We start from the raw sequence: 72,089 nt of genomic DNA on the forward strand, positions 1-72,089 counted from the left end.
AATTCATTCTTTCAAAGCAAGCATAACCAGAGTGCAGAAAATGAGCGCTTTCTACCTCATTCACAAAATCTAAGTACAAGCAGCATATAAAGGATATTTTTGGAGCACCCCTCTCCAGAGTATCTGTACAGATACAGATTTGCATAGATACATAGTACAGGTGCACATTTGATAGTAAAAGAAATTGTTTAAAAATTGATGCACATTCTTATACATTTTCAAATTCACTTACCATATAATATTGAGTTGGGCAACATAATTAGGCCTGTGTAACTGATAAGAAAACCAAACATCAGACGCCAAGATTTCTAAGTGGGGAAAATGGGATTTGAACTCATGTTAGCTGCTTTTCATATTATATACAGTATGTTATACTTTCAGGCTAGATGGGGCTCTCTTATTGCTGCCACTTTCTAAGCTCTGAGCAGATCTGGAAGCCCTGGGAAAGAGCCATATGTACTTAGGAGAACTGTGTTTTTGGAGGCATGCCTATTAATGACTGCAGTCACTTATGGGAGGACAGTAGTGATACTTGAATGTAGCTCTGATTCTTATATGCTTTTCTCTAAAACAAAACACTAGAAGAAACTTTAAAAGTTGTAGTACTCCAGTGTCACTTCTGAAATTACCTCTTCCGGAGGCAGTATATATCCACAAAGTACCCAAATATAGTAGTGTTGCCAGTAGGATTTGTTTTAGATTCTTGAAGCTCACAAAAAGATTTGACTTTGTATATCTAACTCACCTTTATATTTGAAATTACCATATCCAAAATTTGGGTTTTAATTAAAAATAAATGAATGTAAGAAATTCAAACTGTATATTAAATATATCCATGTATATATATTTATTAAGTTGAATAAATACATATTTTCCAGGAATTTTATTAGTATTTTAGAGATCAGAAGACATCAACCATATAATCATGATTTTTTTGTTTTCCAATGTATGCTTTCTTAAATTTTATTTTGTATATTCCTGTGTTTCTGGTTGTGTTTCCACAAGGATGGAACTTATGTGCATTTTTCAACAGAAATTAATGTGTTATAATTAGTTGTGGACAGCATCTGTTTGTTTAGAGTTCTTAGATCCCTGGGAGAAGCCAAAGACTCAGGAAATGAACTTGTGGTCATCACATGCTCATAATCCTTAAAGTACACAGTGTTCATCCACTTTGAACTATCGGGCAGAAAAAAGAGAGGGGAAGTTTATATAGCATTTTTTTTCCTTCTTGTTCTCATGGAGTATGAGTTTAGCTCCAGAGAATTTATTGTGTTAGTAGTTTTAAAAGCATCTAAGGTCAAGTTATCTGACTTTGGTATAAATCTTTGCAAGTGCATCCAAGCCACCACATATGTCAGAGATCTGGAATAATTAGCAAAACCTCTGCAGGGAAGCAGGGACTCCAGCAGGAGACATGCTTCTGCCAGCACAGGCTCTTTAGCAAACTGAGTCTGTTGTCATTAGTTTCCAAATGAACTAAAGCACCATAAAGGAGCGCATCATCCTTTATTTGTATTTTTATAGTAGTCAAAGACATCAGTTACCGAAATAACATCCTGGCTACATTACAAATTATCACAAAAATACATGTTCTTTACAAAATTAGAACTTATATAATTAATGTTGTCTCCCAAGAAGAGTCTATAAATTTAGTCAACAATGCTTATTTAAAATTTTTTAAAAATATATTTATATAGTTTTGACAAAAACATGAAAAGAACAACTACATGTTTTGTGTGGTAGAGTTGCTTAAGGACTTTTGGGCAGAAAGATACAGGTTTTATCCATTAGGTTTATCTTGATTGAGGATTGTAAAATCAAAATAATGCCACCTAACCCATTGGCTTCTTAAAGTGCTTTTAATTTCAATTATGCATGAGAACTACATGGAATATTTGTTAAAATGCAGATACCTAGCCTATGAGTCAGTCCCACTGAATCTAATGCTTTATAGATAAAGATATGAAATCTGAATTTTAAAGAACATGCACCATGTGATTCTTATTAACATTAAAGTTTAAGAAACTGGCTCATCCTATAGGGTTGTAATATATTTCATGATATATTGGGAAAGTATTACGTATCTAAATACATTATACCTACATTATATATATGTGAGGTATAGTATAGTTTATATCTATATCTGTATATATAATTTTCATTAATGGGCACAATAAATAATATTAGAATTGATGCCATAAAATTAATCATTATAGATCTACATATACCGATCACAAAAATACTTATGTTTATTATAAAATTAATTCAAGCTAATGAGAAATTATAACTTCTGAGGCAGATAGTTCAAGATTTGAATCATTTGAAAAATTACCTTAGTATCTACTTCAATGACTAGTTTAAGAAATAGTAGGTTTTACTAAAAGTTGAATAAACGGATAGGACAGACTTGGGCATTATACTTTACATTTTACCATGTTAAGCCTAAAATGTTTCCATGCATTTCTAATAAAATTTAATTACAGGTGCTTCATTCTTTTCTATAGTAAATTTATTTGCTGTTCATTGAACTGCTTGAATATCTATCACCGAGTTTTTATTAGGACGATTGCTTAATATGTCATACTGAATTAGTATAGGTTGTGTACTGAGTCTGTGATAGAGAAAATTAAATTTTCTCTCTTCATTGGATTTTTGGATTTAAAGTGCTTCATATTTAACTGGGAAAGTGTCTCAACTTCCAAATAAAGTGTTTTTAGGTAGACCATTAGGATTTGCCAGAAGGACGAGATATTCATCGTTGCTAGTAAGCTTTTACACTAAAGTGATGCCTGTAAACCTCAAAAGCAGAGTGTCCACCGACTGTCAATCAGGTCCATGTGCCTGCTGGCAGGGGACAATATAGAAAATGCAATCAGATTTGAAAAGGGTCAGACTGGAAAAGTTATGGCAGCAGGAGAAAACACTTTGAAGCTTTTCTAAAGCAGTGTGTGTTAAGCAATTATGGGCAGATTGTTTTCTTAGACTAGGATTCTTAGCTGTGATGCAGTTTAAATAGGAAGGGGTAACCGTCTCTGCAGAGTTCTTCGAAAAATATTTAAAAGTTGGTAACCTGTGGCACAAAGATCTGACATCAAAAGACAAAGTGCTTATGAAATTATGTTGCAGTGTTAAATTCAACAGTGAAAACATATTTTGACTTCCCTTTGTACTAGCATCATTATTTTCAAACTATTTTTCTGACACAACCATTTATCTACCTGAGCACCAGATTGCTCAGATAATTATAATTCATAATGTGGCCTCAGGGTCTTTTAATATTTTAATTGACTACCCTAAGAATTATATGTACATCAAAGGGTAACCCTACAGGGAATAATAATGCATCATAACATAGAGATTGCATTTTAAAAGATTGTTTTTTTCCCCCTCAGTGCTTTCTCATTTTGACATCTGAAATTGCTTTTCTCAAATCTGTCAACAAGTTCAGATACAACATAGTTTAGTGAGTTTCCCAACATTTGAGGAAATGATGAAGTTTAGTTTGCAATGAGTTGTAACTTTAAACAAGAAAAACAGAACCAAGAGTCCCACATTCCAAAGCTTTGCTTGAGAAAATTTTAATGATGTTGATTCTCAAAAGGTCCCATTTAAATGGAAATAGAGTAAAAAAGATTTTCTCTTTGCTTTTATTCTCTGAACATGTGAGATCATAAAGAAAATTGGAAGTCTGGAGAGTTATTACCTGGGTGTGGTGACTCTCACTGCTTTCTTTAGCTTCTAATTTTTTTTCCCCAGGAAAGGTATTTGGAACAGTTGAATATCAAGTTTTTCCTCCTTTTCATGACCTGAGGAGTAAAAAATGTCACCCTTCTACAAATGCAAATTCTCTAATGATAAATAATTCTGAAATTAATTTTGTTATCTGAATGAATAACAGAATAACAAGATTTTAAATCTTAGCCTATTGGCACCAATGCTCATAAAATTTTTGAAAGAAATCTAGGTGCCTGAGTTTAATTCAACAACATAAGAGGATCATATGATGGTCATGCTACTTTTTCCTTTGTAATATTGTTACACAAGAAGATAGGTAAAGATATTTTAACTTTAAGAAGTTGCTAGTTTATTTGTATTTGACAGTGATTATTCTTCCTTGGCAGTGGTACTTGAATTTCAGCAAGTATTCTTAACCATTATCATAATATTAAGTTTAATAGAAAAATATTTTACTTAAAATATTTACATGCAATTTAAGATTATAAATATTAAAATGTTTTATGTAAATTTTTATTAATCTTTATGAGTATAGAATATTTTTGACAGACTAAAACCCAAGATTTATGTGACAGAAACTTTCTCACCAAGCATACATACTCAGTCCTTTGAATTTTTTAAACTCAGTATCCTTAGTTATGCTAATTTCACAAGCAGAATCAGAACTTGAGACAGTCACTGATAAAGAATACATACTATTTTATAATCTGAAGTCACTGTTTTTGAATGCAAGTTTAAAATTTTAAATCATTTTACTTTAGTTATTATTTCATAAAATTCTACTTTAATCTATGGTCCCTCATTTTTTTGTGTGTTTATGTCAATACTTAGATTAGAATTTTAAAACTAAAAGAGCAATACCAGAAACAAACATCTACAACATCTACATTTTGGTTTTTGTCTAGGAGTGAAGAATAAAATTGTGTTTATTTATTCTGGCCCTTGGCATCTTGTTACATTAAAATTCAAAATAATCTATATGAAAAAATTTTATGAATTAAAAAAAAAACCATATAACTCCATTTCCAAATCATTGATTCTGATTCTTCACTTCAGGGCATCAGCTTTGAGGTTTATCAAAGGATTGTAGCCTTTGACTCACCTTTGAAGAAACTCTAGGTGAACACACTATAGTAACACTTCATCAGTATCAGTATCAACACTAAAGCTTGAAAGGTGAGAAGTTAGAATGTAAAATACTCTGTAGCCTAAAAATAAACTATTAACTCATAGTTTTAACTATTGACTTTAGGCTATTGAGAATGTAATCTTTCCCACTCACTCCTCTCTCTCCTGGGTTTATCCTTAGATCTGTTACATAGTAGATAGGCAATCAAATGCTTCTTGAATAGGATAGATCAGGTGTTCACTAACAAGCCATTGCCTTGTGAGACTTTCAATGGTACATTATTGGCATGGCATATGAAATCAGGCCAACTTGCCCCAAAACATGATGACATTCTCAGTGTGATAGTGAGCAATGTCACAGATATCATTTTATACCAAACATTCACAGCAGCTATTTTTTTGCTGTTTTTAATCAGGACACAGTTTTGAAAAAGCACTGTCAAAAACATAAAATCACTTTTAGAATATCGAATTTTCTTAAATCCTTTATACCACAGAGAAATCCATGAGAAATTATTTTCAACAAATATGAAAAATGCTACATATTTACTTAATTTTTACAAATTTTTAAGGCATCTCATTCCAGAGATGACAGAATATCCTGAGGCTTGTCAGCCTCCATGATCTCATGAGCCAATTCCCATAACACACCTTTTCTTCTATACTATATATATTCTATTGGTTCTATTCCTCTGGAAAACCATGATGGATACAAACTATATTGTTAGTTGATCCCCTAGACTAGCTGCCCTGTGTATTATGCCCTCACCATTTGTCTCACTTCCTTTTATTCACCTTTGGAAGGAAAATGGGACAGTGTTAGCCCTGCTAGCTGACGAAAAGAAGTGTCATGTTCTTTGAGAAAGAATATAGGCCCTAGGTTCAAGCTCTCTGGGCTACAGCCTCCCATAGAACCTGCCATCTGGGGTTTATGGGAGTATTAAATGTGAAGAGATGTGTTAAATACCTAGGGAATGATAAGTGCTGCTTAGGATAACAAATTGTTCAAGTTTGCTTGTGACTTTCCCAGTGTTAGCACTAAAAGTCCCATGTCTAGGAAACCCCTTATTCATAACTAAACTGAGATGGCTGGTCACCTTAATGACAATATACGTTAGCTATTATTAAATATATACAATTCAGAGCTGTGACTAAAATTTTGTCGCCTATGGCAATTCCCACTAAGGAAGCTTAAAACATATTTTAAAAGTTGATATGATTGTTCACACAAGGATCCCCTTAGTAATTTGAGTCCTCTCACAACTTCTTGTTTTAAATCTTTATCCCTGAACTGGAAGCATAACTTTTAGAATTCCAGTTTTGAAATTACAAATATTTTAAATGTTTATGACTCACGGCAATGCCCTCATCTCCCTACCTTTTGAGGTTTAGTTCAACCACAGTCATGAACCCTTCAGAAAATTTGGTGAATGTAACTTTCTGCCACACTGAGTATATTTCTCCTTCGCAGAAAAACACTGAAGAAATAGGAACTATATTGTGCCAGAGTGTTGAGAAACCCATATCCAGGGAGCTATTCATTTGTGCAGGAAATTTTATGTATTTACAATACTGAATGCAAATGAAAAGCCATTTCCCTCAGAGAAAATAAATCATACTCTTCTTCCTAAAATTTGAGTACTTGATACAGTTTTATTTTACATAAAAATTCATTTTACAATTACTCTTAGGAATTTTTTTCACTTCATAGATATATGCTCTTGGCAAACTCTCCAGCTATACTTCTCTCGTCACCAATGTACTCTGGCTTTCCAGCAGCATTTACAACCATGGTTTCTCTTTCTTTTAAAATTTCAAAGTAATTCTAAAGCATTGTGCTTCCTTGTTGCATTATTTTTTGATTTTTTTTATAAGCTGTAACATAATCTTTGTCTTTATGTGGAGAAGATAAAATTATGTCTTAGATGTTTTGCAAGATCTCCATTCATGATGGGATTTTTAGTTCTCTAAATAATAGCAGGAGGTAGCAAAAGGAGAATGTTCCAGAGCAGGCAGTAGACTTACTTCTCTAGTTTCTATATGACCAATTGTACAGAGTGTAATAACCATATTATTAAATAGTCAGGGTTCTCCAGAGAAACACAACCAATAGCATATAAATATAGATACAGATATATAGAAGGAGATTTATTCTGAGGGATGATCTCATGCCAGTATGGCAGCTGTGAATCCACAATCTCTCCTCTGCAAGCTGGAGGGCCAGGAAAACAAGTGGTTTCTTCCCAGTCCAAAGATGAAGGTCTGAGAACCAGGGATGCTAATAGTGAAGTTACCAGTTTGTGGCTGAAGGCCTGAGAATTAGGAGATCAGATGTCCAGGGCAGACGATGGAGGTCCCAGCTCAACAAAAGAGATACAATTCACCCTTCCTCCATCTCTTTGTTCTATTCAGGCCCTCAGTGGATTGGATGATGCCAGCCCATCTGCTTTACTGTGTCCACCAATGCAAATGTTAATCTGTTCTGGAAATACACTCGCAAACACACCTAGAAATCATGTTTGATCAGCTATCTGGGCATCCCTTAGTTCAGTCAAGTTGACATATAAAATTAACTATCACATAGATAAACTGGGTTTGTCACAGGGTTCCCTGGGAAGCTGAGTCTGGGATAAGCGTTAGCCGGCAGTGAGTTTCCTAGGAATGAACACTCGTGAAGAGGAACCTATTAATAAGAAAACAGGAGAGGGCCCCAAGAGAGGTTGGGCTGCCACACAGTGACAACCAAACCCCAGCGGACCTCACAGGCACCGTGAAGCTGAGATGGCCTTCACGAATGCCGTATGATAGCACTAGGGGTCTAGACACTAGTCATCCACGAAACTAGACTGACACTTCTGTGGGATCGAGATACCTAGCACATGACTACTCACTGTACACAGGCTGACCATGAGGCAGTTATAAGAGGATAATATCCGAGAGTTGTCTGAGTAGGACCAGTGGGGGGAATAGGACCTCATTTCTGAAGGGGTATCTGAGCAGCACATCACAGTGTCCATTACCAGTATGAATAAAGAGAACCAAGCCTTGCTTCAGAGAGTAATTTACCTTATGTTTTGGGAAAATGCCAGGATGGTATAGAAAAATTGCCCCTCAAATTGAGATGGAGTTGAGAGATCAAAGAATGACTCAGAGGAGTCCAGCTTGGCAAGCTGGGTGAGTTTATTAGAGGTTACTTACAAGGGCACTTGCTCCTGGGCAGCACAGAAGTTCTTTTCCACAGGAGCTCGCATGCAAAATCTGCATCTGCCCAGCTGTGGTGTTGCCTCAAATCCCTTCCCAAAGAGTGTGGCAGAGCTTTCACATCGTATCACTGCTCGCCACAGTGAAAGAAATCAAGCATGCTCAATACTATCACATGTGCTCTCATACAACCCACGTTATGTTAATGATATTACAATTCTCCATTAGGCAGGGATTTTACTATTACATTTAGCTAAAGGGCACTGTAGGCAACTAAAGCAGTTGTAAAGCAGTCAGGGCTGGTCTACACCAGTGACTTCAAGGCAAGCAAGTGCTGAAGCATCGAAAAAAAAAAAAAAATGCTGGGCATTTTTCCTGTGCCCAGTAATTATCTTGGTACTTGCTTAATCTGCTTTCTGACAATTTTGTGGAGCACTCCGGGCTAGCACAGTGTTTCTATTATGTGGTGAGGAACTTAGATTTTTCCTCACCTTAGAACAAATGAAATTTCAAAGAGTATTATTAAAAGTAGCCCCATGGCTTAGGAAGTTGCTTGATTTTAAAAATGTCTGTGAATGATGAATTAATACATAATTTAACTTCACATTTACATCTCTAAAATTTTGACTTATATATGAAAATACTGTCTCCAGGAGGGCATGTTCTCAAGCCAGAAATCCCATTAAAACATGAACAAAATTTCCATATACTGAGCACTGCTTTGCCATCACATGCTCTGCAGTCACTTTTCTTGGATCCCTGTGCTTTAATGCTGCATAGGGATCAAAGTTTGCAAATTCTAGACATCTTCAAAGGAGCCATCCTAACTCTGGCTTCACATAGGCTCTCTCCTCTGAGTAGAGTGGTCATCTACATCCAATAACATTGGTTCTCTCCCCAAATCCCAAGCTTTCAGAGCACTGTCTCTGTTAATGCTGCCAAATGCCTGTGAGAGCAATTTCTAGCCAAGACACAAATGAGTGGAAATGTATGCTATGGATTTTGGACACATGCAATTCTCAGCCTAGTTTCATGAAAGCAAAGGTTACTAAAAGCATGCAAAATAGCCAGTGTTGCTAAGGGCTGTTGCATATGACCTCTCTCAATCTACTTTACTATGTATTCACTATTTTGAAATATATTCTTTCATTTTATTTTTTTACCAAAGGTTTTATAATTAACTAGTAATGACATGTGGAACAGAATGGTGGCCTTATATTAATTATGACAAAAATTCAATACTTTACAAGATAGAATGATAGAGACATTTACATGCATATAAGTATTTCCAGTTCTATATATTTTAACATTTTGGGGGTTTACTCTGTATTGATATATCACAATATAATGTTGAATTCTATGAACTATTCCATATTTTTATGGTAGTTTCTAAATGAAAGCATAGACAGGAGCATTTTTTTTTGTATGGGGCCATTGAACAATTTCAATTTCACCTTTATCCATGTCAACATAGTAAGTGCCTATTATGTACTTTTATCTTTATTATTTTTTTTCAAAATCTATTAAATAACTTCTAAGCTCATAATCTATGAGCTTACTCTCTCTCTTTTATGTAGATTCTCTGGAAATATAGCTCCCATTTGTGTTTTTCCTTTAAATATTCAACTTTTAGAAAGTGGTAAAATGCACCTAAAAGCTACACACTTGTTAATGAAAACTGCCACTTTCAATTTTTCTACCTGTCTGGTTTACTTGTTTCAAGCAAATTTATAAGCATGGATTTACAAACCCTTAATGAAACCCTTTAATTGCCATAGAAAGCATAAGATAAAACTAGTGTATGCAGTTGTAAGCAAGCTTTGGAAGAACAATTTATCGGAGGCTCTTAGAACTCTTAATTTATTTATTTCGTGATCATTTCCATGATAATTATTTAAAGCAATCAGGCAAGTTTTTAATCTTAAATTTTTTCTTGATTTGAATGTCCTATATATTTGCATAAATTATAATACAATAAATGCATTTATTTGTACCTGAAAATTATTTTGTAATATTCTTCTTCCTTTCAACTTTAAATTAATCTTTTATGATTTTAAAAACTATGCTTTTTACTAAACTATACTTCACTCCTAGTGGATAAGAAGTAAGTGCTTACAAAATTTTTTCATTCTATATGAAAATTAATGCTAGTTGGACACATGGTATGATTTATAAATAGTATATGTAATCAATATATGAGATACAATATATTATACATTATGGTAATGTATAAATATTATATATATATATAAAATGTGCCAAGTTTATTCCATTTGGTCAGAGTGATAGTAGAGGTTGGAAGATGTTTTCATTTCTCATTTTCATATTATTATAATAGTGATATTTTGTTTTAAGATGGACAGAATAGCAGCAAATGTATAGCCTGGGAACCATAATTAGTAATATTGTATTGTGTACCAAAAATTTGCTGTAAGAGTAGACTTTAGGTGCCCTTACCACACACACACACGTCACTATGAAAGGTGATGGATATGTTAATTTGTTTGACTGTCATAATAATCTCACTACGCATATCAAAACATGTACAACTTAAGCATATATCATAAAAATAAATTTAAATATGTGGAAGCATACTTCACATTCTGACTCTGTGTCACTTTGGCAAATTGATATATTGCATTCTCATTTACTTTACTTCATTTCTACTTAGCAAGAAATCTAAGGTTTATATTGCTAGTAAGCTGGGGAATATTTTAAAATACTTTTTTTGCTTTAGCTGCTTTTGGTAAAATTCATATTTTAATTGTCCAAGTATCATTTGAAAGAAGAACCAATGTCTTTATGTTACCTCGAATCTCTGTGTTGGGTACACACTGTATTTTCTTAAGACCACAGATCATTTTCATATATTTTATTTCATTTGCTGTTGAATTTTCTTAATTGAATCTTTTTGTATTATTTTCCCTATGGACTTCCATTAAAGCTTTCTCTATGCCCCTGTTTTATTGAATGGAAACAAGCATACACTTCTATTAATAATACTATAGAAATTTCTTTTGAAAAGTCCATTTCCCCAAATCAATTATCACACATTTTGCTGGTTTTCTGATATTCCTCATTACAATAGTAGGCATTGAAACCAATTTAATAGAGACAAATTTTTCTCTGATCCTTAAAGAACATTTGGTGGTTATTTGCACTTTGACATAATTTGTTTTATTGACTACCCGTCATCCTAAAACTGATTTTTTTCCAGAATACAAATTTGATGCTCCATCTTTTTTCACATCTTTTCCCCTGATAAAATTCTTTCTGTAATTTATTGACTATTTACATTTAAAAAATATGTATTCTCTTGTTTTTTACCTTTTGTGTTTTAAAGGAAAAATACGGATGTAGTGATTATAGAAAGTTGGTGGGATTATGAACGACAAGGGGAGACTGCCACTCCATGTGTTTGGGGACTTAAGCCACTGCAATTTCCTCAGGCAGGACCAACAGCCTTAGTATATTAATCAAATTAGAAATGTTTTTCCAACAGAATTAATGTTATTTAACCCAGATTCTTTTTTTTTTACCCCCTAAGGGTCTTTCAGAGGGAAAGTAGTTTCATACAAACTACACATAAATTAATACCATGAGTCCTCTTAATTAAGCACCATTATTTTTAGAGTGGCTTTCAGGGCATTAAAGGTCTAATAATTGTGACTCCCAATCATATAATGACATGTTATAAGTGTTTTAGAGAGGGATCATCTAGAATAATAATAAAAAAAGTCTTTCTTCTGCTGGAATCTCATAACTGGGAGATAGATACGTTGAATGATCCTGCTGTACAATTAGAATAATCCTGACTCATAAAAAGAAATCAATATATTGTGTATTTGGAACCAGGTTAAAATTAGTATTCATCTTACACTAAAAATATAGTGCCTCAGCAACAGTAACTATTTACTAGGCACCTGCAAGACACTGAATAAATTGAAGATCATTGTCTATATGAATTTTACATTATAGCCGAAGTCGTTAACTACAAACAATTAGTAGGCTAAACAAGTAAATGATAAAGTGTATCATAAGGCCATAGATGCAATGGAATAAAAAAAATAGGATAACAAGAATCAGGAGTACAGGAATGTGGGAAGGGACAAGATGCAGTAAATAAGTTGGCCAATATCAGTCTCATGAAGGAGATAATATTAGAGCAAAGATTGGAAGGAAGTGGGGAAATCAATACAGCCAATTTCTGGGGAGGAGCAGGCAGAGAAAATAGCCAGAGCCAATGACCCCAGGAACAAGTGAACCTGAAGCCTTAGTGACTAGCAAGGCACCAGCGTGGTTGGAACAGGTGAGCACAGTACAGCAGCGGGAGACAAAGTCTGAGATAGAAATAGAGTAGCCATAGCGATAGAGACAGAATATAGATAGAGAGATAGAGATGGTTAGAGCTAGAAGTAGAGATAGGGAGAGAGAGAGAGAGTCAGAAATACAGACACAGATATAGGTAGAGGCTAGAACATTTAAATTCTGCATAGACCATTGTAAGGACTGGGTTTTATTTTGAGTGAAACTTGAGAAGTCATTTAGCACCAGTGTGAAAGCTATTTAACACCAGTGTGACTTGCCCTGGCTTCCTATTGTGTTGCAAATAGCCTTTAATTGGGCAAGGGGGCCAGGGGTGGGATCCATAGAGAGCAGTGAGACAGCTACAGAGGAAGTGTAGACATGACTGTGGTTCTATCTAGAGGTGATTATTTGTGGCCAGATTTGAATTCTGGATGTAATATGAAGATGGACTCTGCAGAAATTCCTGGAAAATTGGAGGTGAGGTGCAAGAGAAAGAAATAATTCAAGGGCTTAGCCAAAATTTTGCCCTTAATTAACATATTTGAAGAAAAGACTTGTTTTACTAGGCACCTTAGATGATGTTGAGTTTTGTTTTACTGGCTTAGTATTTTTTCCTTCCTTCCTCCTTTCCTTTTTGCCTTCTCTCTTTGCATTACAGACTTATGGGTTTATATTGATTCAATGTGTTTTAGTGTAAAATCATTATTATTATTTTTTAAATAATCAACTTGTCACAACTGTAGCCAGCAGGGAATCTACTCAGACCAGCTCACCTCTGTGCCCTGTTGCCCAACCCATTACATTTTTAAAAATTCAGTGGTTACATTTTGAGTAACAAAAATGTATACTTACTTCTTAACTAGTTCTTGGTTAATTTCTCAGATTCCACTGTTAAGAGTCTAGAACTTCAAACTTTTGGTTTGACTAATGGATGCCAAATTTCTCTGGAAAATAAGGGACATTGAGACTATTATCTTTAGACTCTAATGTGAATCAAACAATGAAAGAGATTTGTCTTAATGTTGAAGAAGAGAAACGAACAGGAAAAAAATTAAAAGACCGTAGGGAGTGGGGCTGGAATCATGCCTGTGGATTAAAATGGGGAAAAAAATTGAATGGGCATCAAGGATGAAGGATCAGGAGCTGAGGTCAAAACACAGATAGCTACTTTACAACTTTGCCTGAAGACTGTCCCTGCAGAAACAAGTTGTGAGCTCTGTTTCTTTAAATTTCTCTTCTGCCTCTGGAGATTTTTCCTCTATATTTTCTTTCAAATGTTTTCACTGTGCTCTTGCTAGAAAGTGCCATTTCCTATACCACCAAAATTTTCTAATTGCATCCGCAGTACTACACTGTTGATTGAATGGAGTCAGGAAATAGGCCCCGAGAGTGATCTTGGGTGACTTTAGACAGTCTCTAATAACCTGCTAACATTTCCAGATGACTTGATGGCCACTCCAGGGGAGGATATTTAGAGAAGCTGGACATTTTATATGGCTCTTGCAATGAAGGGTTTTACTAAAAAGTATGTGATTCTTGAGGTTTAGACTAAAAGTGCCTCGAGTGTAAATATTGTAACTTAAAAAGGCTGGCCATTGGGAATTGTTTGCCCTTCATGTGAATTAGATCTATTACTGATTTTTTTATCTTTAGAAATTACAGAGGTAAACTAAATTCCTCAAACAAAAGTAACACCCCTACCATACAAGGTTTCAAGTTGCCTAAAACAGATTGTGTACATTTCTTGATGTGGCTTGAAAATGCCCTGCACTTTTTAAGAGAATGTTTCTAAACATATACAACAATCAGTCCAAGTTATTTAGAGGTCATCTCTCTTAGGCAAATGTATCACAACTACCCAGCACAATTACTGCCTTGAGAAGACTTTCTGGTGGCTCTGAACTTCCAGCTCTAACTCGGTTATTGATTTGGTAATTGCAAGGAGATGAGGCATCAAAGTTCAAAGGAGGCATAAGTTCAGGAGAGAGAAAAAATGATTCTTGATGAGCCAAAGACAGGAATTGAAGAGTTCTAGACTCAGTCATATCAACTGTCACTAAATTAGTTCATTCATTCATTCTTCATTCATTTTCTAGCAATTATGTGTCCGTGCCTACTACGTGCCTGCCACTGTCTAGGAGCAGAGAGAGAGAGCAATGACCAAAATGGACCAGGTGGGTGAGAAACATGTGACTGGAAGCCAAAGTGCTCTGTTGTTTCCTTTTCTTCAGCTCATTGCAAGCTGAAGAAAAAGTAGGTACAAGGACGTTGAGGTGGAAGGTGACTGACAAATTCAATGAGCAACCGAGATAGAATGAGCAAGAAAGCCAAGTAATGAACTGTTCAAAATATAATTTTACATGAATATGCTAGAAAGTAAAAGGCAGAATTTTCACAAAGATTTAAAATAAAAGTAAGCATTTAAAATACTGGTGACTTTTGGAGGCCCAGAGCTCATTATGCCCTTAGACACTTCAGTGAGTAACTATCCAGTGAATAACTTTGAGAGTTGACAGCAATGCACTGGTGTGTGTGTGTGTGTGTGTGTGTGTGTGTGTGTGTGTGGACTTGATTTTATGTCATTTTTTTTAAAAAGAGCCACAAACAGCAGATTAGCACCTTACCTTTCAAGCCATAGTTAGAAACTTTGCTTACAGTTTTTATTTAAAGCTTCTACCTTTGGTGGATTCTAAACCAGGTCATTGTGCTGGGATAAAATCACCCACTACGCTTATCCCTGGAAATCCAAATATTCAGTCTCACTGCAGATTCTGCATTTATAATATGGATTGGTTTTGCAGCACTGCATAATAATTTATTTCTTTGCTCGGTGGTTTTTGTTTGGATCACTCCTCCCCCACTGAACGTGAATATCAAATGTTTCAGGACAAGGTGTTTCATTTCACTGTTTCAGACAAGTAAGTTTAATATGTATTAAATACAGTTTTACAATATCAATGTAATACTTTGTCAACACAATGAAATTTATTGATAGATTATATAAATTATGTAATAATTAACAAAATTATTAAAGTAAATCATTCAACAAACATTTTGAGCTTCTTCAACCATTACTTTTCTGTAGTCCTTCAAGAGTTCAGATAGCTTCCTCAGTGTCAATTTACTTTTAAATAATAATTCAAAATTGTGATTCTCCATAACTCCTTTCCCTCAATATGCATTAGTCTTTCTTTTTGTAGTAAATAGAGGGTGTTCATGCTTGAAATCTGGAAATATTTATATTTCCATTTCCTCACTCTACCCGAGTTCTTACATTTTACTACTAAGTATTTTCTTCTAAATACAAATTCCTCAGAAACATTTGTAGGCAAGAAAGAGATCACCTCCAACCTCACTCTTGGCTCTTAGTGGGCTCTTCAGGGGGAATCTAGAAAATAAATTGACACCAGGCAGATGAACAAGAGAAAAAGCATACAAATTTTATTAGTTTTAATGTACATGGAGATCTTCAAAAAACATGAAGTCCAAAGAAATGACCAAAGCAAGATACTTGTATACTTTTTAGACAAAGAGAGATAAATTTGAGAAGAAATGACAGGACAAAGAACATCTGGTTGGAGCAGTAAATTTTTGGGGGGAATCACTAGAAGTTATGTAGGGTACAAAACAGGGTGAAGATAAGGGTTACCTTGTTAGGGGTTACTTTGTTAAGTATGTATATTTAGGTCCACTGTAGCCTCTAATTCCAAGTCTCTGGTGGTAAGGGCTATTTTCTCGACCTGTTATGAAGAGGGTACTCCTCCCAGAGGAATCTTTATTACTTGCTGCATTCAGGCATTCAGTCAGCTCACCCTTTCTGAAACTACAATTTCTCTAATGTTTTCAACTCAAAATAATCAGTATACCAATCTGGCATATTTTGAGGTGGCATGTCCTTCACTCCTTCACATTTAGTTCTGTGAACATCATTGAAATGTCACCTGTTGCCTAAACTATTGCAGTAGACCATCAGTGCAGGCTAAATAACTGGAGTATAATTTCTTGACAGGACTCTTGTAATATCCCCCACTCTTCACTCTCATCCATTCATAATTCACTCTGCCCAGGACTCATCATTAACAATATAAATTTTGATAAATTACTTCCCTGATTGAACTATTTTATATATTTTTTGTTGTTGTTGCATTTAGGCTTAAGTTCTAATTTCTTTTAATATTCCACTGGCCTTTCAAGTCCCTCTCTTCTTGTATTCTCCTCTGCAGCCATTTTTCCTCTTCATCTTTAGGGGACAACTCAGGGAAGTATCTTCTCTCCCCACCCCATCCCTCCCAATCCCTTCATCTCAAGTTTTCACTTAAATTCCTCTTCTTCAGGGAAACTTTTCCTACCTCCTTCTTCTTATCCATCAGACCAGATTAATATTCCTTTCTATATTACACTCTGTTTTTTTGTTTTTTGTAGCACATATCTTATTTCTACGTACTTGCCCCCTGTCCTTCTTGACTATTATTAAAGAAAAAAATGATTCATAATACGTATTAAAGAAGGATAAGGCAGACTTTATATGCAGTACCATCATGATAGGTATAGAGACCACTGCAGTGGGGTTTTGCAATGGGGAGAGAGATTGGGCGCAACTCTGAATACACCATGGGCCAGTGGGAATGTATAGCCATGGGGCAGGGTGTGGAGGGTGGAGACAGTGGATGGAAAATCAGAAGAGGAAATATCAGGGCTAAAGAGGTGTTCTGGCTAATCCAATCCAACAGGATTCTTTCGGAAGGCAGGCCAGGTGAGCAGACATCACCTGGGGGGTGGTATAAGACGAGGAACCTGATCAAATATAGAGCCTGATTAGATATTGAAGGTAGCAGATTCTGGTAAAACGGCTTTAGCAGGATCCTTGCTCAAACTGGACAATGCAGAGATAAGCAAAGAAGTCCCAACGCCAGGGTCGACATCAGAAAACTTCAAAAGAACCTGATTGGAGTTTGGCCAAGAGGGGAATCTTTGTCATTGCATTTTAAGCTTTTTAGGAGCAGAATAAATTGTCTTAGCCTGGCTCTTGCTGCATCACAAGAACATGCTAACTGGTGAGCACAAAGAAGTCCTTCAATGAATTTTGTTAATGAATGAGTGAATTGATTGATTCATTAATAATTCAGACTATGGTGGATGTCAATACAAAGCACAAGTATTAAAATATATTTAAACACTTTAATAATGTTAATATTAATTTGTTAAATCAATACAAATATATTAAGTGCCTGGCATGTGCTAGTGGTGCTGGAGATAAGAATATGAGAACAGTATGACGCAGGGTCTGTTTTCTTGAATCTGGTGTCCAAACAAGAACATCAGGTCTGAATATTTCCTTTTCATCCATCTGCTCTTTTCCAAGTTGGCTTCCTTCCCAGGCGGCCCTTCTGCTCCCATCAACCCTCTGGCAGCTCCAGTGTAACTGCCATTGTTCTGAGGCCTAGACACTCTCCTGTATTTTCTGGAAATCATTCCAACTGGACCAACTTGGGTCGCACTCCTGCCCCTGCAACAATCTTCACACAGACTGGAGGGATGTGATTACGATGACTGGTCCATTTGGGGTCACGTGCTCCTTCCCCAGTGTGGGGTGCAGCCCCACTTAAACCACATAGAGTGAGGATAAATAGAAAGCAATTTCTGGCAGAATTCTGGGATAATGTTGCCCAAAGAATTGGAAATGAATAAATGCAAAAACAGCAAATTGTCTGCTAAAATTTAACTAGGCAAACAGGCAGGGGAAGTTTCATGCAAAGGAAACAGCACATGGTGATACTCTTATAACTGGAGCAAACATGCAAAGTACTATGGAATGAGTGAAGACCAGTAAAATTGACCAATTGATACAGATACAGAGCACATAATAGATGCAAGGTAACATGGATAGTTAAGTACGGGTCAAATTGTGGAAAGATTGGTAGTTCATGTGAAGGAGATTGAGGAAGTAATTGAAGGATTTTCAGGAGTTTGTGTGGCATATTCATCATATGTTGGCTAATTTTTTATTCATATACTTTGTAAATCAAATTATGTAACTATATTTAAGAATAATTGTATTAACTCTTGGAAATAAATCAGTTTCATCTTTAGACAACAATTGGCAGACTAAAAAATATTATTTCTATTAACAGGAGTTCTAAATTACTAAGGAATAAATTTTAAATATATTTACCAGTGCAATTTTCTTGCTATGTAATTGGGGATAATAGAATGTGATTACATGTTTATAATGTTGAAAGTATTCATTTTCTTCCAGATTTCTAAGAAAAGTATGTTATAAATGTATTCTTACATTAAGAAAAATATTCTTTGCCAGATTATTTATTCTATAGAAATAATTTACACATATATTGTGCAATTTCTAGAAATTGGTTTTGATGTTGGTGGATCATATTATGCATAAACCATTCAGGAGGAAATGAGCAATAACTTACATGAGAGGAGCTGGAAAAAATGATGAGACTTAAAGGAAAAATTTTTTCATAATATAATGAAAATGCTTGATTTTTCTTTCGTGAGAAAATTCACAATGTAGAGAACAATACAAATACGTCAGCTGGTTTATTTAATGTAGCACAGGTTGAAGGTTGGAACTTTATTTGTTTAATTATTCAACTGGAGGTCCTTCCTATTCAGTAGCTTCAATGTTTGCTTTAATGCAAGTTTTCTTGAGAAGGTTAATTATTTAAGCCTTAATATAGATAATGAATAATGGAATTTCCTATTAACATAATAGTAACTTGTTCAGTTAAATCGTTTATTCTCCTAAATCTTAATAATATAGTTCATAATCTGTGTGAAAATTTACAAGTGACCCAATAGGGAGTTGAAACTTATAATCAACAGATGGGGCACAGGATTCAGCCACCTCATTATCAGAAATTGCATGAATTGAAGAAAAAAATTCCACCTTGATCCTTAAATTTAATTGTGAATGAAGACTTTAATAATTCAAAATTAGAATAATTAGTTACCTTATTAGCTGTATCATCATATCTTACATAAATTATTCAGTAACTATCTCACACAATATATGTGTTTGATGGTGCATAATCAAGTAATTATGCTGATTGTGTATGTCTTGAAATTTACAAATGTCTGTATGAGTTTCATATATAAAAGTCCTTCCTCGTCAGTTGCACAGTCTGTAGGATTTATTTGGCTTACACTCTTCAGTATTCATTAATGCTTTCCATCTAATATTTTTGGTTGCATTCTTTCTGGGCAAATGTTGCATTGTTCTTTCCTGCTGCTTTGGGCTTTGGTGAGGCCATGAGACTAATTTAGGCCAATACATTGTGAACTGATCAGAGAATTTAATCTCTCATCAGTGAGAGCCCTTGCAGAGTCTTCCTGTATCCCTGCCATGGCAACCAGTAATGTGCAAGATGGAGGCTGCCTCTTCAGCTTGAGTGCCTGAGTAACAATGAGCAAAGCCCCCTGCCAATCTGTGATTGAGACATTGGGTGAATAAGGATGAGAAATACCCAAGACTGTCTGTACTAATGCAGAAATTAATATTGGAAGAGGAGTACAGCCACAACCATGCATAAATCCTAAGACATATGCTATTGGCTTAGAGGCCAGATGGCAAGTAGTAAGGGCTCTTCTTACCAAGGTCAAAGGCTGGGGAAAATCCAATTCATGCTAGTTTTTGTAAGCAGGAATAAAATGCAGCAGGGAAGCCCATGCCTTGAGAGATTTTAATGGATTGGAAAGAAAACAGTTTCTCAACTATAACTAGCAAACAGTAAAATTAAAAATGAGTAACAAAGGCCAATTAAAACTCAGTCTTGTAGCAAAGAAAGCATATACTGTATAATCAAGTGTGCTGAAGAGAATAATGAAAAACGAAAAGTCACAGCAGAGAGCTAGGCACCAAAAATAGCAACAGAATTTGGAGAGACTCAAGTACAGAGGCACAACACCAAATAGGACCAGGTTTGTCAAAAAAATCAGAAAATTTCAAATGTTAGAAAAGCAATGGGGTGCATATAAATGACGTTGCAAAAAACCATGAGGAGGAAGACGAGAACATTACTTTACCATCAAACACATGCATAGTTCTGCACTGAGACCTATCAATGTTCTCACTTGGTTATGTTTTACCGCTAAAGATGGTTCATTTACAGACTTTTGGGAGTTTCAGAGTTATAAATAAAAGATGAAGATGCTGAGTTCTCTCGAGCAAAGCGTTGGCTAAGATATGAAAGCAGAAAAAGCTAGTGGTAAAACTGTAAAGCCCCAGACATTTCAGGAATCCCAGGCAGGTGCAAGAACAAACCGAGAACTCTACCTCTTCTGACACAGTACCTGCCTGAGCCCAGGATCAGCAAAAGGGAGCCTGAGCCTGAGGTGAAGATCATAATTCTATGGTTTCCAGAGGGAGCTTGGCTCCCATGTGAGAAAAAAGTACAGCACCTTTTCTTGACCTAAATTATGTGCTTAGGAAGTCCTATTGTGTCTTTTTCGGCTCTTGAAATGCTCTGGGCTGAATTGTTCATAGGTATCTAAGAACCTATGGAGAGAATTTCTTCTGGAGCCCTAAATGAACACTGACACTGGCAAGATGGGAACATCATTGTCCCCAGGAGCAGAACTCCTAACACACAAGGAAATGCTCCTTCTCAACAGAACATCAAAACTTTGAGCTAAACCCCCAAAGTGCTTTGAGCCAAAAGTACGTAAAGTATCAATTTACCTGAAAAAAAAAATCCATTAACCAGGAAAGAAAAACAAAGCACCATGAAGAGACTAGGAAGAGCCTAGTTTAGTGGGAATTCCTGAGCAGACAGATGACAGCTTAGAACAATCTATGAACAAGCTCACTAAATCAAAAGAGCACTGAGAAAAATTCATTTAGAGCATAAATAGATACTCTGCAACTGCAGTCATTTATTTTCTATTTTAAAATAAATGAATAAATATGCTGAGAACATATCACTGAATAAAAATGTTGAAATGCAGTATAGTTAAAACAAATATGTGAAATCATCAAAACTAAAACAAAAAGGATGGAATTAATGAGGGATAAGTTCTACAAAGAGAAAAGGGAACAGATGGTACAGTGGCAATAATCAAATAGAAAAAAGATGGGAAAAATGCCCGACTGCTAAAAGTCTTCATTTTGATAGCCTCACAAACTTCTCTAACTAGTGAAGAGAAACAGATTACTCTTAAACACAACCTGGGGTTTTTTTGTTTTTGTATTATTTTAGGTAAAGATTAGGCCAATAGTTCTCAAGCATTTTGGTTTTGGCAAACTGGTATTTTAGATTTCACTCTTAAATACCATTAAGTACCCAAAAGACCTTTAATTTATGTGATTTTATATCTATTGATATTTACTGTATCAGAAATTAAAGTGGGGAATTTAAATTATATATTTATTAATTTATTTAAAATAGAATATTTGGTATATGTTGGCATAAAAACCATATTTTAATGAAAAATGAAAAAAATCTATATTTCTCCAAATAGGGAGAAAGTTGACGTTATTTTATATTTTTGCAAACCTGTTTAATGTCTGGCTTATCAGAAGACAGCTGGATTTCATGTCTTGTTCTGCATTTATTCTGTTGTGATACGTTGTTTTGGCTGAAACATGAAAAATTTGACTTCACATAGATAAATATTTGGAAAAGAAGGGAGTTTTAAACTTTTGCACATAATTGTTGATATTCTTTTTTTGTCACTACACCAAAATTTGATGAGTGACAGTTTCTTAAATGTTAGTTGCTATGCAGAGTCTAAACTTTGCCAATAAACTTTTTGTACTCTTTTATAGTTAAATCTGTTAGTCTATCTTGTACTTTGAATAGATCATTTATCCATGCATGGCTTTGTAACATTCATTGGTCATTTGGAAAATACTGTCTAACCGTGGACCTCAAATGGCTACGCATTTCATTGCACAATATCAAAAAGCAGGTACATACACACACATGTCCATGCATTTCTGAAAAGTCTTTGTGTATTGGGATACAGTCAGCTTTTACTGGGGGATACAAATTTTCTTAAATTCTGAAAGTTCAGATTTTATCATCAATAAATACTGTCAGTTGTTTTCCTTGTGCAAAATATTCAAGTTTGAGTAGTCATGGTTTGTCTTTTGGTCATTCTTTCAAGTAAAAAGTGTGCTCCATGAAAAGAGCAGTTAGTTAGGCTCACAGCTCCATTGTGCAAGTGTCTTTCCTGGGGACTACAGTTATATCATGCATAGATGGGGTAGATATACCTCATACACACTGCTGATGTCTCCACACAGAATATTAAAAAGGCGTGTGTGTGTGTGTGTTGGTAGAGGAAGGGAATAGACTGGCAGTCTCCCTTGAGTTTTGAATTTCAAGCATTTATTTTTTAATTGGAAGCTTCCAAATAGATGGAAAAATTTACTTATATTTCAAATAAATATATTAAAATTGCTAGTTTCAAAATATCTGTCTAGTACTGGACAAAAGAACCATAGAATCTTATGGGCAGATAAATTATTGTTTACCCATTAGGTTAAAAGAAAAAACTGGGGATGCCTACTTCTAGTTTCCTGATCAAAGGAAAAAACTTCAGAAAATGCTCTAACCAACAATAACAATAAATGACTCATAATGGGCACTTTAAGGGAAGATAAAATGAAAGGAGAATAAAAAGTAGTGACAAATGAAACTTTATATACAGTTAAGGTAATGATAGTGTGCTTGGGATTTTGTACTAGCAGGCTAAGCAAAGAGGAAAAAACAATAAGCTATTATAAATAGTGCAAAATCATTTTAGAAACTAGGTGTAATAGGTAAACTAGAGCAAGGAGAAACGAAAGTTTTCTTTTAAGGTTAAAACTCTTAAATAAGGTAAAAGATTATTTTGTGTAATCATAAAAGACAATTTACTTGAAAGTCACATTCCTCGTAAAAGTGTAAGCACCAAACCACTTAGCATTCCAAACATAAAGCCCAATCTATTAGAAATGCAGGGAGAACGTGATGAAATAGAGTCATACTCAGGGAATGTAATATATCTTTTTCAAAATTAGAAAGGCCTACTAGAAATAAATAAATGAGAACATATAGGAACCAAATACTGTAATAAAGTACACTCTGACATAAATTTCCGATTTTGTATTCTATGAATTTTGAATATACATAATTTATTGATGTCTGAGGAATATTTACAAAATTGATCATATACTTGCCTGTAAGGAAGGCCTTAAAGCTTTTTAAAAAGTACATACTCCAAAGGCTACAGCTATTGCCATAAATTCAATAAATTTAAAAATATAAAAATATGACATAAAAATTTGAACTACTTCAAAACAAGAAACATTCTCATAAGTGATGTTTAAGTCTTGAATCAAAAAGGAAATGATCTTGAAATTACAATCTTTAGGAAAGTCAATGGAAAGGAGTATAGTTAACAAAACAAATAATAGACCACTCCACTCACTCGAAAATGTTCTAAAGCCTTTATATTCAAAATTGACTGAAAATAATTGGGGCAAATCATCATCTTGTATTAGCCAGCTTTGCTGCCCAAACAAAAGAACTTAATGTCATTGTGACTTACAGCGTCAAAGATTTCTTTCTTGTGTATGTCACATGAGAGCTACCGGCTGTGGCTCTTCTCCAGGCTGAGGGGACTGAGGTCTGGGACTCAGGTGATACCCAGAGACTACGTGGAGAGGATGAGTGAGAAGCAACAACCACACAACTACATTTAAAGCCTTTTGTTGCACTTTGCTACTCAAACAAATCAGATGGCTAGGCCAGACATAAGCACATTTAATATAATTATTTATTATTATTATAATTTTTGTAAAACAGAAAATGTCAAAAAGTCTATGGCTTTGCAAAATTAGTTATATCTGATACACATAAATAATGAGACAAGATGTATGAGATGGAAAGATTTTGCTTGTATTGGTTAGTTTGGAGGAGGAGAGAAGAAAGACTTAAGTAAAAGCAAAAACAACTAAGTCCCTAAAGTTTGAAGTAGAAGGCATCATGGCATAACCTCCCTAAACCATTATCTGTAGGAAGGAAGGCAAGCGACAGCTGAGGACGACCCAGAAGGCAGAGAGGAGCATGCACTGAGTGTGGAGGCGTGTGCCTGTGCAGAGGTTAGGTCAAACGGAACTTCTAAGTGAAATCTGGCTCTCATTTCAGCACCCTTATCAAACACACCGAGGCAATAAATACAATTCCTCTACTCAGATTCCCCTTTTCTAAGACTTTCTCTCTGCCCTCTTAGCTGCCACATCAAACAAATTCTGTTCCATTCAAATCAGTTCCATTCATTTTTACAACGTACTCTGAGGCTCACAATACCAGTCATGTACTAGTCATCGAGGACAGAGAATGCTGCACAAACAGTTCCTGTCAGCCCAGCATAATTCCTATTATAGAGTGGCAGCAACCAATTAGGTGCACCATCAGGAAGGTTCCCGCTGTGCAAACACAGCGCTACAGAAACAGGTATTTGGAGCACACAGCTCATTTGAATAGGTCAGGAAGGCTTTTCCAGAAACAGTGGGTCAAATCTGAAATCTGAATGATAAATAGATGTACTTTGTGGTTTTGGCACAAGACTCGACACATATTGTTCATGAACAAGTACCACAGTTGAAATGTTTCCCCTTCATTCTAGAATGAGAAATACAGTGATTTCAGATTATAAAAAAGAATACACTATAACAAAGGAGATTAAAGTGAAGCCAGGACTCTTGCTGCAGAGAAACACCATTTAAAGGATGACAAACAGAACTTTCAAGGCCTTTGCTTTTTTTATATTATCAAAATCAAATAAATGAGTAGTACGAAAACAAGAGAAGTATAAATTCATTTACTGAGATGAATGACATACAAATGGAAAAAAATTCCAATATAAAGTAGAAATGTACTCTTAATAATGAAAATTATAATAGCTAACATTAAAATCTTTCAGATGTATTGATTATTTTACCATCCCCAAATCCTTATGCAGTATAGTATATGTTCTAAATGCCATAGTAGTAGGTACCTGATCGTATATGCTATACTTTTATTTGACTGGCAGTGCAGTAAGTTTGTTTACACCAGTGTCACCACAAATGTGTGAGCAATGCATTGTGCTACAATGTTATGACAGCTATATCACTAGGGGATTTGATTGTCAGCTCAACTATAATCTTATTGGACTACTGCAGTATATGTGGTCCATCCTTGACCAATACATTGTTACACAGCTCATGATTGTAATTGTAAGTGGACTCAGTAGCACACAGAGACCAGGATCAGCCTATCTCATACTGAATTTAATTGTCTGCTCTCAGCATCAGAAACATAGAGCCCTTCATTTTTTCCTCAGTCTATGAGGAGGGTGTGCTGTTCTGTTCCATGTGACGATGGATTCGGAAAGCAATTGTAGCAAAATGGGCTATGCAGGCTTTACCAGCAAGTCTATTCCAGTTGGTCTCATTGAAGAAAGGGTCCATCTATCTGCATGAGAGACCCTGACTACTCAGTCTACAGCCATAGTTCATGAACCCAAAGCGGCTTGTTTTAAATTGCCTGTCTGTTGACCTCCAAATGGCAGACCAGATGACTGCGTCATTGAACACAGCCCATGTGTTAATATTCTAACTTGCCAGGTCCTTAGGAGCATTGCTTAAGGCAAGGACAATGACTTCTAACTCATCCCACCGTGCTGCCTGGCTGTAAGCACAGTCTTCCAGGGTAATTATTGAGGATGCCTGGCTGCTACCACCCAATGGACACCAGCTGCTTTTGTCTTAACCGAGCCATTAGTGGATCAGGCCCAAGAATCTGGAAGAATCTATGTAAATCGAGGGCCCCATAAAGCAAACGGTTTTGCTTCAGAGATTTAAGTAAGGTGTAAAGTTTCCCCAAAGATGTAACTGACACTTTTTCATATAAAACAGGTTGACTGTGCTCTTGAATACAGCACTTCCATTTTATACCAAGGACCATTGGGCCCTTACTTTGTTATTCGTTGAAAATGAGTTGATTCGCCCCTAACTGGGCTGAATGAGTCAGGAGTTCAGTTTTACCAAAGCAAGTCACAGCTGCTCCTTTTTTGGTTTTTAACATGGTGCATTTGTGAGCCTCATCCAGCAGGTGGCGCTATTCTACCGGGAAATGGTTTCTCTGAGTTTCGGCAGCAATTATCTTTCGACTAGAACTGGGATTCCTCTTTCTGTTCCTGGGATTCTACGTTGTTTCTGTGGGACTAGCCTGGATGGGACTGAGATCGCCTCTACATATGGCATTCCCTAAATCGAGAGAATTCCCTCTTACCACTTAAAGGATGGGAAGGGCAAGATGTAAACAGCATAACGATGACAACCTCCAGCAACGAAACACATGAAAGTACTCTCAAGATGCCCCGACGTCCCCACCAAAAAACCCGCTTTGGCTTCTCTTCACGACTGAAAATTCCCATTAATTGCATCTGGTCCTTTCCCCTAGAAGTCGAACACGGACCAAGTCGTTTAACTCACGCATGAGTTGGGGCTACCGTGATGTACCCCGAGGTCAGAACGAATCTCAAAGGCGCGAGGAGACATGATGGGAAAGAAACTTCTTTTACCCTTTGGCCCTTTCTCTCTTGTTCGCACAGACGGCGCCACAGCGTTGCCCTGCAGTCCCCAATGTTTCTGCTACTTCCGTTTCCAACAACCTTCTCTCCTGAGACTCACAGGAAGGTAACTATGGAGCCTGCATTCAACAGTTAGGTAAAAGTTGGAATCCGTGGCTTTTCAGATTTCCCACGCACAGGCGGAGGAGGTATGTGGCTTTCAGTGTCCCTTAGGCACAGGGACATCTTGGCTCCTGCTAAGTCACCTTTGTTTTTAAAGCAGCTGACGTCAATGGGGGAGGGGAAGAGGGAGAGAGAAGCCTCAGAGGGACACAGGGAGACAGTGATCTCATGGTATAGCAAGTGGGTTTGTATTTACTTTCTGTTTAGAATGGCTGCCCACTTGATCTCTACCAAAAGTACTTCTAATGTCGTTTGCTCAGTCAAAGCTCTATATGCGTTTTCCTCACTGTTGAATGGCGTTTTTTTCCACCTTTGGGGACTTCCTAGCTCAGCAATTGCAGCTGTATCGCCTTGTCTTCATAACATCCCTTCCTCCACTCCCCTCTATCTCCGACTATTCAATTTTACTAACAGGAAAGTGCTGTGAAGTGCACTGAAGTGCTATGAAATGCTATGATGAAAAAAACCCCAGAAATTCTTAGGGATGGGTGGATGGAATTACATTTTAAATGAGTGGGTTGAATAAACTTCATGGAGTAGGTGAGACATAAACAAGGACCTGAAAGAGCAGTCCAGGAAGAGGAAACAGCAAATTCAAACTCTCTGAGTCAAGAGCATGCCCAGTGTTTTTGAGAACAGCAAATGGCTCTAGTGGATTAAATTAGTCTGAGGGCAGGATTTGAGATCAGAGTAGTGGTGGTCCAGATTCAGTGAGACCTTGTGGCCCACCATAGGGCTTTGGCTTCATTCTAAGTGAAAAGCGGAGATAATGGAAGTTTCTGTAATGACACAATTTGAATTTTATAGCGAGAGTAGAATATGGAGAAATAGGGAAGAAACAGGGGGCTCTTTTTGAAGAGCACTGCAACAATCCAGTCGATAAATGGCAGCGGCTTGGAATGAAGCAGTGATCAGAGAAGACATGAAAAATCATTTGATTTTGCATGTTTTAAAAATGAGGGCGGCAATATTTGCTGCTCACTTAAATAGGTTGAAATCAAGAATGAATCCAAGATTTATGGCCTTAATAATTAGAAGGATGTGGTTGCCTTAAACTGAAGATGAGGAAGATTGTGGGGTGAGCTGGATTGGAGAGAAAGATCAGGAGTTTGGGGTTGGGCCTGCTAAGATTGAGATGCTTGTCATATATTCCACTAGAGATATCAAGACTTGAGTAAACATACAGTCTGGAGTTCAGAAATGAGAAATGAAGTAATATAGACAATAAATTGCATACTTTTGTCAGTGTATTTCTCTATGTCAATTCTTGCTTACCGAGAAAACTATACTTAGGTTTTATTGGAGTAGTGTGGTAGTTAATATTTTATGTCCACCTGGCTAGGCTGTGGTGCCCAGTCGTTCAGTCAAACACTAGTTTAGATGTTAATGTGAAGATGTTTTATAGATGCTATTAGCATTTACAATCAACTGATTTTAAGTAAAGGAAATTAACTTCTATAATGTTGTTGGGCTTCACCAATCAGTTTGAGACTTTTAAGAACAAAAAATGAATCTTCACAAGCCAAGAAGAAATTCTGCCACAAGACTACAGCATAGAAATCCTGCCTGAGTTTTCAGCCTGCCAGATTTCAGACTCAAGCCTATCTCAAATCCTCTTTGAGATTCCGGCCTGCTGACTTGCCCTATTGATTTAGAACTTGCTATCCCCAGAATCATTTGAGCCATAAATCTCTTTAGACGTTTATTTTAAGTATACACATATCTCATTGGTTCTGTTTCTCTGGTAAACCCTGACTGATACAAGTGGACATATCAGATGTCCGGTTAAAGTAGTTATTAATAGACAAGTAAAACAACAATGAAAATTATTACTCATGGATTGCCTTAATCAGATCTTTCACAAAATGTTTGTACAAGTATTATGAATAATATTACTGACATAATTTATAAAATAAAAATTATTAAATTACTAAAGTAAAATATGTTATTCCTTTATATTAAACCAATTATTTACTATTAAATATCATAGCGTGTAACTGTTGTGTTAATTTTCCATCTAAATGGTACATAAATTTGTTACAATTATAGATTGGTATTGCTTTTCCCATTTAGAATATAATTTTGGAGTAAGAATAGCAAATTTTAAGAGTCATTTAAACAATAAAGAAATTTTAAATAAATTTTTTGTAGAGATGAGGTCTTGCTGTGTTGCACAGGCTCGTCTCAAACTCCTGGGCTCAAGCGACCCTCCTGTCTCAGCCTCCCAAAGTACTGGGATTACAGGCGAGAGTCACTGCACCTGGCCTAAATCACTTTTTTTAAACATATTTGTTCACATTATAGCAACATATTTTGCTATATTGTTTAAGAGTAATATGGTCTAGTAACAACATCATACCTCTTTCAATGTTCTTTTATTCTTTTTTCTGCTAGCCTTTTTATTTTTCCTTTTAATCCAAACAATTGTTTTCTAATTTATACACCTTTATTGCTCCATCAAAATCAATTCTGAGTAACTTATCTCACCAAACATATTTTCAATATTTGACAATTGAACCAGCCATTATTAATGTACAGTAAAATTTCCAAATAATAACCTGGTTCAGCATTGAGTTAATTTGACTCAATGACTTGTTAACATAGTCATTCTCAATCCTTTCTTTTCTGACTGATGACAACAAATACCATATGAAATCAATTGTAATATTTAACAGCCTATTTTCTTTACCTTCTAATTAAAATATATATACAGATTTTTGGTTTTATTTGTTAATATATTGAAAATATAGAGAGAAATAAACAACTTTTCTTTTAGTTAATCCCAAACTTTATATAAGTGAATACCAGAAATTTTTACCTAAAATTTCTGAGATAGTAATTTCTTGGTGGGTGGTGAACTCACAGTCAGTTAGTTTTGTTGACATATTTTCATTTTCTCCCAATGAATTCTACCATTAACAACAACAAAGAACTCTGGCAAGAGCTTCTCAAAGTATGTTTCTTTTCATTTAAAATATTTTTGTGCTATAAAGATATTTTATTCTAAATTTTATAAAATTAGATCAACTGAGATTTCATATTCAAAGCCAGTAACTTAAAATGGCAAATATTTCTTTGCGAACATATGACAAGTTTTCTTGTGATAAGAAAATATAAATAACTATGAATTTTTTTTCTGTTTTGAAATTTTAGCCTCGATTGTATTTGCATAACGTGGAATACTTGATTAAGCTATACCCTTGTTGAAATTTACACCTGATGTAGCTGCTCTATTTTGAAAGGAAACAGCTGTTTTTCTAATGTTCCTGTGGTTTTATGAACACAATGTTTCCTTTATGAGACAAAGTGGATTCAAATGAGCTCTCTGAGCTCCCTCCAGGAACAAGTTTCTCAAATGTTTTGTAACTTACTATTGCTTGATAAATGTTAGGTAGCAGATTATCCTAGGTGTAGTGCCTAGGGCTCCTTAACTGCTGTCATTTGCTTGTTTATTTTCTTCTCGGGCTGGGGAATTGCTTTATGAACTCTGAGTCATAAAGGAGAGCAACGAAGTGGGAAAAAAGACATTTGGTAGAATACTTCGTTGACTGAAAAGGAAATTGGATTTTACCTATTGCAAAGGAGGTCACAAATTTTATTGTTAAATGGGCTAAAGTGTACTTGTTTAATAAGATGTGGGCCTAAAATGGAAGAGTTCTTTAATCGCAGGCCTCTAGCAAGAGCACAATATTTTATGTTTTTCATAGAATTTTCACATTTGGTAACCTTAAACTTTTATTATTACTTTGACTGATTGTTTTCCATATTTGTTTTCGACCTTGCTTTATGGATAGAATACACTTGTTTAAACACAAAAATCCTTATGTGGGAAGTAGAGTTATTTATATTTGACAGAAATTTCTGGAAGTGATTTACAAGGCAGCTGAAATGTATTAAGCCAGTGTTGAAGAAGAAAGTAGTTAAATATATGTGCACAGTGCTTATGCTGGCAAGAATTCTGATTTAGTCTTGGCCTGAATTGCTTTAAGAATCATTGTTTATGTTTCAAAGGAACTGCATACAAAATAGATAAAAGAAAATGAAATAAATTTCAAATTATATATTAGGCTGTAGGCATTTTAAATCCATATCCTAAAATGTAATAAAATAGTATTATCAAACCTATTTCTTTTAATACCTATAGATGCCTTATTATATATGCCTATATATTTTAGTATACATATATTATAATCCTCTTTGTAATTTACTCCAAGTTTTCTAAGATTATATTGAAATACATAGGAGGAAAAAAGATTTAGCAAAAAAATGTGAATGATGGAAATTTCAGAGTCAATAAATGAGATGTATGTCTATCCAAAAAAAAATGAGAAAGAATAAAGATATAGAACTATGATGTCCCCATAATAATTAAAAATTAAAAATGAAAAAGATAATAAATGTTGAATGACTAACAATACCCCATTTGTGTAATTTCGTGGTAAAGAATGATATGTATTAACTTTCTTCTCTCTTTCAAAAGAGAGGAAGAAGTTTGAGTGAGAAAGTAAACAAATTTGTTTTGAAGCTGCAAACTTCCAAAACAAAATATTGGCAACTGGTGTTTCTCTTAGTGAGCCTTACATGCTGACTCACGTAATGTTACTTGTCCCATGAAGGTCTCTAATGTAATTGAAGGTTGCATTTCTCACATTATGCTCTTAACCTGTGAGTTTCAAATCACATTAGTCATCCTTTATTTCAATGACTAAATTACAATTTCTAGGGCCTCACAAGCCTGGAGAGTCAAACGGACACATTCTTACTCTGGGCACTCCTTGTAGCTCTATTTAGCTTATACATTTTCTAGCCAATCTGGAAACGCTTGGAAGAGACTTTGCCTAACATTTGCTCTGACAAAATCCACCCCACTGCTTGTTTGCCTATTGTCTTGTGGATTCCAGTTGTTCTCTGCTGCTACAGCTGCCGTCCTAATCCCCTAGTAAGCTGCTGTCTCTGTATCTCCAATACCTAAGAAAGTGTATCCCTAACACACAGCTGTTGTGTGTACAGGTTTTACTGAAGGTTTGTGTTTGCACAGCAGTAGTTCTGCGCAGAATAGCAAAAGACATGATTCAAAGTTGTCATTCCTACCTTAGAATCCTATCTGATGCTCTCTGACATAGGGAATTTCTCATGGAAGATGAGGTGGTCTATATTTCCTGCCATGACCTTACTCAGCTCTCTCTTTAGCCCAAATATCTTTCCCTAAATTCATCTTCTGTATTGTTCAGTCTCCGAAACTCTATTCTTTGAAGCCCACTTTTGGGAAACTTCAAATTCCTATTCATTTCTTTGTTTAAAGCTTTTCCATCTATACAATGTTTATTTTTATCAAAAAACACTGTCTAAGGTAATGTCCACCTACAAGTAAATATCAAGTGCATTAATATATTTTCCTATTCTACATATTTATGGATTCATAATTTATTTTAAAAATAAAATGTTAAGAGTAGGCAAGCATAAGACAGTTACAAATGAAAAGGAACTATGAAATGTTTAAAAATCTCCTTATAAAAACATCTATAAAAGCATCAATAGGAACACCTGTTAGCTGACATTCACAACTATAAACTTAGCTAGAGTAAAACATTTTGTATATCAACTTAGCTAGTTATACCTTCTGTTAATAACAGCCATATTATTATTTTAGGTAAACAAAATTGTCAGGTTCATATTTATAGTAAATTTTTTGTCATATTTTCATGAATCTAGATGTCAACATCAATTGCCAGATTTTGTAAAAACCTCTAAATAGGCAAGCTGTCTTTAATTTATGAAATGATGCTAAGAAGTGCCTGGTACCATTTTTAGAGAGAGTGGGACTTTTTATTTTTCTCCTCTTGACCCCAGGCACCAATATTCTTAAAAAGCATACCTCTGCCTCCAGATTTATTCAAATTCTCTTCTCCTAGAAGAAAACTTGGGTCTTGGCAATGATGTGTCACATGTGACACTAAAAGCAGAAGCAACAAAAGCAAAAATAGAAAATTGGGCCTATATCAAGGTAAAAAGTTTCCGCATAGCAAAGGAAAAAATAAACAGACTGTAAAGCCAACCTGGAGAATGAGAGAAAATACTTGTAAGCTATATACCTGATAAGGGGCTAATATGCAAAATATATAAGGAACTCCTATAAGTCAATAACAAAAAAAGAGAAATACCCCAATTTAAAAATGGGCAAAGGACTTGAATAGAGATTAGTGTTCTTATAAGAAGAAATAGGAGAGAACTACCTGACCCCTTTCATTATGTGCGAACACATGGAGAAGACCCCCAACTATGACTCGGGAAGCAGACTCTCACCAGAAACCTTATCTGCCTGCATCTTGCTCTTGTACTTTATAGCCTCCAGAACTATGAGAAATAAATTTCTGTTGTTTATAAGCTGTCCAGTCTATGGCATTTTTTATAGCAACTCAGACTGTAACAGCCACTAAATGTTCCTGCCTCGACCGCAGTGAGTTTTGAAATAGCACATAGGAAGATTTTATATAATAATTTCACTATTGAAAGGATGTTAATTTTTCTCAACATTCTTTAAAATCTTAAGGGAAATTAGGCTACTAGTGTAAGGAGATGGAACTTACATTTTTTGATAACTTATATGTGTGAAATTATTTCTGTGAGAAAACAAAATCAATGTTACTAATATGTTACCTTAAATTAGAAAGACAAAAATTATTTTATTAATAGGTCTTAGTACTTTAGCTCTGTCATGTTACTGCTTTGACACCTTTATGAAACTTAATAGTGCATTTATACTCACTGCATCAATTGTTCTTTATTAGACTATAATGTTTTACAGATGCTGTAGGTTAATTGTATCAATGTTTCAACTTAAAAATTCTAATTAATGTGACCCTTTGATTTCTCTGAAGGAAAAGGTGGTCCTGGATACATAAATGAAATACTGTGACTAGTTTTATAATTAAGAAACAAAATTCATAACAATGAAGTGCTCATAAACTCTGAATAGAATAACAATGACTTTGTGAAAAATTTAATTTTTAATATAGCAACTGTCTAGGTCCATTTGTATCACTATAAAGGAAAACTTGAGATTGGGTAATTCATTTAAAAATGAGGTTTATTTGGCTTATGGTTTTGCAGGCTGTGTAAGAAGCATAGCATCAGCATCTGCTTCTGGTGAGGGCCTCAAGATGCTTCCGTTCATGGTGGAAGGGGCAGGGAGCCGGCATGTGCAGAGATCACATGGTGAGAGGAAGAGAGAGAGAGAGCAGGGTAGGTGTCAGGGTCTTTTTAGCAACTATCTCTCAGGGAAATTTTCCAGGAACTAACAGAGCAGAGAACTCATTCATTATTAGAGGACAACACCAAGCCGCTCCTGAGGAATCCACTTCGGTGAGCCAAACACCTCCCATTAAACCCCACCGCCAACATCAGAAATCAGATTTTAACATGAGATTTTTGAGGGTCAAATATCAAAACTATAGCAGCAAGAGAAAGGATGAGAATACTGATGTAGAGATTATTGACTCTATTATATGGCAAAAGTTGCCTTTGAATTGAATTTAGGTGAAAGCAAGAATATTAAAAGAAGTAATACCTTTAAGAACTCTTACTTCACAGAATATGGAGAAAAATAAAAATAATCTCTGTTGAATGATATGCCATTCAAAAACTTTTAAAAAGCGAAACAAAGAGAATGTATCAATTCTACATTTTTTAAAACTTGAGTGTGATTACCTGTTACTACTCCTCACATATATCAAATGAAAGTTTAAACATTTCTATTCATGTGCCTCAAAAATTCAGAAAACCAGGAGCTTCCTGAAGAATAAATGTAATTTCAATAAATGCTGGAAAGAATAGACATACAAAATAGACTTCATGATAACAATGCCTCCACTTAAAATCATTTCTATCCTTCAAAAAGAGGTAGAAAATATTTCTAAAGAATTTCTTTGCTTTTTTTGTTGTTGGTAGCACTGAAGCAGAGGCATATTTCTTTTCTAACTCCCATCTACATTTATCTATGTTTAACTTAGAAAAATCTACCAAAAAATTGAGGCAGCAAAACCAAGGCTTGATTGCAATGATAAAATAAGATACCAATTTGCAATATCACTTTAGAAAATTCACAGTAGCGGAAGATGGATGGTCTGTTACTGAATCTCTATAGACGGAAGATCATTAGTATTACTTTAAAAGTTTTTTTTAAGTGACAGACAGCTAATTGGCAAACATTATTTTTCCTCTACTTATACCAATGCAGAGGGGCCTCCGTAACCCTGGGTTCTGTATTTGTGGATTCAACCAACCATGGATAAAAAATATTCAGGAAAAAAATTCACAAAATTCCCTCTTCCCATCACTCTCTTGGGCTCTCTTGCCCTTCCACCTTCTGCCATGAAATGACACTGCAAGAAGGCCCTCACCAGATGCCACCACCTTGATACTGGACTTTCCAGCCTTCAGAACTGTGAGAAATAAATTTATGGCCAATTCAATGGCCAATTCAATATTTTGAAAGTATGTATTAGATACACAATGTAATTACTGAGTTCTGATTTGGGAATTTTAACTGTCTCTGCATTGAAATATAACTTAACAGGCTACTGTAATTCTGCTACCCCTAGTTAACACTGCTTAGGTTATATAGGAAAATGTGCTGTCAGGGTTCTTACATGGGCCTATTTTTTCCAAGGCATCCTGAGGTATCTTAATGATGAAATATGACTGTTTCATACAAATTTAGTTTGCATAGTTTATTAGATATTTCAGAATATTTTATTGCAAACTGAAGTGTGATTATCACTAATGTTACAACTGAGAGTGCTTTTCTTTAAAATGTCTTCTCCCTTATCCCTGAGTAGAGTTATATGGAGATAGTTTTGTAATCTTTAAGAAAATAACAACTTCCTCATGAAATAAAATTAAGACTCTTACATATGAGAAGAAAATCAGGGTAATGTTTTTGATCCTTATAACATGAAAGAGCAGAAAATGCAAATTATAATTCTTTGATATAGAGTATGATAATAATTGCCTTTCCTACATAAAATGTGTTTGAATATGCTAAAAGACTTTTTTGAAAAGTAAGAATAAATTTATTAATGCTTGCAAAAAGAGATTGTTCTCTAATAAAAATGTATTTCTTTAAAAAATTTTAACTTGCTTTTAACAAAGAAAACCTTATCTAAATTTGTTCAAAAGCAATTGAATATTTTTATTAAAATATACTGATCCAAGGAATGTGTACTTATATGTTGAAAATTTTATATTTTAATGATGATGAAAAGAAAGAATCACTAAGACAAAGAACAAAGTTATTAAGATTAAAATATAGCTGGCAGAAATACTATTCTGACCTACCAGAGGAAATAATGCATTGTTCTAATTAAAATTTTTTTCTGAAGATGTATAGCAACACCTTGTCTACTTTAAAGATGAAATTTCTATCCTCTTGTATAGATGATAAATATTATTCTAGATATTTTATCATATGTCTGGAAATGGTACTTTTATTTTTTATTCATTTATTTATTTTAATATTTTAGAGACAGGGTCTTGCTCTGTTGCCCTGGCTGGAGTCCAGTGGTGTGATCATAGCTCATTGTAACATCAAATTACTGGGCTCAAGCAATCCTCTTACCTCAGCCTCCCCAGTAGCTGGGACTACAGGAATACAGCACCATGTTTGGCTAACTTTTTAAAAACGTTTTGTAGAGACTCTTACGTTGCCCAGGCTGGTTGTGAACTCCTCACCTCCCACCTTGGCTTCTCAAAGTGCTGGGACTACAACTGTGAGCCATTGTGCTGGCCACAGTGGTAGTTCTAAAGCCAGCAAGGAGGACAGACAGAGTTTCAATGTTTGAAGCACTGTTTGTATCCATGAATTGACAATCTTGCCATGTCAGAGGTTTCATGAAATTATGACAGAGCTGGATACAAAGATAGGGTAAACACACAGAACATGTAAACGACTTTTGAAAAAAATAATATTCTCATTGGGATAACGGATAATTTAAATTCACAAAAGTAACAAATTAATTTATTATTAATTTATTATATATTTCTTTCTCTACTTCATGTGTGTGTGCCCAGGCATGTTTGTTTATGTGTAATTATTTCAAATAATATAAAAGTAGACAATGAAAACCAAAAATCAGCTTCCCTGATGTCTTAGGCTCATTTTCTCACCCATGGTTTAATAAATGAACATCTCTGTTTCTTATTGTCAACTTTAAGCAATGTTTCCTAATGCCCTGCTGAGGAAGATACAAAATTTAACTCACAATGTAATTCCTCAGAAGTATGCTCTGCTTCATTGGCAACAGCTGTAAGTGACGTTATGGTTTTTAGCTGTCTTATTAGTTGTCTCAATTACCTCAAGTATGATGTGTAAACTTGTTTTTACTAATCCATTTACATTTAAGCAATACACAGTTTGTTTCCAGAATAGAAAATGAAGAAATTTATCTCTTTTCTTTTCCCTTGTACTATACTTTGCATTATCTCCCAGCCTCCGTACACTATTATTTTTTATTTTACATAATTAAGAATTATGGCAGTTATATTCTTTTATAAAATGCTTTGACTAGTGGCTAATGCCATAATTAAAAAGCAGTAACTAGTCGTTGTAATACCCTGACTCTATCGTTCAAGGCACAGTCAAATAGTTTGAGTAGATATATGTAGAAGAAACTATGCTTTTATGTCGCTGAACTTGTGTCACGTGAAGGAGAATATCAACAACAAAAAAGTATGGGGCTAGAGAACAAGTGTATATTGTCATTCGAGGGAACAAAAGCATAATTCAATTATAGGTTATTTGTAGATGTCTTTTGTCAGGTTAAGGTTATTCTCTTCCGTATATTTTTACTTTGTTATTCCTTTTATTGTGGATGTTCATCTTTTTCTAATGCTTTTTCTGCATTTGACAGTCATGCAGCTTTTCATTTTCAGTCTGTTGATAGGTTGAATTACATTTTTTAATAATAAACTATATTGCATAACTGGGATTAAACAATTTTTAAAATATTACATTTATTTTTATAGACTTCCTTGAGTGACAATTTAACTCTTTTTGTCATTTTCTTAAATAATTTTAATTCTTCTTTAGCTTAATAGTCATCAGAAATATATTTTAAAATGTCAAGTATAAATGTGTATGTATACATATAATATTTTTGTCATGAATCTGATAATATATTGGGGTCAGTGATTGTGATAAGCACAAAATTTGTTTTTGGAAAACATAGAGTTTTCCTAAAAGTGTACTCTAAGGCCAACTTCTCAAATCATTTTTTAAAGCCTCTCTATCTTCTTACTATTTTTAAAATTTTTTTCATTCCTAGGAGGTATATGCTTAATTCATCTGCCATAGTATTGTACTTGCTAATATCGTCTTGTATTTACTCAAATTTGATCTTGTATACCTTGAGCTTGTATTAAGGACATAAAAATTAACAGCTATTGTATCCCACAGGTGGACTGTAAAATTTATCTGTAAGCCATGTCACTCTGTACCCTTTTGTATCAGTTGAATTTGAATTATATTTTACTTGACATTTATATTGATAGAGTGCTTTTGTGTTTGCTATAAACATTTTAGTCATTTTTTTTTAAATCTCCATGGCATTTTATTTAAACTATTAATTTTTTTTGTGTGTGTTGCTAATATGTTTACCTTAATATGTGATACCTGGAACCAGGCAATTAGGTAAACCATCTTCTCCACGTAGTATGTGTGTGGTCCTGGGTAAGATAATGAGCATCTATGTGCTTATATTCCTTCATGTGGGATTATGAGACTCAAATAATTTAATATATGTAAAACTGCAATAATATTGTTTTACAGGCTGGATGCACTCAAAATTGTGACTTTTTTAAGCTATTTTTTGGTATTTTCAATTTATCAATATTGCATCATCAAATTTTTAAAGTACATGCTTTTGTTTACATTTCAAATTTCTATGTATCTTGAAGTTAAACTAAATTATAACATAAAAATTTTGAATTTATGTTAACTTGTGGCATTATGTATGTCCTCCTTTTGAAAAGGAATTAAACTTATACTTTCACTATTATTTTATATAAAGATTTTTGACAGTAAGGGCATAACCTGAAACTTTATATTTTAAGCATAAATAGGCATTGTGAGAATAGTTCAAATAACTTGTACAAATTCTAAAGATGGTAGTATTGTGAAGTATAGAAAATGAGTCAACAAATACATTTTTACATACTGAGAATTTTATATTTTCTTTCTCACACTGTTACAGATTATTCTTAAAATAAAAGCCTGTCTTTCTGCAATGCCTTGGGATTTTGGACTTGAAGGTAGCTTACAAAGTAACTTGATTCCCAAGTATGCAAGCGTGCTCTAATCAATAGTTTATGAGTACTTTGCACTGCCTTAGATGGTACCTGTGGTTCTGCCATCTTTATTCCACCTTAAACCTTCATAGTCACAAAGTCTTTTACTCCCCACCTCCAATTATAACTCTGTGAGGAAAACACTTGAGTTTGATATATATATTTTTAAAATTATGCTCCTATAAGCATGACATTGAAAAACACACCTATAGAGAGTGTTTAAAAGTAAAAAAATTACAGCATAGTAGTCCTATTGATCTAAAATGTGTTTTATTTTTCCTGAAAATATTTTGAATTCTTTTTAATCTGAAAACTTTATGTTTGGGCACAAAAAATGGCAATATACAATAAGAAGCCATTATTCTATTAATAATGACATTATTATTACCTCATCTAAGAACACAGAAATTACATAATTAAGAAATGACAAAGGGAATAAAATTCAGTCTTCCCCCACTGAGAATCTATCGCATTCTTTTAATGTTTGTAATAGCTACATAGTATTCAATAACATTTTAAACTTAACTCTCCAGGATTTTACGTTAGTTTCCATTTTTATAGTGATTCCAATAGCACTTCAATTAATGTACACATAGATTTCATTTTTATATCTGTAAGATAGAGCATTTACCATATAATTAGAAATCTAATGGTGGGTATATTTCTTGCCCTATTATTTTCCAAATGTACTACAGCAATTTATACCCCCAGGAGAATAATAAAAATTCCCCTTTCTGAAAACTCTTCCAAGCACTTGATGTATACAGCTTCTGTTAATTTCCAGTGTCCTAGACAATGTTACCTAATGGAACTAGTAGTTGATCATGCTATTTAAAGCTCGTAAGTCATTTTTCAATTAGATTTACTTCATCAATCACCTCTGAAAGCTGTATATCGAAATCACCCATTATGTTGTGGTTTTATAACCTTATTTTTGTGGTTTGAGACTTTTGCTTTACGTATTTATTACTATTATCTTTGCTTCATTAATATTTATGGTTGAGCTATTTTTCTCAGGGTTTGGAAATTTGGTTAGTAAAACCTCTCCTGGGATTTTCTATAATGGCTACTGTCCTTTTACTCCCCTTTATTGGATAATCGTTTTGCCAATGTTACAAATTTGTTTGCAGCCATCTGATATATATTTAATCACCTCTTGCCTTTTCCACCTTGCTTCACCTTTATTTTGATGTGTTCTTGTTGTAAAATGTGTAGCTGAATTTTTATCTTTAACCCAATTATAAGAGTTTGTCATTTGATAGGCAAATCCAATCCAACTTGTTGCCCAATATCAAAACCTAGGAATCATATTAACATTTCACATGCAATCATTAAGTCTAATGACTATCTCAAACATATTGTCAAGACCTTAATTCCACCATTGCCAACTGCCTAGTACAAGATATCATCATCTCTCTTAAAGGACTTCTACTGTCTCCTCACTGGATTTCCCCATCCATTCTTATCCCTTAATATAGAATGTCCACAAAACAGATGTGTGATCTTTTAGAGATATAAGTCACAAAATAACATTCCTGTGCTTAACACCTGCTAATAGCTTCTCATTTCAATTAGAATAGCTTTAAATTGGTTTTTATTTTCTAACAGACTCTACGTGTCCTACCTACTATTTCCATCTCTGATGTCATCTCTTACTATGTTTCATTTTATTCTTTATATTCCAGCTCAATGATGTTTTTATCCCTTGATTATACACTCAAATTTTTTTCCATCTTAAGATCTTCAAATTTATTGTTTGTTCCTTATTCATAAATTTTTTCTTCATACTTCATGTGAGAGATACTTACTCCCTATGATTTTGGTTTCAGATCAACTATCACCTCATTAGTGAAGCCTTTCTAACTATTTCAGCTAAAGCAAATTTCTGTCCTCTACTCTAGGAGCTATCACATAATAATGTTTTCTTTTTCTCCATAGCACTTTTAAACCTTAAATTTTTATTTGAAAAAATATTGTGTGTCCTACCTCCCTAAAATATACTCTAGGATGTCAGGGAGTTGCAATCTAGGTATTCCCAGAACCTAGAGTGAATGAATAGAAAACTCAAGTATAGAAACCCTATTCGCATCAGAGTGTGCTACCAATTAACAGGTAGCCCCAAAAGTTAAAAAAAAAATAAAAACCCTGGTAATCAAAACACTTCTGTTTCTTTTTGACAGACTGATTTAGAAGTTGTGAAATAATTCAGATCTAGTTAATAGAATGTAAGGGAAAGTCTACCCTCAAATGTCTAGGAAAATTTACCTGCTTCTCTAAAGAAAAGATTCAGGAAAGACCTTGTTCTATGAGGCTGGGGTATGTTTTAAGTTGTCACAGTCCAGACCTGCTGAGATTTTCTGGGCATAGTTGTGTAAAGAACTAATCTCTATTCAGGTTCATCTATGTAGTAAAAAAAAAAATTACTCAGCTCTAATGTTTGAACCACCAATTTACTAATCTACAGACACCCTCCTTCTAGGATTCCTGTTTCATAATAATGTTCCCTTTAGTACTTAAGCTTTTAAATTTTTCATAATATTTAAACTTCTTTCATTTGGCTTATTTGTTACTAGCAGCCAAAAGCATCATAACAATATAAAGCCATATCTTTCCTCCCCTTCACAGCAAAAATTTTTCAAAAAAATTGCACTCCTGTGTCATCTCCAATTTATCACTCTTAGTTCACTTTTTAACACAGTACAATCTGCTTTCCATTTTTCTACTCCAAAAGTGTACATATTGCATAACCATCAATGACTTCCACGTCACCAATTATCATGAAGAATACTGTATGTATTCCCATTGCTCTACAAATTCCAGAAGTTTTCCTCACAGTTAGCTTCTTTGCTTTCTTGGCATCCTTGGGAATTCAGTGAATAGTTCATCTCAATCTCCTGTTCCAGATGCTTCTTTTCTATGAATTTAGAAATTTCTAGAAATTTCTATGGTGTGCTTTTGCACCTTTAAAAAATTCTAATGCTCCCCTTTTATCTCTTTCCATGATTTTAAAGTATACTTTATGTGCTTGGTTCCAAATACATTTCTGAAATCACTACTTGAATATCTGTCTGCTTGGCAGGTCAATTTGGATGTTTAACGGAATCAGAAACTTAATTCTAACACACTTTTTTGTTTCAACCTCCCATACCAAATCTGGTCTTGTGCCAGAAGTTCCAGCAAATGGGACTTCTATCCACTGGTTATTAGAAAGAAAAAAGAAAACTAAGGATCAAGCTTGACACATCCTTTATATATAAGCTCCCTACTTTAAATCCAAGCCTTGCCAATATTACATCATTGCTACAGGTTATCCCCTCTGCTTTCCTTCATCTCCATTGTCAAACTTCAGTCTATCTGCCATAATCTTTTACCTTGGGCGTAAATGCGATGATGACTGTCCAAATACAGCTGATTGGGCCAAAAGTTGAATTGTGATTCAAGAGCAAACTATGTACATTAACAAAATATATGGTATAAGTGAACACAAAAGTTAAGCTAGGAGAATTATATTCTTGTGCTCATGAATTTAAACTGGAAAACATAAATAAAATTATATATTCAACAATAGAAACTGGGGAAAAATAATGAATAGGGAAAAACCCACTTCAAACATGCAAGTGCTAGTCAGTCCCATGAGGGGCCAAGGTAAGATAAATTTATAAGAAAACAGACACTGTGAATAAACATGTGCTACATAGTGAGAAAAATATAGCCATCCCTCAGTATCTGTGTGGAATTGGTTTCAGAATTCCTGTGCATAGCAAAATCTGCAGATGCTCAAGTCTCTTATGTAAAATGGCACAGTATTTACATATAACCTACATGCATCCTCCTGTGTAATTTAAATCATCTCTAGATTACTTATAATACCTAATACAATCTAAATGCTATGTAAGTAGTTGTTATACTTTATTCTATTGATATTATTTTAATGTTGTATAATTATTTTCTATTTTTCTTTTTTCCCAAATATTTTTGGTCATGGTTTGTTAAACCCGAGAATATGGAAGGGCAATTGCATATATAACAGAATAAAAGACAAGCTAATCAAGAGTAGAAGAGATATATAAAAAGTAAGTAAAGAGAAAACCTGTGAAAAAGAAACACCGTTTATGAGAGCTTCACACAAGATAGCTTCAGTAAATCTCTTTTTGAAAAAATGTTTGATCAGTTAAATATTTTGCTCATAAGCAAAAGATAATAATTGTTGACTCACTTGTTTGCTCCAATGTAACTCTACTACAGTGTTCAAGTAGTATGCTAAATAGATCAATATTTGATAGCATGTCTCTTCTCAGTTGCTACTCTAACGTGCTATACCATTTCCACATCACCACTTAGAATGTGTTATTATCTAATCATTTAATTAGAGACATTAAAGGCAGCATTAATTTTCTGGATATTTCACATTAATAGCATATAATTATATAGCTGCATTTAAAATTAAATAATGTGCATATTAATCAGTTTTGATTTATCATTTTAAAATCACTTAATATCTTTAACATCAGACTTTCACTAAAATAATCCAATTTTAAAACTCAACAAATATGGCAAATCACTCTTTTTGTTTGTGTATATGTACCGATGTTCAAGGTGATGTGCATTATAATCAGAACACTTGTGTACGAAGGTTAGGTATATGGCAACTGAGAACACTTGTATTAAAGTTTTGAAAAGTTGATAGTTTTAAATTTTGAGAATCGTATTTGAAAAATATTTCCTTGTGACTACACTGGTAGTAGAGTAGGATGATAGCTTTTAAATATATTACTGGATATTTTTTAAGAATATCAGTGTCCTTTCTGATATGATTTACTGAGGATTTTTTCCTGCACGTGCTATGCTTTGAATCTGGTTCCCTTCAAAACTCATGCTGAAATTTATTGCTGCTGTAAAAATACTAAGAGATGAAACCTTTGAGGGGTAATTAGGCCATGAGGGTTCTACCCACACAGGTGGGATTAATGCCATTATAAATGAGCCAGTTTGGGTCTCTCTTGGTCTCTTTTGCCCTTCCACTCTTCTGACATATAAGGGATAGTGGCTTTTTTCCTGTAGAGGATGCAGCTGTTAGGGCTCTAGCTTGGATGTAGAGACTGGCCCTTTATCAGACACCAAACCTGCCAGCTACCTTGATCTTGAAATTCCCAGTCTCCAGAGCTGTGAGAAATAAATTTCTGTTCTTTATAAATTATCCAGTCTCAGGTATCCTGTTATAACAAAACATATTATGACAGCATGTTTTCTCTAAGAACATATGATAGAAAATGCATATTTTAAAGATATATTCAATGACTACTATATTGTAAATTCCTTCCAGTAATATATTCATACTGTAGAGATTCCTTAAGAAAAATTAGACTTCTGGTTTCCAGTCCAGCATGTAAAGAGCTTGAAAGTCATCATTTTGCCCTAACAATAGTAAAAAGCTAAACAAACTGAAAATTAACAACTTTTCTGTATATGCATGGAACACAGTAGTGATAACGGCAATGAATATAGAAATCAAAGTGCTAGGGTAGGGGCCATGGGAAAAAAAGAGCAAATTGAAACACTAATTAACTAAGTTTACTTTACAAAACAATGTAAAATTAATATTTAATAAATGGACCAATACAATTCTCAAGTACCTGAGTAATATGGTACATTGCTAGTTGATAAAGTAATATCATAGAAACTAACCACAGTACGTACAGCTGAAAACGAGTGCTGCAGTGTCCCTCTTCCCCCTCTTTTTTTTGAGAATTATATGGCTGCTCATCTCTGTTGTCCTGCTTCATCTATTCTATTTCCATCTCTGCATTAGAGCATTTATTCACCTCATATTTTCACTCTTTTGAAATGTCTGCTCGACTAATAAATACTCTTACTGGCTATATGCTGTCTCCAGGACTACCACTACTTACATTTTCAGTTTGACTCTCAGTGGTTGCAATTTCTTTTCAATTTGGTAAAAAATATTTTATAAAGAATGATATGATGGCTCCTCCTCGTATCAGGGGGCATCATGTGGTAGAAATCTGATCTCTTAAACTCATGCTTTTTACAATGTCAATTATTAGAAAATAAGTAGTGTCCATAGAGAAGGTATTCTTGTTGAGAAGCATAGCAAATGCTATTAATTTTGTAAACCATTTCTCATTCTTCTCTTTTTCTATAGTGAACAAATTCTAGTTTTATTTGGGGTAGCAATGAAAATAAACTCACCTTTTTAAAGCCCGTTGCAGCTGATGATCACATGATATTTACTGGATGGTCTTTTTGAGACATTGTTTTCTTCTGATGAAAAATTGGGCAGTGAATAAATCTAGAAAGTTGGTTCTTTGATGATTTCTTGAGCATCTGTACCATCCTGAAACTACTTCAAAGTATACCACTAGACTTTGATTTCATGAGAAAATAAACCCTACTTGTTTAAGCAAACTGTAAACTATATTCAGGTTTGATATATGTCGCCAAATGCAAGTCCAACTAATGTAAAACACCTTAAAGCATAGGTACTGCATTTCACATCTTTCCCTACTGAAACATATAACTTTATGTTAATACATATGGTCCTAAAAATGCGTATCCATATTGATCAACTCTGACATGTGTGGTCACTACAGCAGTCAGACTTTCTGAATGAAAGGGAACAAATTATGTTATTCCCCTACTGTGCATAGATTTGATATTTTGAGGCCATTTTTTTCAGATTCTTCAGTACTCAAGAGAAACACACATAATCAAGATCAAATGTACATAATCTTGCTATTTGTTGATTAAGTAGTGGCAACATGGTCTAGGTGCAATAGTAAAAATACAACTAGTAATAAGCAGGCAAACAAAAACAAAATGAAACAAAGTTGAATGCATAGAATTTTCCAGAATATGATTCTACTTTTATTTCTGGAAGAAAGAGATATCACTTCCTTTGAGCTAGCAATTTACAGATGCAATATATCTTTTGAGGACAGCTTCTTGTGGGTTGTCAGGTAAATTGTGAATTATTGTACTATGAATATCAGTTTTTACAGACTTTCCAAATGACTTCCTTATTCAGAAATTCCTGCTATGATAATTAATGGCCACTGTGAGGATTTCCTTTTCAACAATCTCAACGAACCAGGAATTCACTCATAGGAACTGATAAGTGGTGTAGAAAGCCACTTCAGGCAAGACACTGTTGACTTCCTTAGTCTGTAGACAGAGTATTGCTGGAGGAACAAGTTTTCATGCTGTGTGTGTTTGAATAGGCAGAGATACGCCTGTTCAATAGGCGAAGGCATCTCCTGGCAATATTATCTTCCTGAAGCTTCAGTGAAATTTCTATCAGACTCATGCTTGGAAACTAATGTTAAAACCAAGAGTGGGTAATTTTCCATTCACCTGCGTGCTTCTCTGCGCAGTTAGACTGCCTGTTCTGAACAGCTGCATCTAGTACAGAAGTGAAATGACTGATGGGCTTCTGTTGCCTAGAAACAATATGGCACAGGGCTCCATCTTCCTTCATTGTTATGCACTTAGTGGTTCTCATGTCAGGCTCCTATTTATAAACTAATGACAGAAACAAGCTGTGAGAAACATTTGCATATCATCCCCTATCCTCCAACCTTTCCTGCTTTAGGATGAGAGTGAACATCACTGGGTCAGAGTGTGCTGAGAGGTTGGATGTAGAGGGACATCCTTTGCAAGCACCTAAAATTCTGGGATGTCTCATAGCTGTCTCACTTTCCCATTCCAATTGCCAGATTCTCTGTCTTTTTTGGAAAAAAAATCAGACCATTTAAGTCACAAGAAGCTAGTGCAACAAAATTTTGACTACTGTCAGTCAAGAAAGTACCTGGTTTGTTTCCCTATCTGAAATCCATTAGTCTTACTGAAAGAGTTTCAATTTGGAGAAATGGGATTTCATAATTTTGTATAATTATTCTTTTTATCTGTGGATGTCTAGCCAGGAACAGAGAAAATTTTCTCCTCTTTTGAAGTTCAATATAAATGACACACACATTCATAGGTTCTTAGCTTTAGCTACAAATCTTACCAATGTCTCAACTTCTTTGGGCATAGAGTATAAAGTGATGCAGGTGATTCGTTATTAAGCTCTTACCACAAAGTGTAGAATGAATCCTTTGCAAACCAGTTTGGGGCAATTTTCACTATTCCCATTCCATTCATTACAATTCCTTATTTATATTTATTTCCATTTTAACCGGAGCTCATTTAATCAGGCCACCATTAACCAGTCTATGCAATATTTGTATGTCTCTGAATTTTTAAAAATGTCTCAACATTGCCTAGTGATAGTACAGAATTCTTGCTCTTTCTTAGTGGTAGTACTGAGTTCTATAACATAGAATACGACTTCAGTCCCCAATTTCCTTGACCAGATTCACTTGGGCAGAGCACTTTGGCAGCTGTGATTGTAGCTACCAAATATAGGAATCCACAGAATTTTTATATTAACAAAAAAAAGTTAGTAAAAAGATAATAGAACATTTACAACTGTCTGAATTTTAAGCTTTAAAGTCATTGGGAAAAAAAAAAAAACATCATAAGGCCAGAGGAAAATCATTTACTGAGGAGCTGTGTGGTAAAGTATTATCAGATTGCACACAGGGCTGGGAAACATTCAAATTCCCAGTAGTCAAACTGGGGATGTGTTCTGAACACCTCTGACATCTCTGACATCTAGCAGTGGCCACAGAAGAATGACACCTGAGTCATCATAGGTGCAAATAAGTATGAAAAGAAAACGTACTTTAAAATATACCCTTATAAAAATTAAAAACAAGTCTTGATAGGACTGGGATAGTCCACAAGTAAATTAAATTTAGTGCTCACTAAAACAAAATTTAAACCTTTTAAAAAGAAACCAACAAAATATAGACACTCAATAGTGAAGAACTCATAATGTTTAGCAATAGAAAATTTAGTAAATGGAAAAAGAAGAAATGATAGGGATGATAGAAGAGGCAGGCAAGGGCATTAAAATATCTATTATAAAAATGCTTAAGGATTTAGAAGATAGTATGAGCATAATGAGGTGAGAAACAAGATACAGAAAGTAGCCAGTGGAAATTATGAACCTGAAAACTACATTATTGCACAGTAAAAATTAACCATATACATTTATTAGCATATGTTATGGTTTGAGTGTACCCAACAAAACTCATGCTGGAACCTTAATTTCCAGTGCAAAGATTCTGGGAACTTTAACCTTTAAGAGGTGAGGACTACCAAGAGGTGTTTGGGTTATGGGGGCTCCTCCAACACGGGTGGCTTGGTGCCATTCTCACAGTAGTGAGTTCTTATTCTCTCAAGACTGGATTAGCTATTGTGAGAATGGATTAGTTCACTCAAAAGCAGGTTGTTATAAAATGAGGATGCTCCTTGCATTTTGTCCCTCTTTGAACACATCCACTTGCTTTTTTGCTTCTCAGCCATGATGTGATGCAACAAGTGGCCCTCAGCATAAGCAGAGAAGATGCTAGCACCTTGCTCTTAGAATTTCCAGCCACTAGAATCATGAGCCAAATAAACCTCTTTTCTTATAAATTACTCAGTCTTAGATACTCATAGCAACAGAAGGCAATTAAGATGGCATTTTACACAGTACAAAAAATAAAAATCAACTAACTTGAAAAGATTCCAATAGGAAATATAAAAAGTGAAACTGTCTATAATAATTTTTAAAAGGCTGAAAAAATAAGATGTCCTCTGTGACATACAAGATAAAATAAGCAATTTAAAATGATTTAATTAGAGTATATACCATAAGGAAAATTGAGCTGGGAGGGATATTTAAAGAAAAAGTGTCTATAAATTTCCAAAATTGATGAAATATATTAGACTGCAGATCCAATAAGCTCAGTAAGCTTTGGGGTTAGGGTTGGGGAAATATGAAATTACAAAAAGGCACTTCGTCATTAAATTGCTGAAAACAAGTGACCAAGAGGAAAAAAAAAAAAAACCCAAAAGCAATCAGAGAAAAAGAGAGACTATAGCCATTGAACAATGATCACAGTTACTACTGATTTTGATCAAAAAGAATGAGATCCAGTTGACAATAGAATAGCATTTTTAAAGCACTGAAATACCCCTATCAATCTAGAATTTTATATCCAATCATAAAATCTTTTTGAAAAATGAAGGTGAATCAAAGACATTTTATATGTATAATAACTAACTTAATTATTCCTCTTCATACCTATGGTAGAGGAAATATTAATGGAAGTTCCTGCTGTAGAAGAATAATATACATCATAGTGGAAATTGGATCTACAAATGGAAACGAGCACTTCCAAAAATGGGAAGTACATGAGTTACTAGTAAAGACTTTCACTTTCTCATGCTCTAATTTATTTAAACAATTGTTTAAAGCAGTGATAATAATAATGAGTTATGAGTTTTTAAGAATACTGCTAGTGTCTCTTCAAGATCCTTATTTGAATTCTTTTGGATAAATACCCAGAAGTAGGACTGCTGGATCAGTTGGTAGTTCTATTTTTAGTTTTTTGAAGAACCTCTATACAGTTTTTCACAGCAGCAGCACAATTTTAAACTCCCACCAACAGTGTATAAGGGTTCAAATTTCTCCACAACCACAAAGTCATCAATATTTGTTGTCTTTTTGTGTTGTTCATAATGGCCACATTAACAGGCATAAGATGATTTCTCATTATGGTTTTGATTGCATTTCCTGATGATTAGTTTGAGCAACTTTTCATATACCTGTTGCCCATTTGGGTATCATCTTTGGAAAAATGTCTACTTAAGCTTTGCCCATTTTTAATTGGGTTATTGTTTTTGAAATTAACCTTTTATCAATATTATGTATATGTACCTATAAACATTTGCTAATACAATTTTATTAAAAAAACTCCGTATAAGTAAACCATACATTTTATAACTGTTTCTCACTTTCTTTGTAATTTGTATTTTTCTTTATACAAAGAAAGTTAAGTGTTTCAATAATATTACTGCCAGACATTGAAGGTATGATTCCATAAGAAATATATGATTTTGAGAATCTAACACTAATATCAGCAAAGATAAATCATAATTTTAAATCATCTTTGCATTCCTTTTGGTTATGCTAAGTTGAATTATCTTTAAACAATAGATCAAATGCTTTATAACAAATTTAAATTCACTTGAGGGTGCATTTCACTTCAAGCATTATGTTCTTAGAAACTTATGGATATATTGCTAAATTAAACAGCTTATAATTGAATTTAAGGTACCAACATAATCAAAAAATAATTATTTCTTCTTATACATCTTGAAGATCTTCTCATTATGCAAATTAGGTCTATCAATTATTATGTACATCCTTTGGATAAGAGGCAATGTATGATTATGTTTCCAGAATGATGCATCTGTTCTGATTTGATTTAACTACCCATCAGTGACTATAAATTGTTGGATAATTTTGTTTGATTGGCAAAATAATTTTAGAGTAGTTTAAGCAATATTGTTGCATATGTGCCTAGATTCCCAATGTATTTTTTTTCCCTGTGGCAAGTCAAATGAAAAGATGCTAGCAGTCTATTTTTCTCATTAGTCATTTAAACTGATCCTAAGGAAAAATACAACTATTAATTTTACTTCAGGTTAGAGTTTTCCAATATGTAACATAATCAGCTTTTAACATTTTGAGTGATTAGGTTTATATATGATACCAGTGATTTCCTCCTTGCATTTTCTCTTAGAGAAATAAAGCCATCATACTTCATCTATGATGTGGGTAACTATCCTTCAAGTTTCTCAGATAATGTAGTTGTTATCTTGACAACACTACCTCTATTACATCCCACACTAAAGGCACCAATAAATTCTGTTAGCTTGATCTTCAGTTTGATTACAAAATTGTTTTTACCTTCTTTACCATCCTAGCGCTAGTCTAAGCCACCAACATCTCTTGCTTTGACTCTGACAATTACATTTCACTGATTCCCCCACTTTCTCCTTCGGTGCTTCTTGTTCTAGTCTCATCGTGGTAGCCAGATAAGAATTTGTGGTCAAAAATATCTAATAACTTTCCATATCATTCAGAAGTCAAAATCCTTCTTCTGAATCATAATGTCCTCATCATTTCCCTGTATGCTGCTTCTAATCTTATCTGCTGCCACTCTCCATCTTCCTCAGTCTTGCCAAATGTCCTCTTTCTGCTTCTCTCACATGTTCAACACAATCATGCATTGTTTAAGAATGGGATGCGTTCTTAGAAAAGCATTATTTTGGAGATTTTGTCATTGTGAATATCATAGGGTATACTTACACAAACCTGGATGGTATAGTCTACTGCAGGCCTAGGCTATGTGGTATAGCCCACTGCTACTAGGCTACAAACCTGTACAACATGTTACTATACTGAATACTGCAGGCAATTGGAACCGAATGGTAAGTATTTGTGTATCTAAACATATCTAAACATAGAAAAGGTACAGTAAACATACAGTCTAAAAGATAAGAAATTGTATACCTGTATAGTGCACTTACCGTGAATGAAGCTTGTAGGACTGGAATTTGCTCTGGGTCAGTCAGTAAGTGAGTGGTGAGTGAATGTAAAGGCCTAGGACATTGCTGTACACTACAACAGACTTCATAAACACTGTATACTTAGGCCACATTCAATTTATAGAAAAAAACCTTTTTCTTTGATAACTAATTAATTTTGGCTTACTATAAATTTTTACTGTCTAAACTTTTAATTTTTTAATTTTTTTTAACTTTTTCACTCTTTTGTAATAACACATCTTAAAACATAAACACATTGTAAAGATTAACAAAATTATTTTCTTTTTTCCTATTTTTAAATATTTTCATTTATTACTTTTTACTTGTTATACTTTTTGTGTTAAAAACTAAGACACATATATATTAGTCTAGGCTGACATAGGGTCAGGAGCAGAAATAGGACTTTCATTTCCATATCTTGTCCAACTGGGAGTTCTTCCAGGGCATGCAGGAAGCTATCATCTGCTATGGTAACAATGGCTTCTTCTGGAATATCTGCTAATGGACCTGCCTGAGGCTGTTTTACAGTTAAGTTTTTTTTTGTTTGTTTTTTTTTAACTAGAAGAAGTACACTCTAAAATAATGATCAAAAGTGTAGTATAACAAGTATGTAAACCAGTAACATAGTGTTTATTTTCATTATCAAGTATTACATACTGTGCATCATTGTATGTGCTATACTTTTATAAGACTGGGAGTGCAGTAGGTTTGCTTTCACCAGCATCACCATAATGCATTGGAATTATAAATCATTGTCACAATAATATTAGCTTTTATAATTGCCCCTGTGTTTACCTTTATTGAGATCTTTATTTCTTATATTGCTTTGAATTACCTTTTAATGTCCTTTTATTTCACTCTGTACTCCCTTATTGCAAGGTAACTCTAGTGGTGACAAAAACCTCAGCTTTTGTTTATTTGGGAATGTGTTGATTTCTCCCTTTTATTTGAAGGGAAGTTTTGCTGGATATAGAATTCTTTGTCAATGTTTTCTTTTTCTTATTAGTCCCTTGAATATGTTGACTTACTGCCTTCTGGTCTCCAAAGTTTCCAATAAGAAATCTGCTGATAATCTTATTGTATGTGATGAGCCACTTCTTCACTCTGTCGCTTTCAAGATTCACCTTTTGTCTTTTTCTTTCAAAAGTTTGATTATAATGTGTTTCATTGTGAATCTCTTTAAGTTCATCTTGGTAGCACTTCATTGAGGTTTGTGAATGCTTACATTTATGTCTTTCATCAAATTTGAGAAGCTTTCAGCTGTTATTTCTTCATATGTTTTCTCTGCCCTTTCTCTCCTCTCCTTCTTTTTCTAGGATCCCCACAGTGAATGCTGGTTTGATTGATGGTATCCCGCAGTACATTTGATTCTTTCTTTTGCTTGTTCAAATCTGCCTTTGAATTGCTCTTATACATTTTCCTTCTAATTATTGTACTTTTTAACTCCAGAATTTATCTTTGGTTTCTGTTAGGCTTACTATCTCTTTATTGATAGTTCCCTTTTGTTCATAATGGATTTTCTTGACTTTCTCTACATTTTTCTTTAGCTATTTTGAACATTTTTAAGACGGTTATCTTAAAGTATTCATTTAGTAGATCTGCAATTAGATCTTTTTCAGAGAAAATTTCTGTTGATTTACTTTTTCCTTTGAATGGGCCAAACTTTCCAGTTTCTTGATATATATATATTGTGATTTTTTTGTTGAAAACTGGACATTGGAATCTAAGAGTGTGGTAAGTCTCAAAAGCAGATTCTATCCCTGGTGCTGCATTTGTTGTTTTTGTTATGGTTTGTGGTTTGTTTTTTTTTTTATTGTTGTTGCTTGCCTCTGTGCCAAGGAGCAGCCTGAGCTATAAACTTAAGGTGTTCTCAGTCTTTTCTGAGCCTGCATCTTTCCCTGAGCATGCATGGTCACTTTCTCACTTTCTTCATGTATGCAGTTGTTTTGACTGTCCTAGTCTTTAGTGCCTGGCTCCCAAAAGGGAAAAAAGAGAAAAACTTAATGGGAGGGAGGGTGCTATCTTTGTAATCACCCTGAAAGTCACTTCAGCTGGAGGGGGAGGGACCCACCTCTTCCTGTGATAAGAAGCAGTAATTAGTGATCAGATCACAGATATCCAATATTTGGAGAACAACACCAAGTAAAAGAATAATGTCAAAGCAATTTCATATGTCCTGCTTGAACTGCAAATAGTTAAGAAATCCAAAACAGAAAAAAATATATAAATATTACCAGTGAACAAACAATTTCTTTGAAGAAACAGAGGTGTGATATTGTAGCCATGGTATTGTTGGCAGTATGTTAACACACATGTTACTAAGGAAATACTTCAAAAGCAAAGATGAAATGCCAGTTTTTATTATTTTACTCTAGGGAGAAGTCACTTTTGTATGATTTTTTTTGAATAAAACTAAAATCAATTTTATTATAATTTAAATCATTTTTCAGTACAGCCTTTCTGCTTTTAATAGATCCTTGTTAATGAGTAAGAAAAAAAGAGCAACAATTAGATCAAAAAACTTTATATTCCCCTTATATCTAAAAGAGGGAAGATTAAACACTTAATTGGTTGTTAAATGTACTTAAAGGAAAACACAGTAGTGTGCAAAGTAGCTAAATTCCTGCCTGTGCAACCTTAAACTAGTTCTCCTGTGATCAGTTGCATGTAATTGTACCTTTTCTTTCATTCTGTCATTGCCCTGCACAGTCTGCCCATATTTCTAAGATTATATTAGGAAAAAAGGTATGTGCACACATACAAACACATGAAATTAGAAGGAATGTATAAATATAAATATATTAATAGAAAGATAGATATAGGTATGGCTATAGATCATACATGATGTAAGTAAACAGACTAGATCCCAATGTTTATTTCATTGTTTTTTTTTTCCTTCATTTCCAATAAAGATAGAGATAAAGTATATTCTTTTTCTCCCTTTCATTTGCTCTCTTATCAGCCTTCCTGGCTTTTCTGCCACACTGAAGTCTTAGTTTCAGACATCACAGCCAATGGGCAGTGGCTGTGCAACTACTATCTGGAGCATGACTCAACCTTTTTCTTCACTCTCCATGTAACTCTAACATATGTTGGCCACACATATGTCCATCCTGGGGAAGGGAGAGTTTCCATGTTGCTCAGGACTCCTCACTTATTGTTTGTAGAGTTGTACATCTCTTCTGGAGAGATAAAGGAGTATCTTTTCTTTAAGTCACTGATCCACAGATGCCCTTCCTGAAGTCTCAGTGTCCTTCCCATAGAATCAGTTTTGCAGATAAAAGGGAAAAAATTTTTTTCTGTGGACCTCTATAAGCTCAATGCAGAGGGAAAAGAAACAAAAGCAATATCAATAACAAAAACAAAAATAGCATAGCTTTAGTTTTTTATTGTCTCTAATTTTTCCTGTCCTGTATATCAAAGATTGCTCTTTTCTATAGAGGTGTTGCCTTCCAAAGCTTTATTTACAGTCTGTTTGTCCTCAGCTCTTTCCCAAGTACCATCAGACTTCACCCCGTTTCCTAATAACACCACTCCCATGTTTTATCCAACTACTAGTTCACTGCGTGAAGCCAGATTTGCATTTGCTTTCTATCAGGAACAACAAAATGTCCACAATGCTAACCATCAAAGAACTATAACATTATTTTTAATATTTTCAAATTAATATTGATTATTTTCATTGAAAATAACATTTTCAAAATGACTGTAGAGGAGTTTTTTTAGTAAGGGGAAAACAAACAAGGGAAATTTGTCAGAGTAAAATATGATGTATATTATGGATGTATAACAAAATGAGGAAAAGGATCAGAAGAGTGAGATGGAAATATGTAGTTAAAACACAAACACATAAGCACAAATACTTGCACAGAGAAGTTTACAGCTTTAGAACTGACAAAAGATCTTAAAAAATACAATATTGCTCATTAGTAGAGAAACTGAGAAGAGTAATGAGTGAGGTTTGAAGAGTAGGTCATAAAAGAACTTATCTGACACCAAGGCACAATGAAATGCAATTAAAATGTTCTCAAGACAATTCGTAAAAGGATGAAATGTATTGCACCAAGTTTTATGGCCTAATAAAACTAAAATGTACCTTCACTCTGTTGGAAAGGTTTATGAAGAGGAAGAAAAGACAAGGTAATATAAATAGGCAGTTTCTATGGTTTCTGAGGTACTATCTAAAGGGACACATGAGCTCTTCTTCATTTATGATAAAATGGAAACATACTGGGATAAAAATAGTAGGCTTTTATTTAAGGATAGAACTAAATATTTTGTCTATATTGAACTGAAAATTTTAAAAAATCAAAATTCTGTATAGCAAGCTATCTTGACATGTCCATCTACAATTATTCTATCTATCCTTTTCTTTGCAAAATAAATAGATAAATCATTGCTGTTTTCTCAGGAAAAATGTTTTTTTTTCCAGTAAAAGAAGTAATGAAGAATAGACAATAAAATTAGTACATACATTTATCTGTGCATGCAAACTAAGATAAATTATTACTATTATATAATCAGTGGTAATAATTTAATGGTATATTATTATTATATTATCATACCATAATATTATTACTATTATTATACTATTATACTATGTGCTCTGATAGAATTGATTCATTGTTTAACTGCATTTGCTCTTAAGAGAAAAAAGGCTATATAATCTATTTACAATACATAATAAGACCATATTAAAAGAACATAAAAAATTGGCATGTTGTAATAGAGGTCTCATTTTATGTTTACTTATCAACAGTATAAAGTCTTGTGATTCTATTGGTTTCAGTATGGTTTTCAATAAAACTGGGCTCTTATCTGTCCTGTTCTCCTGCTTATAGGGTTTCAATGATGACAGTGTGATGTTGCTTAAAATGTGATTTTTGCCATTTTCATTATAAGTTTTAGATTCTCCAATACTACAATTCATATTGAATTGGGGGGTTATGTAACAGGTACCGAACATTTCAGTTGAGATATAAAACATTTTGTGTGAGTTATATTCTAAACTTATACAACCGATTTGCCAACTTGATTTCTCATCATTCTCCAAACAAATGGAGGAATAAAATTTCAAGCTAAAATAAATCTCAAACCTAGTCATGATATTTTTTGTCTCTGTAGATCTATAAATTTTAAAATGTGGCATGTTTTTAAGGGTTGAATTTTGTCTTCAAAATGATATGTTTAAGTTTTAATCCCCAGTATTTCAGAATATGACCTTACTTGGAAATAGTGTTATTGAAGATGTAATTAGTTAAGGTACGATAAGGTCATACTGGAGTAGGGTGGGCCATTTTCCAATATAACTGGTGCCCTTGTAAGAGGACAGAGACAGACAAGGAGAGAATGCCATGTGGTGAAAGCAGCAGAAACTGAGGTGCTGCAGCTGCAGGTGAAGGAATGCCAGGGAATGCCAGTAACCATCAGAAGCTAGGACAGTAACAAAGGAGTTTCTCTCGTAAGTTTCAGAGAGAGCATGGCTTTGCTGGCACCTTAATTTTGGACTTCTAGCCTCGAGAACTCTGAGACACAATACATTTCTATTGCTTTATGCCCACTAGTTTATGCTACTTTGCGATGGCAGCTCTAAGAAACTAAAACACAAGTGTTTCAGGCACATATTTATAAAAAATTAATTATTCACTAAAAATTTGAAAACCAAAATAATTTTATAGAATAATAATTTAATTATTGATAACATTGCATTGGGAGAACTGATTTATCTGATCTGTTATTCCGCTACTGTAGAAAATGTCCTGATTCTCAGTTTTTTAAAAAATATGACGTTATTATTAAAACACTGTATAACAAATGAGTGCAATGAAAAAATAATTATTTTATTTTTAAGTTGTTTATTATTATTTTTTACTAAAATAGGCCATACAGAACAAAGTTAAAGGTGTCATATTTAGCCATTGTTATTTTAGAGGAAGATAAGAAATATTTACATATTTTGCTTCTCTTTTAGCCTTGTAATGCCAAGTCTTCTGATTCTTTCCTTAATAATGATTCTGACTAGTAACATGACTCAAATGCTCCTGAGTTTTACCTTAGACAAATGCTTGCCCACATTTTTAATAATTGATTCATTGTAGAGGATAAACAAGTAGGAGTATACAAAATACTGAATCACCTTCATTTGCTATGGCTATTTTAGTTGCTGTTAGTGATAAACCTTAAATCTCTATGGCTTAGTACAATAATACATAAAATCCAGATGGTCATAGACATCATGATCAAGATGGCTCTGGGCCATTTGGTTACTCCAAAACCCAGGCAGACAGAGGTTCTGTTGCCTTCAGCATGTGACTCGAAACATCAACCACGAATATCAAATCATCAGGTTACCTATGTGGATGATAATACTTGAGAAGTCCTCTTTTAATGCCATATGTGTCATTTGCTGTCATGAGTATATCCAGAGAACTACTGGTCAAGGTTGAACAGAGGAGTTAAAAACAAAACAAAACAAAACAGGATTTCTCAGCATGTTCTGGACTTAAAAGTCTTCAAGCAAGCTCTATTTTCCAGAAATCTGATGACCTAGGAAATAAATAGACAAAAGACTCTCACATTCAACTATAATAAAATGTGGATCAGAACCAGGATATCTGCAATTAAAACTCCCCTTAAAAAGGTAATGCAGATGGCTACCTTGGCAAGGTTGCTTTCTATAAAAAAGGGAAGTTTTGATTAGACCCTAATTTTGTTCTGTAGGAGGCTCTTCTACATCATTATCCCTCTTGGCTACATGAGGTGTGAGTACTTGGTAGTATTGGTGTGCTGTAGTTTTTCACTCTACTTCCTATTCATGAAAGTGTGGGGGCCCAAGTGTGTTTTCCTGCATGAATTGCTTAAGGTTATTTTAGTCCAGACTTTGTGATTCTCTGGTCAAAATAATTGCCTAAAAGTGTTAGTCAGCTTCCAGTGTCTGCTACCACACAGTTCCATAGGCCTGTTTCAATACCCAAAGTTCTTTCCTATTCACAAAGTCACCAACATCCCCTTGTCTTTCTTTCTCACAAATAATGGCAGCTACTTTGAGACTCTTTATCTTACTTTGACCCACTTTGTTCAACTGAAAAGTTTACTGACTTTCATTACTCAAAACCACTTTAGTGTTATTGTTTGTTACCGGGCTCTAGAAGCACTCATCCTTTTCCGTTACCATGTCTTTGAGCATTGATGTTTCTATCTATTCCATTTAATCATTGTTTAAAACCCAGCCACACAACGATGTGTGGCTTATTTCTTATTCATAATACCTTGCTGAAGACAAACGGCACACACAATGTTCTGTTTCCTTCCAATTGCTTTAATCAGAGATAGAGGCTTAAGTACATTTGGTAAGTCTTCTAAGAAATCTCACTTTATAAAATAGACATTTAGATTTCTAACCTGGATATTAAGAAATTATCACATATTTACATTTTATAAAGGCAGCAAACCATTTCAAGGTAACAATGACTGATTTCATATTGAAAGCTGTAATAGATAATGAATATTTTAATAATGAATTAATTTCTTGCTTTCATTTATACTTCAAAGAATGTTGTTAGACAATTTTTAGTAGTCTACCATTAGCAAAATAATTTAATTTTATAAAAGAAATTTAATAAGTAAATTTGCACTTCATTGCTATTCAAATCACCATAAGTCGATGATTTGAATTTTATTACACCCACATCTCATTCCATATTTTTTCTCTAATTGTGAAATAAACATAATAGTTTCAAAGTGTTAATGACTGAAAAGTATTCCAAAACATGAAAGAAGATATCAGTTTTCTACTAGAACCAATCCATTTTAGGACAGTAAGAGATTTGTGAATTCTCATGAAGGCATATATAAACTAAAAAAAGAAAAAAAAATTCTTGGCACTTTATTAACCTCTATCCCTATTCATAGTATTTATCCCATCTAGTAAAGGTTTTGTTTTGTGATTATATTAATGAATGCCTCTGTATTATTTTTCCTTCAATAATTAAGATTCGTATTTCATATTTAGCATGGGTGTTCATATCCCTTTATGTGTACCAGGGCCTTCTATTATTGCAAGATAAGACTCCAAAAGAAATTTGTCTTTTTGGCTAAGAAAATTTTTCTTTTCTTTTGAGACACAGTCTCACTCTGTTGCCTGGGCTAGAGTGCCGTGGCATCAGCCTAGCTCACAGCAACCTCAAACTCCTGGGCTCAAGCAATCCTACTGGCTCAGCCTCTGGAGTAGCTAGGACTACAGGCATGTGCCACCATACTTGGCTAATTTTTTCTATATAGTTTTAGTTGTCAAGCTAATTTCTTTCTATTTTTTTAGTAGAGACAGGCTCTCATTCTTGCTCGGGCTGGTCTCGAACTCCTGAGCTCAAACGATCCACCTGCCTCGGCCTCCCAGAGTGCTAGGATTATAGGTGTGAGCCACTGCACCCAGCCAGAAAATCTTAATATTTATCTTGATTGTTGAACTGTTCTTCCTTGACTGTGTTAACCATGTAATTACCCTATACCACATGATGAATAGAATTTAAAACTATGATTCTATACATATAAACAAAAAATTGAAAATGTTAACTGAAAATATTGTAGAAATCCTTTGTTATCTGGTAAATATGATAGACATTGTACACTGTAAAATGTTGAGATATATGTTTTCATAAGGTGTTGCTCATGTTGATAGTTTTATGAGTTAACATTCTGTAGACTTCCTGATATCTGACAGTTATATTTATTCATACTCAATTCAGTTTGATACCAGAAAAAATTCCTTCTATTGATGAATGTGTGCACCATGGGCCCATTTCTTAAAAGGACGACAATGTAAATGCTATTGAAACTACAAACCATATTTTTTTGCTATCATATTTGTTCATGATCAACTTCTAGTCTTGCTGTGTTTTGTGGAATCAAATAGGGAAGATGTGCATGTGTGTGTGTGTGTGTGTGTGTGTGTGTGTGTGTAAATGTGTGTGATTAGAGTATATTTTTTCCTAGTAGATGTGGACACAGGTTTAGATTTAAATTATCTTCTACTTCTTCGTAGTTGTAATTTATGACTAAAAATATTGCCATATTTTTGGCAATTTTCTTTTGTCTATATTTTTATAAAGTAAACTTTTAATAAAAGCCCCCATATGAAGTCCCATTTGGCGTCATGAGTCTTATATATAACCTGGTAAAATGCATGGTCCCCGAAGTAATCAATTCAGTTCTCTCATGTCTGTCTACATTTTTGCAAATGGAAGGACCTTCAAAATGCAAGCCTAAAATTCTCTGATTCAGGCGCATGAGAAACATGTAAAAATATCTCAAAAATGTATATGAAAACATCTGTTATCAGCAAAGATGAGGAAGCCCATCCCAGCCTATTAGTTCCACTGATTGCAACTAAAATCCTGGGCTCCGAAAAGCGAATAATAGCATGTAGATTGAGACAGGAAGTCTAAACTGGAGAAAGACCAGCTTTCTGGTGAAGTTCCTATTTTTTCCCTTCGTTTATCTCCCAAGGGTGACCAAACTTGAGGAAACTGTGAAGTGTCTATGAACAACAAAGACTGCAAGGAGTTTAGGGGTAATACAACTTTTTCCTCTCTTTTCCTCTTTAAGAACAGAATCATTTATTAGACTGCACTGCTACGGCAGTACCGTAAACACCTCAAACCTGATACAGGACACCTGTGTCTCTGGCCTGAGGAACCGGGAAGAAGATTCCATATGGTCCAACAAGTGTCCTGCTATTGTCTTCCCTTCGTCATGCTACTTTGCTGAGTTTATCTACTTTTCTGTGGAAATGCGCAACACAGTCTGTGGGGGGAAAGAAGATAAGACTGCGAAAGAAATTAGTCTATTGGGCTAAGGAAATCAGTAAAAGTTGCCTATGAACTCCAGAGTGTGAAGGAGATCCTGGTGAGAGGAGAGCTTTACTCTTTGATTCTGTAATTCTGGGTGTGAACCCATGGAAATCTCAGACTTACACTTGAGCTTGCCGTTCACAGAACTGATTCAAAGAAGCATTGCAGAAACTTTGAAAAGTAAGCTGTCTATGAACCAGGCTTAAAATACTACATCCCATACAACAACCTAGCCTATGGACAGACTTTGTACAGTCCATGAGCTAAGAAAGCTTTTTACATTTTTAAAGGGCCATAAAACAAGGAAGCAAGTGAATATACACACAAATGAAGGATATGCAACAGAGACCATATGTGGTCCACAAAACCCAAAATATTATGTGGTATTATAGAAAAAAATTGCTGATCCCTCAAATCACACAATAACATAAATGGCATGTGCACAGGTAGCAAAAAAGCATAGCATACTAACTTTAATTAGATTTGTAAAGGTTAGTTATTCATCTAGCAGTTGCTAGAGTTAACAATTAGAAAAATAAAAAGAGATAAAGATTTAGTTACTGTAGCCTTGTAATAAAGCTTGAACTCTGGTAAATTGATACCTCCCAATTTGTTCTTTTTGCTTACAATTGCTTTCACTATACGGGGTCTTCTCTGGTTCCATATGAAATGTAGAATTATTTTTTCTAGATCTGCAAAAAATGATGTTGGTATTTTAATAGGGATTACATTGAATCTGTAGATCACTTTAGATAGTATATACATTTAACAATGTTGATTCTGCCAACCCATGAGCATGGTATGGTTTTCCAACTGTTTACGTCCTCTGCTATTTCCTTCCTCAGTGTTTCATTGTTCTCCCTATAGAGGTCTTTTACCTTCTTAGTTAAATATATTCCTAGGTATTTTATTTTCTTTGTTGCTATTGTGAAGGATACTGAGTCTTTGATTTGGTTTTCAGTTTGAGTGTTGTTGGCATATAGGAATGCTACTGATTTGTGTACATTGATTTTGTAACCTGAGACTTTGCTGGATTTGTTTATCAATTCCAGTAGTTTCTTGGCAAAATCTTTGGGGTTTTCTAGATACAAAATCTATGGTAACTAAAACAGCATGGTTCTGGCACAAGAACAGAGACATAGACCAATGGAATAGAACTGAGAACCCATATAGAAAACCATCCTCAAATAGCCATCTAATCTTTGAGAAAGCAGACAAAAACATACATTGGGGAAAAGAATCCTTATTCAATAAATGGTGCTGGGAAAATTGGATAGCCACATGTAGAAGACTGAAACAGTATCTGCACCTTTTACCTCTCACAAAAATCAACTCATGGTGAATAACAGACTTAAACCTAAGGCATGAAACTATAAGAATTCTAGAAGAAAATGGTGGAAAAACTCTTACAGACATTGACCTAGGCAAAGAATTTATGAAGAAGACCCCAAAGGCAATCACAGCGTCAAGAAAAGTAAATAAATGGGGCATGATCAAATTAAAAAGCTTCTGCATAACCACTGAAACTATCACAAGCACAAACAGACAACCTACAGAATGGGAGAAAATTTTCCCATGCTACGCATCCGATAAAGGGCTGATAACTAGAATCTATTTAGAACTCAGGAAAATCAGCAAGAAAAAAATCAAACAGCCCTATCAAAAATAGGGCAAAGGACATGAACAGAAAATTTTCAAAAGAAGACAGAAGTATGGCCAACAAACATATGAAACAATGCTCAACATCTCTAATCATCAGGGAACTGCAAATCAAAATCACAATGAGATATCACTTACCTCCAGTGAGAATGGCCTTTATCAAAAAGCCCCAAAACAATAAATGTTGGCATGGATGCAGAGAGATAGGAACACTTATACACTGCTGGTGGGACTGCAAACTAGTACAACCTCTGTGGAAAGCAATATGGAGATACCTTAAACAGATACAAGTAGATCTATTTGATCCAGCAATCCCATTATTGGGCATCTACCCAAAAGAACAAAAGACGTTCTATAAAAAAGACATCTGCACTTGAATGTTTATAGCAACACAATTCACAATTGCAAAGATGTGGAAACAACCCAAGTGCCCATCAATACATAAGTGGGTTAATAAAATGTGGTATATGTATACCATGGAGTACTACTCAGATATAAGAAACAATGGTGATACAGCACCTCTTGTATTTTTCTGGATAGAGCTGGAACCCACTCTACTAAGTGAAGTATCCCAAGAATGAAAAAATAAACACCACATGTACTCACCATCAAATTGATTACCAATGCAGATCACCTGGATGGCAAAGCAGGGTACATTCAGTCAGCAGAACAGGAGCCCCACCATCTCATGGTAACATAGGCTACATGTATTTATTGCTATATTATGCAGGTTTACTGAATGGTGCACAATTTCTACCAAATATACTAGATCAAAAGATTGCAATACAGATTCAAACTTAGAGTAATATTTTCCTGGAATGCCTTTACTTTTACTATGTTGTTCATAAGCTTTTTTTCTTAGGGATAGCATAAGCCAAAGTGAAGGATAGGCTGTTACTGATCCAGTCTTTAAATGACAATGATTATTTCTTGTATAGGCTAAGCCTACTTTAAAGTGGTGCAGGATACAGATGCGTTTGTGCAAAAAGAAGAGAAGCAACAACTAATTGGTATCTCATATGAAATATACAGTGTCCTTTCTGCCGGCCAGACACAATATTTTTAATGTTGTGATTGGTTGGGTGGCATCTCCTAGGTTTATTTTGGTTTTTCTCCTACGTCTTGAGATATTCCTGGCATCTGAACTAATCCCAACCACTAGCTGTGGCCAGCAGAGGGCAGCAGAGGGCTTCCACAGGCTGACCAGAAAGACAGGCTTCTAAGAGCTGAGCAGTCTTGTAAGAGGGTCTGGTAAGCAAATAAAAACCCCATCAAGACTAGGGACACTGACATTTGAGGAGATAGAAGACACTGCGACAAGAATTATTTGACATATGCAAGCACGAGCGAGTAGTCACAGAGGGGTGATTCAGTCGCATAAAGGACTTGATGGATTTATTTGTTCATTCTTCCACTAAATGATGTGTTTAGCACCTTCCATCTTGGCTTCAGCATCCTCATTTACTAAGTGGCTATACTGCTAATAACAACCTTATGTGATCTATGAAGACTGCTTAGCACTATTTGTGAAATATTATTGCAGGTTTTTATTCACTCTGATATATCTTAAAATAGATTTGACTATTTAATAGCAGCATTTTAGGAAAACAATTGCCACTACTAAAATAAATCAAACTACCTCTATAAATGTACATACTAGTTGTAAATAGTAGTCTAATTCCATATATCTTAAATGTAAAATAAGCGTTTTTCTTAGAATTAGAGAAATGTGCTGTAACTTTGCTAAGTGCTAGAAGTACATCCCGCGAGGTCAGATGAAGGAGGATTATTTACTGCACAAACATGTAACAGTGGTGGGCACATATCCAGGACAGGGACAAACAATGCCTTCCAGCATGTTTCACCTGAGACCTGAAAGATGAATTATCATAAGGTAAGAGTTTAAGAGGATGGGACAGGACACAAGATCCTGTTGAGAGGTAGAGAATTCTCAGACAAAGATTCTGATATAGGCAAAAATGAGGAACACTCAAAAAACAATGCAATCCAGTGTGGCTGAGCAGAGGAAGTGATGGGCGGGGGGATTCATGCAACGAGAGCAGGAAACTAGATTCAGAAAGGAACATACAGGACCTTCTGGGCCTTGTTAAATATCTTGGAGCTTATTATAATGTTGTTTAGAAACTACTAGATGGATTCAGTAGAGAAAAAGTAAACAAGATATAATTAAAGTAAAACAGTGTATTACCAAACAAAGAGCAAAAACTTGGGGACTGTCACAGTTGGGTGTGAATCTTGGCTCTAATACTTATAAACTCTATGGCCTTGGCCAAAGAACTATTAATGATTGCATTTTTTTCAAGTCTAACATTTAACAAAATAAGGAGCAAAGAGAAGTCAGAATGCATACCCAGATGCATATATATCCACAGATACATAAAAACTATGCATTATCTCTGACAGCAATTGTGCTGTGAACGGCATCATTTCAAGTACAGACCTTTTCCATATAATTCTTGAAGAATCAGGTGTGAAAGACCGGATTTGGGATTTGTGTCAATATCGATCTTAAATAAGTGAATAATAATTATTTTTTAAAAAAGCACAACACAGCTATTACTTAACTGCAAGTGGCCCTGTTTTTGTTCAACCAAGAACTCAACAATTATGGCTAAAACCCAAATCAATGTTGAATAATTTTATCAAACTATATGTGGGTTTTGAGAGTATAAATTTGTATAATACAGAGCAGAAGACCTTGGATAAATTTCTATCTCTGGAACCAAGATGTATGTAGTAAAATTCTCTATATCAGTGTTAATGCACCTGTTTCAAAATCAAGACAATGGGCAAATCAGCATAATAGGCCCCATGGTGCATGAAAAGTCTCAAGGCCACTAAAGAAGAATAGAAGTTAAGTTGAGAACAGACACATAACTAAGCCTCTCTTGTCTACAGAATTTAATAAGACCAGGGCTTTGGAACTTATTCTAGAGAATCAAATTAATTACCCCTGTCTCACATAAGGACAAAAACCACTATAACAAAACTTACCAGTTGTAGAAATTTACACATCACACACACAAACACTCACAAAAGCAAAAGCATTAGCAAATGCTGTTATTACTTTATTATATAACTTCAAATACACTATGGCTGAGTTTTTCTGCCATTATTATATTATTATATGGTACTAAAACCATAATAAAGTAGTAGTGATAACTCAAATTATCACATTAACAGTACTAAAAAGATAACCTTTCTTTAATTGAGTTAAATAGGAAAACACAGTTTTAAAATGCTTATTATAAGAAACAAACATTTGTGTGTGTGAATGTACTTAAAATCACAGAATAAGACTTAAGTCTCAATCATGGAAAAATAAAAGCAATTAATCATACATGTATCCACAAAGTAAAAACCTTAATCAATGCTTACCTGGTAGGTGTCTTAGTTCCGGCTGCCATAACAAATTACCATAGACTCAGCAGCTGAAACAACAAACATTCATTTCTCACAGTTCTGGAAGCTAAGTCCAAAATCAAAGTATTGGCAGATCTGTTGTCTGGTGAGAACCCACTTTCTGGTTTACAGAAGGCCATCTTCTTGCTGTTTTCTCATACAGCGAAGAGCAGAGAGAGAAAGCAAGCTTTCTCTTTTTGTTTTTCAGATTTCTGCTTCCATGTTACCACTTGAGAGACTTCTTTACAATAATCAAAATCAACCACTTAGTCACTTTTAGCCTATGCCTCATTTTAATTTTCTGCATGGCAGTTTTAACTGTTTGATTTTTTTTGTTATTTTTATTCACACTCTGTAATGGAAGTAGCATGAGGACAAGGAATGCTAGTATTGATAATTATTTTTTTGTTTTTGGTTAGAATAGGGTCTTACCATATAAAAAGTATTCAAAAATGCATGGAGTATAAATGAGTCAGTGTTGAATACATGAATGCATTTCATGACACATAGTAGCTAAAAGGAAAGAGCAGGATGAGTATTGGGATGAAGTTGAGAATTTACAAAATCCTCACATAGAACAAGTAAAATTGAGGATAAATGACTAGAACACTGAAAAACAAAAAAGGGTAAGTTAGGGTGGGCTCATGGAGAAATGTGAATAGCAGACTGATTTTAACTTCATTCTGTATTTTATGATGAGTATTTTTTTCGTTCTTACTTCTCTCTTATTGCCAATTTGAAGCAGTTTGCTAAACCCTGTAGGCTGAAAACTGAAAGCAAGTACTCATGAAAGGCTCTGGCTGATATTTTAGAGCAGTGATTCTGACATTATCCTTCAGGTGATTAGGATAGAATCTTTGAGAAAGGAAATATCTCCACATATTCAGATCTACCTGTTGACAATTTAAGCAGCCAAATCAACAGGGGATTTAGAGAAGTGAAGAAAACTATTTTTTCTGTGGTAAGTTAATTTTCACAAGTTTCTTGTTATAGTATGTTTTAAAATCCAGTGCACATATCTAATTAGAGAGTAATATTTTCCAGCTGTGTGAATTTCACCTACTAGTATCTATCTTATGTGAAGTTTTGATCCTCTGAGAATACTAAAACCTGCAGGAAAAAAAGTAGTAAAATATTACCTGGTAAGTTATGAACGGTTCTAACTCTGAAGCTGGCCTTTTTTTCCCTTTAATTCCAGCATCTGTTTTATATATGGTGGATTTATATGGATATTTGAATAATTTATTAAATTTGAAATGTTCATGAACTTTTACAAGTGATCTAAGGTTGAACTTTTATTTATAGTTAAGGCTTACTAAGAGAAAGGCAAACATCCTGTTGAGAGATTATAGAAAGAAGGAGATGTGATCTGGGAAAGATTCATGAACTAAGAAACAAGGCTTGGAGAAAGGAAATTAACCTGACAGAGATTGAATGTGGGAAAACTGTGGATTTGGTAAAGTCACAGTGTATGAAGGACATAGTAGGCTTATACATGATTTGGGTGGTAATTAATGCCTAAAGATGTTTGTAACATCAAAGTGAGGGAGAGGACAGTGTAGAATCTAAAATATGATTCCATGTATCATTTGTGTTCATGATACGGAGGCATTCCAATCAACATAAAAGGGGAAGATATATGGAAGACTAGGTATAGGAAATAGGTTGGCTGGATAGGGATAGATTTCAGTACCCAAGAAGAGCACAGAGATGGGCACTAGAGAAAACCAGTCTATGGTGTGGGTCAACATCAGAGGATCTTAGGGAATGTTGTGACTGATTGTTTTGGGATTCAGTAATATCCTAGGCTTGATGAGACTCAAAAAACCATGAGGGAGACCAACCATTCTGACCAGTTATTAGATGTCAATTCTAAATCTCCACTTCTATAAAATACTGTTAGTGTAGATTGGTATTCGCTTTCTGAAGGTTAGGCTGCCAATAGGTATTAAACCTTAAAAAATACATGTACTTTTTAATGCAGCAATTTTATTTTTTGGAATATACTCTTTATTTCAGTCCAGAAACAATGCAAACAGAAGATCTGAAGAATCATTGTATATTTCAACAATGGCTAAATATTGCTCTGTGATCAAGTATTATAGAATTAATACAAATCGAATTTATAGTCAGAGTAAGCTCTTACTTATATATTAACAATGCCAGTGAAAAATAATTGAAAGAAAATATAATAAAAGCCCTCATTTTAAATTTGATTAATAGAAAAAGTTAGTTATATATCTTTAATAAGAAGGCACAGGCCAGACACAGTGGCTCAGGCCTGTAATCTCAGTACTTTGGGAGGCCAACATAGGAGGATCATTTGAGGCCAGGAGTTTGAAACCAATCTAAGCAACATAGTGAGACTCCACCTCTACAAAAAATAATAAAAAAATTACCTGGGTGTGGTGGAGTGTGTCTATAGCTCTGACTTCTTAGGAGGATCATTTGAGCCCAGGAGTTCAAGGTTACAGTGGTCTATGATCAGGCCACTGCACTCTAACCTGGGAAACAGAGCAAGACACTATCTCTAAAATAATAATGAACAGAATGCACAAAACATTAATAATGTCTTTCAACTCAAATTTATTTCTTTTAATTCAGGGTTCCCTGATTTGTGTACTCCATTTTCTTTTCTGCTTAACCTACATTAGCGTTGCAAAGTATGAGTTACAATTTCAGAGGCTTTAAAGTATTAATAAACAGATCTTAAAGCCATCCATGAAGCCAATCAGGAGCATAATCCCTGTAGACTTATATTGCTTTTTCCCATATTTTAATGTTGTCTTACAAATAGCTAATTTAGTAGCAATGTTATTGACTAAATTTATAAATATTTACCTAGTACTAATTTAGCTTTTATATCAACAAAATACTCTTTGTACACATAGATCATGAGTTTGCTACTATTTAATTAAAATATGTAATGGCAACACAAAGTATAATTTGTATAGCCAGGCTTGGGAGCAAGCACTACTTATTCTTGGTAAGCATACGGTTCAGCTAGTGGGAGAAAAGAACATAGGTGTAACAGAGGGGAAACCACTACCAGACAATCTCATTAAGTATGTGTTAGAGAAGCCATACAGAGCATCAGTTAATCTAAGATTTGATTAAATAGAAGTAGATAGAAAGAGCTTACATTGAAATTGCTGTTTAATCAAAAATTAGCATTAGCCTCTTCTGACTCTGAAGATAAGAGACAGTATCATATAACTGAGGAAAAATCTTTCTATACTGCTTACTTTATGTTATCATGCTTAGAGAGTGAAGATTACTAAGTACTGGCAAGTAAAACACTGTAATAGGCATGTGTTATGAGTGAAAATTGTTGTTCTTCCTTTCTTATCATAGTAATAGTCATTTACACACAGAATTTATACTTACTATCCTTTTCATGTTTCCTAAGAGAGTATAATCACAAATTTTGGTTTAGGAAATTTCCTATACAGATTTATTTATAATATATATCAAGATAATGTAGGAGGACAAAAATGAAAGAAATGTGCATCAATCTATGTTAAACCATGGGAGGTTATTTAACCTCTTTGAACCTCTGTGAAAAATTGATAACAAAAACTATTACATAGTGTGAGTATTAAGGTTAGACATGGTATTATATGTAAGCAGTGGTTCCCATAATATGAGTTACGAGACACTTGAAATGAGGAAAGCATTATTGATTTTTTGAAAGTTCAACTGTAAAATGTATGCATGGTAGAACTGAGAAGTAATGTTGAGTCACATTAAAGAGATTAAATGTCTCCCAGTTCAGCAAAATCTTATCTTAATAAGATTTAATATCTTGAGAAAGCCAAGGTTTTAATGCATCTAATGTATCAACTAATGTTTTTCACATTTAAGTAATGGATGAACACTTTTTAAAAACTCAAAATAACCAAAACAAGAAATAACACTCAAAAAGAGTAAACAGATATCCAGCATCAATTAAAATATATTACCAAATATATTTAAATTTAGATTTTATATAAACCAGTTATGACTATAGTTTTTTTTTTTTAAAAAGCAAACAAAACAAAAAGATAAAAAGTTAGTTTTCAAAGGGTATGGAAACAAAACTATATTTTGCCCATTCAAGATGGTATAGATTCATCTCTCCATTCTCTTCCCTTATAAGTACAGCTATAATCCCTTGAAATAATTCAAGAAACAACCAAGGGAGAATACTAAAATGTGGAAAGAGGATGGCTAATTGACTAGAGACCCAAAGACTGAAGAAACAATATAAAGCCAAGACATCTTAAAATCTTTCCTTTCTGCAGGTTAGTATGGCTAATGGAAGAAGGTAAACCATGCCTTGCATTCCACGGCACGTAATCTAGCAACACAGAAGATGGTTCAGGGAGGCTCATTTCTCTGCTGGACTGAGCAGATATCCAGACAGAATTACCAAGAATCAGCAAGGAGGCTCGATTCTTTGCCTTGCTGACAACAAACAGCCAGGAGACGTATTCTTTATTCCTGCCACACATGAGATTCCCTTTTCTCACCTACTGACGCTGTACAGTCAAGGCACAGGCAAAGGTGATCCTACCTCAACAAGTGTCCAGATCATAAGGAGCTCTTTGTCCCCCATAGCAGGGATGTATTCCATCACAAGAAGCAACTGCTAGGAAAGAACTTTTCCTTTTTGTGGGCTAAAGACTCTTTGATTCTACCTGGAGGAAATGGTTGCTTTGGCTTGAGGAAGCTGCTTCTGTCTTCTCAAGTAGGAAGAACAGGGACCAGTATCAGGAGTTAAACTACCCAGGTCACAATAATACTGTGGAGACTCTAAAAATTAGATTAAATTATATTTTAACAGCAGCCCACAACCTGAATGATAAATCTTAATAGGATGAATGACTGCTAAAATTAAATAAGGAAACAAATAAATAGGTAGATAGGACCCTAAGTCCTAACATCATAACCAAAATGTTCCAGGATATAATTGAAAATCACCCATCATACCAAAACCCAGAAAAATCAAAACTTGAATTAGAAAAGACAGTCAACTCCTGACAATATTGGGATTAATCAGATGTCAGAATTATCAGACAAAGATATTAAAGTAACCATCATAAAAATGATTCATCAAGAAGTTACACATTCTCTTGAAACAAGTGAAAAAAACCTAGAAACTCTAAGAAAGAAATGAGTTATTTTTAAAAAAGAAAATTATAGGACAGA

Source organism: Lemur catta, chromosome 12 (assembly GCF_020740605.2).
Source record: "Lemur catta isolate mLemCat1 chromosome 12, mLemCat1.pri, whole genome shotgun sequence".
NCBI lineage: Eukaryota > Metazoa > Chordata > Mammalia > Primates > Lemuridae > Lemur > Lemur catta.